The sequence below is a fragment of the Panicum virgatum genome, chromosome 9N (genome assembly GCF_016808335.1).
Source record: "Panicum virgatum strain AP13 chromosome 9N, P.virgatum_v5, whole genome shotgun sequence".
NCBI lineage: Eukaryota > Viridiplantae > Streptophyta > Magnoliopsida > Poales > Poaceae > Panicum > Panicum virgatum.
In genome coordinates this window covers 70,758,915-70,811,931 of record NC_053153.1, presented here as the reverse complement: position 1 = coordinate 70,811,931, position 53,017 = coordinate 70,758,915, and the positions used below count along the sequence as shown (strand labels likewise).

Sequence of the window (53,017 nt, the reverse complement as noted above, 5' to 3'; positions counted from 1 at the left end):
TCCCTGTATTTAAAGTTTTCTAAATCTACTTGGTGGATTGATTCTGGTGCAACTGTGCATGTTGCAAATTCTTTACAGGGATTCCGTTCGACAAGGACTACGCTAAGAAGCGAAAGACAAATTAAAGTCGCGAACGGAGTACAAGCAGATGTTGAAGCTGTTGGCGATGTCTCCATCGAGCTAGTTAATGGTTTCATGCTTGTATTAAAAGATGTTTTATTTGTTCCTTCGCTTCAAAGAAACTTGATCAGTGTATCACGCTTAGACACAGATGGTTTTGGTTGTCATTTTGCGAATGGCAAATGTGAACTATGGTTTGATAATAATTGTATTGGTGATGCTGTCCTTTACAATGATCTTTATTTATTATCTATGCGTGATAAAGTGCATTCTGTATGTAATGTGAATGTGAATGAATCCTTGTCAGAGAAAGAAACAAAGAAAAGAAAGAGAACTCAAGATACTTCATCGAAATTATGGCACTGTCGTTTAGGCCATATTTCGAGGGGGAGAATTGAAAGATTAGTGAAAAGTGAAATTCTTCCACAGCTAGAGTTCTCTGACCTTGAACAATGCGTTGAATGCATTAAAGGAAAATTAGTAAAGCAAATTAAAAAGGGTGCCAAACGAAGTGCAGGAACGTTAGAAATAATTCACACTGATATATGTGGACCGTTTCCTGTGAAAAGTGTGGATGGCTATGATTCGTTCATAACATTCACAGACGATTACTCCCGCTATGGTTACATTTATCCAATTAAAGAAAGATCTGAAGCATTGGATAAATTTAAAATATTCAAAGCTGAGGTAGAAAATCAGCTTGACAAAAGGATTAAAATAGTAAGATCAGACCGTGGAGGGGAGTACTACGGTCGACATACCCCTTATGGACAAGTTCCTGGACCTTTTGCGAGGTTTTTACAGGAAAATGGTATAGTTGCCCAATACTCTACACCGGGGGAGCCTCAGCAAAATGGAGTAGCTGAAAGGCGCAACCGTACACTAATGGATATGGTGCGCAGTATGATAAGTTATTCCTCATTGCCATTGAGTCTGTGGATGGAGGCGTTGAAAACCGCCATCCATATTCTAAACAGAGTGCCAAGCAAATCAGTGCCCAAAACACCGTATGAGCTATGGACAGGAAGAGAACCCTCACTGACTCACCTACGGGTCTGGGGGAGCCCAGCTGAGGCTAAAGTGTTTAATCCAAATATTGGAAAACTGGATTCCAAAACTGTAAGCTGCCACTTTATAGGCTATCCTGAAAAGTCGAAAGGTTTTCGTTTCTACTGCCCAGACAGACATACAAAGTTTGTAGAAACGAGACATGCTGTCTTTCTAGAAAGTGAAATGATCAGGGGGAGCATGGTACCTAGAGAAATTGACCTTGAGGAGAAGCGGGTGTATGTGCCTACTCCTATGATTCAAGAGCCATTTTTCTCACTACCTGTTGATGCTGCACCAAAAGTTCCTGAAATAGTGACGTCAGTACCTTCTTCGGTTGTTGCTGCGCCAACTATTCCAGTTATTACGGTGTCAACACCTGTCGCAACTCCACCCATACCAACAGTGAGCGAAGGTTTGGAACCTGTCATCCAAGAACCGCCTGAACCCGCGATTGGACATGAGGAGGAGGTGCTACAGCCCCCTATGGAAAATATGCCAGAAGTTGAGGCACAAAATGTGCCACAAGCAGTGGCCCTTAGAAGGTCACAAAGAGAAAGAAGGTCGGCTATTTCTAGCGACTATGAAGTTTATAATACAGAAGAGGTTCATATGGAGGGTGATCCCGCTTCATATGAAGAAGCCATGAGAAGTATTCACTCATCCAAATGGCTGGAAGCTATGAAAGATGAGATGAAATCAATGAGTTCCAATGGTGTTTGGGACTTAGAGGAAATTCCTAAAGGAGCCAAAACAGTAGGCTGTAAATGGGTTTACAAGATAAAACATGACTCCAAAGGGAATGTAGAAAGGTTCAAAGCACGACTCGTGTAAGGATTCCTTCAGGATTATAATGGCATTGGTGGCACATTATGACTTAGAGTTACATCAGATGGATGTAAAGACGGCATTTCTTAACGGGGATTTGTATGAAAATGTTTATATGGCACAACCAAAAGGTTTTGTCATGAAAGGAAAAGAACATATGGGGTGTCGCTTAAAGAAATCCATTTATGGATTAAAGCAAGCCTCTAGGCAGTGGTATTTAAAGTTTGATGAAACCATAAGAAAATTTGGGTTTAAAGAAAATGAGGAGGACAATTGCATTTATGCAAAGTTCAGAAGTGGAAAATTTATTTTCCTGATCTTGTATGTGGATGACATTCTACTTGCTAGTAGTGATGTTGGTCTACTACTAGAGACAAAGGAATTCTTGTCCTCAAACTTTGATATGAAAGATCTCGGTGAAGCTTCATTTGTTTTGGGAATTGAAATTCACCGAGATAGAACAAAGGGGGTATTAGGACTGTCACAAAAGGCATACTTAGAAAAAATTCTAAAGAAATACAGTATGCATATGTGCAAGCCTTCACCTGCTCCAATAGTCAAGGGCGATAGATTTGGGAAATTTCAATGTCCCAGGAACCAGTATGAGATCGATCAAATGAAAGCGGTTCCATATGCTTCAGCTGTCGGAAGCCTACAGTATGCTCAAGTTTGTACACGCCCTGACTTAGCTTTTGTTACCGGGATACTTGGCAGATATCAAAGTAATCCAGGACAGGCACACTGGATTATGGTAAAGAAAGCATTACGTTATGTGCAAGGCACAAAAGGCCTCATGCTAACATACAGAAAATCCGACTCCCTAGAGATAGAAGGGTACTCAGATGCAGATTTTGCGGGGGACATCGATGACCGAAAGTCCACGTCCGGTTATGTGTTCACACTCGCAGGAGGAGCTATATCGTGGAAAAGCTCCAAACAAAGCGTCACTGCATCATCGACGATGTACGCTGAATTTGTAGCATGTTATGAGGCTTCGGGGCAGGTTGAATGGTTAAAGAAATTTATACCCGGTTTAAGAGTGGTAGACAGCATTCAAAGACCACTCAGAATGTACTGCGACAATGAACCAGCAGTGTTTTATGCTCACAACAATAAGTCAAGTGGTGCTGCCAAACACATTGACATAAAGTTTTATGTTGTGAAAGAGAAAATCCAGAATCACTCTATTACACTCGAGCATATAAGTACAAAGAAAATGCTTGCGGATCCGCTCACTAAAGGCTTACCACCCAATGTGTTCATGGAACACATAGCCGGCATGGGTTTAAGGGAAAGCCTGTGATTTCTGGAGAATAAAAAGGGCCCAAAAGATAAAGAATTTTGTTTCAAAAACAGTGATGTATGTGGTAGCTGTTGAGTCTATCGGCCTTGGACCGTGATGATAAAGCATGCTCTATTCATTAATCTGTGATGGAACAATTAAAGAAAAAGTTTCAAGTAAAGGTATAAAGTTAAAAGAACAAAGTGAGATCAAGGGGGAGAATGTTGGAGTGATCTCTTTCCTAATAGACCCAACGGCCTATTAGGCCCCCTAATCCGCGCCCTGATCGGGGGCGCCCAACCCTTAATGGTTGGTGGGCCCCCGCTGCACAGCGCTAGAATAAAAGGGGTGAAGGGGCCGGGGCACACACAACGAAGTTCGTCGCGCCGCCAGTACCCTTTTCCCACATCCTAAACCCTAGCCGATCTAGGGGGAGTGCTGGAGCAGCGGGAAGCCCCACCTCCGCCGCTTTCATCGCCGCCATCGTCCACGACGCCGTTCGCTCCGGCATCGACTACACTGCTCCAATCGTCGCCGCCTTTGAGCGGATCTGCATCAGCGAACCCGTGATGGCCGGATCTAACTCTACTGCAGGCTCTGAAGGTCCTCTACTCCGCTCCTCTATCTCTTTTCTCTACGCTATTGTTGTAGTTCTAGGTTTATCTTGAACTCAGATCATAGAAAAGAGAAAGAAATCCCGCTCGATCCGTACACAGTGTTGTTTCTAGACTCTAACACCGCTCGCCTTTCTGATGCGACGCGAACTGAAAGAAAGGCCGGAGCTGAGTCTGAACTCGATGGATCTCAAGGGGGTTTCCGGAGCGGCGGAAAGGAAGCCGAACGCGTGGATGGCGTGGCGCGCGTGTCGGGACGATCGGACGAGGAGTCGCGGCGTCGCCATCGGTTCTGCCGACGCCCGACGGCAACGATCGCCCGCCCCCTGTGTGAACGACTGTTTTTTTTTGTTGATTTCTATTACAAATTTGGGTGATTGATGGATAAGCAAGATTTCAATCAATTGAGGAGGAGTAAATCTATTTTTCCTTTGTTTGTTTGGTGATGATGTGATGAGCGATGACATGGGAGCCGCAGAGGATTGGTGGTAGCTTCATTTGGACTCCGGAGGGACGTCAGCTCCAAGTTAGGCCGGTTCCTACTACTACTCAAGCACAGGAGTGGTTAAAGTGACATGACAGGAAGTATAACAATATGCAGCAGATCGAGAGTTTCACCTCTTACCCACGCCCTCTGTTCAACTTTAGACACGCTACTTCTAAATTCAAAATTGTATATATTTGTATTGACAATTGCCTAATAACAACACAAATGTCTAGTGATATGTTCCACAAAAGAAAAAAGAGTCCAATGATATGACTTAATTATTATACCAATTAATTTGATGTTGTACTTGTCTAGTGTATTTTTCTATATGTTTGATCAAAGTTAGAGAAGTTTGACTTATGACAAAACTAAAGTATTTTACATTTTAGAATAGATGGAGTACAATGTTGTACTATTTATGTTTGTATTTCGAAGGTGCATTCTTATCGGCTTGCCATTATTTTTTATTTATGAGGTATAAAATGCGATGAAAGAAAATCTCATGTCACTGGTTAGCTTTAGTGATCATCAAGCAATCCTTATGTTCGGAGCGAGAAGATGGTGGCCCGAGGAGATGACACGATGTACGTGCTAAATAAAAATCATGATGTAATAATCGTTGCATCCATGATTATAAGGTAATATATTCTGTTAGGAGAAAGAACTGCTACAGGATCGGATCAACTTCATATTGAAAACACCTTAATACCTTATAATGCGCGTCTATCCATATAAGTACGGATGCAAGTTTATATAAATTTTGGATCATTGGATCGATCCAAATAAACTAGACTGGCATTCTGCATGAATAATTTTGTGAAAAAAAATAAACTAAAGTGCCGTGCCATTATAATTATTTAGTGGGTGCCCACTTGCATCAAGTTCAAAATACATCATGGAGGAAGTGGATGGAGAGTACTATAGTACAGTAGTATATATGCCATCAGTCACACATCGCACGTGTCCAAGACGCGTCGTCCATGAGAGCACGTCGTATTCGAACAAACCCACTGCGTTGTTGACCAGCCAGGTTCTAGGCAAGTAGGCATGGACTTTGAATTCCCTTTGCTTGCTCAGTGTACTGCAGCACGACCCCGTGCATCGCGCGTGGGAAAAGTTGATGAACTTATTCCACTTGGTGTGCAACGGAGGCAGCCGATTGGAAGCACAACGTGCAGCCACGAGGCCATGTACAACCCCACCCACCCTCCGCCTGCTCTCATCAGCATACTGTATGACCGAGATCCGGCTGGCTTTTCTGCAGCCACGTACATCCCATAGGTCAATCAGATACTAGAATCAGTGGCAGTGTCAAGACTCCATGCTTTTTTATCTAAAATAATCTGAGGAAGCATTTTGTGTATGCTAGCTAAATCACCATAAAAAAACTCTGACCTGCTGAAATGATCAACTCTCATATGGCTCATTTCTTTTGGGATAACTCGGAGGAAAAACATAAGTACCACCTTGCCAGATGGCCCTTGATTGCACAGAACAAGGAATTTGGGGGCCTCGGTGTCCCTGATTTAAGAACTCTAAATATGTGCCTCTTAGCTTCGTGGATCCATAGATACCATCTTCAAGATAATGTGCTTTGGTCGCAGATTATTAAGTCAAAGTACAGAACAGAAAATCCAAATGTGCTTTGCTGTTTAGAGCGGAACGCTTCTCCTTTTTGGAAAGGTGTTCAGTGGGCGGCGCAAGCTGCTGCCTTAGGCTACCAGTGGTTGGTAGGTGATGGTAGAAGGGTGAGGTTCTAGGAGGACCATTGGTTTGGCAACTCTAGCCTGGCTGTTCAATTTTGGCAACTTTATGTCATCAATAATGAACAGAGTGCCACGATTAGTCAAGTTTGGGATGGCTCTGAGTTAAAGCTGACCTTTCGAAGGACAGTCTCCCAACGACTTATGCTCCAATGGGAGGAACTGACTCAGATTGCTAGCAACATTTCCCTCAATAATGAGAAAGATACTTCTGTCTGGAAGTTCACCTCTAATGGGCAATATTCAGTCCAATCGTTGTATGCAGTCCTGAGCTTTAGAGGAGTGATGCCCATCCACATTCCGGCTGTGTGGCAGTTAAATGTGCCCCCTAGAGTCCATATCTTCCTCTGGCTCCTGTATAACAATAAACTTCTTACTAGAGACAACCTTCAAAAAAAGAGAAATGTAGAAGATAAATCTTGCTTATTTTGCTGCAAGGAAGAGAGCATTAACCATCTCTTCTTCGATTGCTGTGTATCTAAACTAATCTGGGGTTGGATCTCAGAGGTGACAGAGATTCAAGTGGGTGTTGACTTTGAGTCCATTGGTAGATGGTGGATTAGTAATAACAAAAATGCAGTTTTGAACTGCACCTGTGCTGCAACCTTATGGTCCATTTGGAAACTACGTAATCTTCTGTGTTTTCAGGAAGGGAAGTGGCAGGGAGGAGGTCAGGTTCTGTGCAAGATTGCAAGGATGTTGAAACGTTGGAGCGTGCTCTTGAAGCCAGACAAGCAAGCAGCTTTGGAACTTATAGCACAACGTCTTCTGGAGGAGGGAAGCAGCCCACCGACACCGAGGATCTCCTGGGACGCTTATACACAACAGCAAGCATCAAGTTTGGATCGATCTCGTGGGGGTCACTTCCAGTCGGACTTCACCACTGCCCCTCTGACTACGCCGACGCCGAATGATGGGCTCACGCCTCCTAGTTGTTCAGCCTGTGGCTAGTTACGTTTTGTGATGTTTTGTTGGCGGGCGCGCCTTGAATACGCGGAACTTGGATGCTATTACTTTGTGTACGCTTTGTTCTTGCAATAAAGCGGGGTATCCTTTTGTCTAAAAAAAACTTTGACCTGCACATCCATACACATCGGTTTTTTCAACATGCAAATAAACTGTGCCACCTCCAACCAAAAAATTATCTTCCATGGGGGTTCGAACTCTGCCCGGCAAGGTGCCAAGCGCATTGCGCGCTGCTCGACCAACCGGTCCAAAACCGAGCACAGAATGATCAACGTTATCAAGGATCATCTACTATTCTACTGAAATTGAAATCGAAGGACTCTGGATAAACCATCTAGATAATGATGCGTATCAAAAAAAATCTCCGCTAATGTCCAAGATGGACGCTGCGTTAAACTGGATTTTCGCTTTCAGAAATAGCCACCCACAATGCCTGCTGAAACTCTCAGCAACAGCAGGAGCGGATAGATAGACCTAGGGAGGAGCACAGGGTTCCAAGTGTCCACCGGATCCGACCCCGTGCACTTTCCCGTTCGCCGCGCGTGATGAAAGAATGGGCTTCACTTCCCCTCCAGGCTCCAGCCAGCGGGGCGGCCGGCCGGCCCCCCACCCGCACGACGTCGCGAATGGCCCGCCTCCACTTGTCGGCCGAGCCCACTTGGCCCCGAGCTCCAACGCCTCGCCGACACCTGTCGCCCCGCCCCTCCTCCCCGCTATAAAACCCGCGGCGACGGCCGGGCACACCCCGAGCGAGCCACTGTCACAAGGCTGCATAATTGTGCCCGCCCGCCGGCCCCCGGGGGCGTGACACATCGCGCGCACGAAGCTCGCCTGCCTGCCGCTTTTGGCTCCGCCCGCCGTGCCGCCCGTGAGGCCGGCAGCTTTGCATGAGGAGGCGGAGGATGGGGGCACTGCACGTCGTCGGTGAGCCTAGGGTCAGCTTCCAGCACCACCAGCAGCCCGCCGTCGCCGCCGCCGGCAAGAGCGTCGGCCACGGCCCCGTCGTCGAGGAGATCCACGGCCTCATACGCGTCTACAAGGACGGCCACGTCGAACGGCCCCCGGCGATCCCCGACGTGCCCTGCACGTGGGGCGCCACGGCGCCCGGCGCGCCGGGCGGCGTCGCGGCGAGGGACGTGGTGGTCGACCGCGCCACGGGGGTGTGGGCGCGGCTCTACGCGCCGGTGGCTGGAGGCGGGCTCCCCGTCGTGGTGTACTTCCACGGCGGCGGGTTCTGCGTCGGCTCCGCGGCCTGGAGCTGCTACCACGAGTTCCTCGCGCAGCTCGCCGCGCGGGCGGGCTGCGCCGTCATGTCCGTGGACTACCGCCTCGCGCCCGAGCACCGCCTGCCCGCCGCGTTCGACGACGGGCTCGCGGCGGTGCGCTGGCTGCGGCACCAGGCGTCCCTGGCCACCGGCCGCGGCGCGGCCCCCGACGAGGTCTCCTGGTGGCGGGCCCGCTGCGGCTTCGACCGCGTGTTCCTCATGGGGGACAGCGCGGGCGCCAACATCGCCTTCCACGTCGCCGCGCGGCTGGGCCAGGGCCACCTCGGCGCGCTGTCCCCGCTCGCCGTCCGGGGCGCCGTCCTCGTCCAGCCCTTCTTCGGCGGCGAGGCCCGCACCGCGTCGGAGAGGACCATGGCGCAGCCGCCGCGGTCCGCGCTGACGCTCCCGACCTCCGACTGCTACTGGCGGCTGGCGCTGCCGCCCGGCGCCGGCCGCGACCACCCCTGGTGCAACCCGCTGTCCCGCGCCGCGCCGCGCCTGGAGGCCCTCCCGCTGCCGCCCCTCTTGGTGTGCGTCTCGGAGGCGGACGTCCTGCGCGACCGCAACCTGGAGCTGTGCCGGGCCCTGCGCAGGGCCGGCAAGGCCGTGGAGCAGGCCGTGTACGGCGGCGTCGGGCACGCGTTCCAGGTGCTGCACAACTGCCACCTGTCCCAGCCGCGGACGCAGGAGATGCTCGAGAACATCGGGGCCTTCGTCAGCGCCAGGTAGCCGCCGCCACCGCCGTCGCTAACACTGCCTCGCCGTGTTTGTTAATCCATCCGCCCTAGTCGTCCAATCGAAGAGTAGATGCCGTGTAAGCAACCCAGCTTGTGAAGTCACAAACTTTGAACTACGTGTACTCCAGCTAAAAGCGTCCAATGCCCAACTCGGATTGTTGTAGTCGTAGCGGTGTCGGAAAGCAAAAGCCTTGGCAGAAGACAACACCACAAAAGAAGATGTACATGTGCGACGTGTCTGTTCGCTTGTGATTGCTGTGCATTTCTTATTAACACGAACAGAGACCCCGAGTCCTGATACTGTTTTTAACTCGCCTGCCGTCGTCATCGACCCATGGTGTGTCTCGCCGCAAGGAAGGAAACCCAGGGAATGTCCGGGGCCAAATCATTGCCTCCCCCTTGTCCGCTTTCTGCTTTCCGCGGGCATCATGAGGCGAACCAAAACAAGTGTTTCTTTCCCTGTCTGTCGCCGCTGTTCGCAAAGGCGATCGTCACCGATCAGGCGCCCGGGTAGCTAAATGGAGGCCGGCTTTGCTGAATTGCTAGACTATACAATCCTCCTCCCAAGCACGATCGATCGCCACGGGCTACTCCATTTGGCGACGGCATGGAATCTCTCTCTGCCGCGCCAGCGAGCGCCATGATGAGCAGGTGCCTTGCGCCCCCAGGCCATCACAAGATGCCCCGGCTGCTGCAGGCCCTGCTGCTTCAGAGAGCACAAGCAGGGCTAGGCCGCTAGTGCTACCAGGGACCAGGCACACAGGGTGTCAGGGTCGATCGCATTCGCCGCGAGCGGGCGTCGTCGTCCCACGCTGGTTGCGCGCGCGCGCGCCCGCCAGCGAGGGGAGGGTACCTCGAGCACATGGTCTGGCGGCAGAGCTGGTTCGTGAATTGGAGCGCGCGCGCGCGCGCACGCAGCGTTCCGATCATTGGCTTGGCCGGGCTCGCCACCAACCGCATCATGGCCGCGCCTGATTTTGCGTGCGGGCAGGCCAAACATCATGTATGATCATGTCCGGGTAAAGGTTCAGGAACGCGCGTATCTGAAACAGCAGGTAGCGCGCGCGAGAGAGTGTTGCTTCGTCAGATTTTTTTGTAAACCATCGATGGTCATGGACTCATGGTTCCTGTATGGTGTATCAGGCGGGTCAGAACGCTTTACCGAAGGACAGTGGATGTAACAGTGTGGCGCATGCAGGTGCCTGGGGATGCCAACGAGCCTGTCATCCGTTTCCAGGTGAACTAGATAGGCTGCTGGAAGTTCAGACATGGTTATCTGAAAACTGACAGGAGCACTACTGATCAAAGCTAAAACTCTGAACTTTTTTCTTCCCTCTCTCCCGTTTTGTCATTTCCCGACGAGAATTGGATCATTCAGCGGCGGGTCGGAGTCGGAGCACGTCTCTGTTCAACTTTAGTTTCCTGTGGAAGTGGCTCTAAAGCTCTCGGAATCCCGTTAGGAATCCGCCGCGGGACGCCTTTACGGTCAGCGCGGCCGTGAGCGCATGACACCAGTCACCACTGAAAGTTTTTTTTTTTCCTTCCCTTCTTGCAGATCAATATCGGCATGGCACCGGAGGCGATCACGATCAGATATGCCGACGGCGGATATCAGATATCGGCTTGTATCCCTTCCGGGAATCTCAATCTGCCCTGCAGATCTCCCGAGAATCCTGACCTCACCTCGCCCCCGCCCTCCTGCCCGCTCGCCACCTTCAGCACATTCAGAGTACTCTACCGCCCGGCCCCGGTCAGAGACACAGCCCGTTGCATTGCGTCGCCCTCTTGTTCGTGTTCCTCACCAAGACATCGCCGTCGGACAAGGCGGAAAAGGCTTTTGTTCCTGAACAAACAATATTCCCAGATCTCTCGCTGATGGAACCGCACGCCCGTGCGGTGCAGTCTGCCCGCGCGTGCGTGCATTTCCGTTTGCTTTCTTCCAATCTGTCAAACCGACATGGCGGCGATGTCAAACCGAGATGCCGGAACGCAGCGCGATGGTCGTGGTTTACTGATAGGCCGGCTGATCTTACCCCGTTTGGTGCCCACGCTTTGGAGCTTCGTCAAGTTGCGCACATCGTGTTTGAAGATGCATGCATGCATCGTTCAACAGGCCGGGTACAATATCTTTGAGCAGATCATCTGAAGGAATCGGAATAGCTCGAGAAAGGGGGGTGGGGAGGAACGGAGACGAAGTATTCAGGCACATGCCGCCGAAGCAAAGAAGCAAGTGATTTTGGATTGGAAACGCCGACCGAGTTGATGCATATCCTTCTATCTTTCGTTCAAAAGAGAGGTGATTTTGGCCGAGAATGATCACGCATCGGCAGCAAGGCTTCACGTACTACTGTCTCAGGATTTCGAATCTCTCTGAAAATCTGCATTGAGAAAAAAAAGGCAAGAACGTTGCCATGCAGGATGGAATAATCCTTCATGGGAAGAACGGATAGCCTGAAGACTGAAAATAGCACATCAGACAGGATCAGGTGTGAACTGAGGATCATTGGATCAAGAGGAACAAGGGGTGTTGGCGAGGAACAAAGGCGCGCTTAGAAAGCCTGATGACGAAAAGACGGGGGGCGCATCAGGAATTCGTCCCCAGTGGCACAGATGCGTCCATGATGATGAGCACCAAAGCGAGGGCACGCACGGGCAAAAGCGGCCGATCTGGATGGCGTTCAGCCCGGCCAAGAATCTCAAGCTTGCCGGATGCCAACTTGACAGACAGGGTAGCGGCATCGGCCACTGCTGCTTTTGGCTCGGGAGGCCTTTGAGGCTTTGACCGCGGCATATAAGAATGCTATGTCCTCTTCTTCGTCCACGGGGTGGATGCATCGACTGGCTCCATTATGGACACAAGTAGGTGTTGGACAAATAGATTGTCTGTTGCGTGTTATGGGCCCGGGCTGTGTCACGCCTAGGCCCATGTGGGGCTCATTCGAGCCTGCTAGATGATAGGGAGGACAATCTCGTGGGATCCTGTTTCTATAAACCCTAATCGAGATTGCCCTATATATATATATATATATACACCCTTGTATACCCTAATCATCAATCAATATACGCAATTATCATTGCCTTCATGGTATCAAGAGACCGGGCTTTTCCCGATCTCGCTTCCGCTCCCTAGCGCGCGCCGCCGCCCGCCGCCATCTCGCACCGGCTCCTTGCCGTCGTTGCCCGATGGCCGGCAATCTTCCTGCCGGGCGCCCTCCCAGGCGCCCTCCCAGCATGGCGCCAGCGATGAGGCGCGCGCCGTGCGGCCCGCCAGGCCACGCTCGCCCGCGCCCTCGAAGCTAAGCAGGAGGCAGCCGCCGCCGCGCAAGAATAGGAGGCCGCCGCCGCCCGCGCGGCTGTAGAGCGCAAGGCGGCTGCTCCCTCGGACGACGAAGACGGCGATGACTCCTCCGCCGTCGACTCCGAGCCTCCTGCTACTCCCGATCCACTTCTTCTTCACGAAGCTGCGGCGCTCCTGAACCTCCACGCTCAGACTATCGCCGTCCAGAGCATCCGGAGTCTCGTTCCCGTCGTCCTCGACGTCAACTCCGGCAGCTACTCCCGTTGGCGTGAGCAGTTCCTCCTCACCCTCGGTAAGTACTCCCTCCAGACGCACGTCTTCGATGACCGCCCCGCTGCTCCATCCGCTGACTGGATCTGCATGGATTGCGTGGTCCGGTCATGGCTCTACGGGACCCTCTCCGGCGACCTCGTCGACATTGTCATGGCTCGGAGCGACGGTGGCGCCACCGCTCGCTCCGCTTGGCTCGCCATCGAGGCCCAGTTCTTGGGTAACCGCGAGGCTCAGGCCCTCATCCTCGACGCCAAGTTCCAAACTTTTGTGCAGGGTGATCTCTCCATCACCGATTACTGCAAACAGTTCAAGCGCATGGCCGACGACCTCGCCGACCTCGGCAAAACCGTTCAAGACCGCACCCTCGTCCTCAACGTCATCCGCGGCCTCAACGAACAGTTCGCATCTATTGGACGTCACCTTCGACATGGCCGTTCGTTCCCCACCTTCATCGAGGTCTGCGACGAGCTGATCCTTGAGGAGCTCACCATGGCGCCCCCGGCATCCGCTTCTTCCACCGCGCTCCTGGCCGGCTCCACTTCCAGCGCCCCCTCTGGGTGCGCCTCCGGCCAGCGCCCCCAGTGCTCTTCTGGGCGCAACTCCAGCTCTGGGGGCGGCAAGGACACTGGTGGCGGGGACTCCAACGGCGGGAAGTGCAGCCGCGGCAAGCGCCGCTCCAACAACACCAAGGGCGGCTCCAGCAACACCGACTCCGCAGGCGGCGGCAAGAACACGGGCTCCATGGGCACAACCTCGTCTTCTGCTCCTCGCCTGGGCTCCGGCGCGCCCTGGCCCTTGTTCTTCAACCCGTGGACCGGGACGATCGCCATGTACCCCGGTTCGCGGCCGTCCGTCGCCCCTGCTCCGGCCGCCAGCCCTGCTGGCGCTGCTGCACCCCACCAGTAAGCGCTGGTCGCCCAGCAGCTCGCCATGCAGGCTCAGCAGCAGGCCATGCATGCGCCCTTCCCTCTGGTCGCGCAGCACCCCTACTACGGCGTTGTCCCGCAGTAGTTCTACTACGGGTCGGCCCCTCCACCGCAGACCCCAGCACCTGGATCGGCCAACCCCACCACTGGCCTTCCATCGTCCTGGGATCAGCAGTCTCTTGCGTCGACCTTCAGCACCATGACGCTGCAGCCGCAACCTCAGACTGATTGGATCTTCGACTCAGGTGCTACCTCGCATATGACCTCTCACCCCTCCACTCTTTCTCATATTTCATCCATGCGGTACCCTTTTCCTTCATCAATTGTCGTCGGCGATGGTTCCTTACTACCCGTCACTGCTACTGGCTCCACATCTCTTTCTGGACCTTTGACTCTTAATAATGTTCTTTTTTCTCCTAGACTTATTAAGAATCTTATCTCTGTGCGCCAGTTTACCACCGATAACAATTGCTCTGTTGAATTTGACCCCACTGTTTGTTCTGTGAAGGACCTGGAGTCTCAAAGGGTGATCATCGGGTGCAATAGCTCCGGTCCGCTCTACCCCTTGCGCCTCCCTACTGCGCAAGTGTTTGCTGCTTCATCTGCTGCTGCTGCACTTTGGCATCGTCGTCTCGGTCATCCTGGTCATGAGGTCTTAGCCAAAGTAGCGTCAGTCATTCCTTTTTGTAATAAAGAACCCAACACCATATGTCATGCTTATCAGCTTGGGCGCCACACACGTTTACCATTTCAGTCATCGTCTTCCTGTGCTACTAGTATTTTTGATCTAGTTCATTGTGACCTATGGACCTCTCCTGTTCCTAGTGTTTCTGCTCTCATTATTTGTGGACTTTTCCTTTGCGCCAGAAGTCTGACACTTTCGCCACTTTGGAGAACTTCTTCGCTCATGTCCGTACTCTGTTCGGCGTCATCATCAAGGCCGTCCAATGCGACAACGGCCGCGAGTTCGACAACCTCAGCATGCGAACATTTCTCCTCACTCATGGCATCCATCTCCGCATGTCGTGCCCCTTCACTTCGCCCCAGAATGGTAAAGCCGAGCGTATCATTCGCACCATTAATAATGCTGCACGCTCATTGCTGTTCTAGGCTAGCACGCCTCCCTCCTATTGGGTCGAAGCTCTTCACGTCGCCACGCATTTGCTAAATATTCTCCGCACAAAGACTCTCAAGTCCTCCACGCCGCACCTCAGTCTATTCGGCGTGCAGCCCTCTTATGAGCATCTTCGAGTCTTTGGTTGTGCCTGCTACCCTAATCTTTCAGCAACTGCATCCCATAAACTCGCTCCTCGCTCCACTTTGTGCGTTTTCCTTGGCTATTCTCCTAATCACAAAGGGTACCGCTGTCTTGACCTCCAGTCTAATCGTGTCATCATCTCTCGACATGTTGTCTTTGATGAAGACACCTTTCCTATGTCTCGACAGTCCTCCACACCTTGTGCTGAGGAGTTTGAGTTCTTTGATCACACTAACTTTGTACCGGCCCCTATTGGTCCCGTACATCGGTACATGTGCCTACTGCTGCAGGTCATGGCACTTCCGCACAACCACGTGCGGCCCCCAGTGTTCCCGCACAACCACGTGCGGCCGGCGTTCCCGCACAGCTACGTGCGGCCCCCGGCGTTCCCACACAGCCACGTGCAGCTCCGTTTTCAGCAGCTACCCCGGCGCTGCCGACGCCTCTCCGGTGCGCCCAGGGACCACGCCCATGCGTCCCGGGCCTGCGCCTGCTGCAGCTCGGCTGACTCCCAGTCCGGCCGCCGGCCACTCGCCCGCAGGCCGCACTGCTGGTGCGCCCAGCCCTGCTAGAGCTCGGCCTGCACCTCTGCAGGTCTACTCGCGCTGTCCCCGACCTGAGTGAGTTCTTCCTCCTGGAGCTGTCCCGGTGCCGCCCGTGTCTAACTAGCACACCATGGTGACATGCGGGAAGGCTGGTTTTCGACTGCCGGCCATCCACCACGCGGCTCCTCTGTCGCCTGTGCCTCGCACTTATCGTGGGGGTCTTGCTGATCCCAATTGGCACCAGGCGATGTAGGAGGAGTTCGACGCCCTGCTGGCCAATCACACGTGGGACTTGGTTCCACGTCCGTCTCAGGCCAACATTGTCACCAGCAAGTGGGTATTCAAGCACAAATATCAGGCAAATGGTTCTTTGGAGAGATACAAGGCTCGTTGGGTGCTCCGTGGCTTTACTCAGTGTCCAGGGATTGATTATGATGAGACTTTCAGCCCTGTTGTGAAGCCGGCTACCGTGCGCACAGTTCTCTCCTTGGCGCTCTCTCGTTCCTGGCCGGTTCATCAGTTGGATGTGAAGAACGCATTTCTTCACGGCACTCTGTCTGAGACTGTTTACTGCTCCCAGCCCACAAGTTTTGAGGATCCAGCTCACCCTGATTATGTTTGTCGGCTTAATCGCTCTCTTTATGGTCTTAAGCAGGCTCCACATGCTTGGTACAGTTGCTTCGCCTCCTATCTTGTCCAGCTTGGGTTTGTTGAGGCTAAGACGGACACTTCTCTGTTCGTGTACCACCACGGTGCAGACACTGCTTACCTTCTGCTTTATGTCGACGACATTGTCTTGACTGCCTCCTCGACTCCTCTTCTACGCCGCACCATTGCAGCACTACAGCGAGAGTTCTCTATGAAGGACCTGGGCGCCCTTCATCACTTTCTGGGTATGCATGTGCAGTGTTCTGGCTGTGGTTTTCTTCTATCCCAGCGGCAGTATATGATGGATATTCTAGCTCGTGCTGGTATGGCTGATTGCAAGTCTTGTTCTACACCGGTTGACACCAACAGGAAGATGTCTGCTGATGATGGTCCCCCTTGGCTGATCCTACAGATTATCGCAGTCTTGTTGGTGCCCTGCAGTACTTGACCTTCACTCGGCCTGACATTTCATATGCTGTTCAGCAGGTGTGTCTTTATATGCATGATCCTCGGGAGTCTCATCTTGCCGCTCTGAATCGCATCCTACGCTACATACGCGGTACACTGCACTTGGGGCTTCTCATTCGGCCTTCTGCCCAGTCTAGTCTTGTTGTCTATTCCAATGCTGATTGGGTTGGCTGTCCTAATACTCGGCGCTCTACTTCTGGCTATGCAGTCTTCTTGGGAGATAATCTGGTTTCCTGGTCTTCCAAGCGTCAGAACGCTGTGTCTCGATCTAGTGCAGAAGCTGAATATCGGGCTGTAGCCAATGCGGTGGCTGAGGTGTCCTGGTTGCGCCAACTCCTGGCAGAGTTGCATGCGCCTATCAGTCGCACCGCTCTGGTTTATTGTGATAATATCAGCACAGTTTATATGTCTTCAAACCCCGTCCAGCATCAACCCACCAAGCATGTGGAAATTGATCTTCACTTCGTTCGGGAGCATGTTGCCACTGGAGCTGTTCGTGTTACACATGTTCCTACCAGCTCTCAATACGCCGATATCTTCACCAAGGGCTTGCCATCGTCGGTCTTTGCTGATTTTCGGTCCAGTCTCAACGTCCAGGCTGCCGACGTTTCGACTGCGCGCGCAGGGGTGGGGGTGGGGGTGGGGTTAGACAAATAGATTGTCTGTTGCGTGTCATGGGCCCGGGCTGTGTCACGCCTAGGCCCATGTGCGGCTCATCCGAGCCTGCTAGATGATAGGGAGGGCAATCTCGTGGGATCCTGTTTTTATAAACCCTTACCGAGATTGCCCTATAAGTGTACACCGTAATCATCAATCAATATACGCAATTATCATTGCCTTCAGTAGGAGCTTCGCTTTTGGAATTTTGGAGGCCATTGATTGACCGAAGAATCTGTATTCCAAAGAATTTGCTCGCATTTAGCAGTTGGATATTCGCGTTGCATCGTCCTGATGCGCATAATCTACCTTCTTCGAGGACTGTAGTTCAAGCAAGGAAACATCAAGCGCGTGCACTAGCTAGGATGTGAATTTTCACTGGCCTATCACAGAAGAGAGATGTTCTAAGTGGAGTTGCAAGTCTCTAGACCCTTCTTGAGGAATCTGTTTTAGGTGAATGGAAGTAACCAATTTTAGTATCTGACCACACTTCAAAAGCAAAACGAGGCCCCAAAGTCCAAGTTTCCTTCAGTGCTATGCTGAAATGTCAAACTTGAACACGAGAAACATGTTTTCTGAGTTAGGACAACACTACTTTCTTTTCGAAGAGGAAAAAAAACGAATAGAAGAACTACTTTCTTTTGATAGCGTAGCATTTCTAGAAGGAAAAACAATTTACCTACTTTAATACTTTATTGGAAAGCACAAGAGTGGTGATATCATCAGATTTACATGACTAGCAGTACAAGTCTTCAAGAAAACGCAAGATCTGAACATGCTTTATTACAGTGATTAAGACGGAGAAACTGAAATTGTCATACTAATAATATGTAATCTGGACAACTGTGCTTCAAATCCAAGAAGCATTATGGGTTTTGAGCATTGCAAAACACTAAGATGGAGACTTGAGCTATGATGAACTAGATCACTTACAAATGAAGCTGTACTGACTGCACAGCAGTCCGAGACTGGACCAGTAATTTTGTCTGTTCTCCTTGACCCTCGACAATTCTTCTGATCCTTCGCCCCATCAACGAATACAATTGTACTGTTCAATTGGATAAACGAAACACAGTTTTTTCTTGATTCTTCGGGCAGGGGAATCTGCAAAAAGAAGTGTCAATTTCAACTGGAGCACTGAAGATCCGTCCTAGTAGTAAAAGGAGCTTTGCCTGGTCAGAATGAGAAAAGGCTACTGCTTTTCGACGGAAAGATGAGTTGAAGTAACAACTGAGCAAGTCCTCAAAATTATTTTCGGACCTGAGAAAAAAGTTCTTATTCGCAGTACAACATCTTGACTATTCGCTGAGATTGACGCTGAGGTCGTCCTCGCCCAAAATGAAACAGAAATTATTATTAGCCGGTGAAAAATACTACAGTTTTTTTTAAGGCAACTGGAAAGAGATTTAACTCCTGACTGTGCTTTTGCTGTAAAAAGATAACTACGCAACTTAGCTCACAAGTTCCTCTCATATCAGTCAGTTTGTTTGGCTGGTTGGTCAGCCAACCATCCAACAGTGTTTTTTCTCACAATAAATCAGCACCAGCCAGTCAACAGTACTTTTCTCTCGCAACAAATCAGCACTAGCCACTAGCCAGCCGAACAGGATGAGTAATGGATGGTGTACTACTCTGCAGTTAAGCTTTTGTTGTAAATACAAGCACGTCAACCAACCATACGAGTACTTTCTCGCAAACAAGCAATTACTTTCATGGTTACATTATGATGTGATCATTTCAGTATATAGCTTGCTAGGAGCTGAAGCTTAGATGAGCTACATATTCGAACCGCAAAAGAGGCAAACAATATATAATGGTCGATCACAATCTTCATTCAATTTTTTCAGCCAGCCAGGCATGCAAGGAAAGCAAACTTGCAGTTCATGAGACAAACTTTCAAGTAACCGAGAGTGAAGCAACATCAAGTGTAGTGTGCAATTACCCTATGACTGATATTTGCTTGTTTTTTTAATAGTCACAGGGGGAGAGCATCCCCACCTCAATCTATTATTTTATTATTGACCAACAAACAGAGCTTCCACGTTCGCTCTCAAGATCTAAAAATTCCCACATTAATCAGAGAAAAAAAAATAAAAGTATTCATCACTGTCATTACGAAAAAATTAGCATAAAATACCAATATACATGTTTATAAATTACTTGCCAGTGCCACTAAAATTAAAATAAATTTATGTTTATAAATATAAATCTATCCATTGTTTTGCATATCAAGCTACATATCGTGCATCTATGTCCGTGCCGAGGGAGGATCATCGACATTACTCCAAAGATTTGTTGCCGACATTGCTACAAGACTCTACCGCACCTCACAATTAACACCACAAGCTCAAAAAAAAACTAACACCACAAGCAGATCAGGAACCTAGACAATATCGATTAGGCCATGATTGGTATAGTAAGCTCATCAGATTTGAACATGAACATAGATTGCTAAAAGAGTTAAATACACCAGCGGCCCTCGAACTTGTCCTGATGTGCCACTTAGGTCCACGAACTCGCAAAATCGAAATCTAGCACCCTGAACTTGTTAAGTTGTGCCACTTTAGTCCATACCCCTTCAAGGGGCATGAATATATGCAAAAAAGCCCTTGAGTTTTTTCATCTTCTATATCTACGTCCTCCTCGTCACTTTCACCTCTCTCCTCCCCCACAAGCGCCGCCGCTGCCGCCGGAGGCCGCCAGGAGCGCCGCCGCGGCACTGCGCTCCTCCCTGCTCCCTCCTCTGTGTCGGCGCACCCCTCCTCGCGGTGGAGGCCATGGCATGGCGGAGCTCGTGCGGCCATGGCGGAGCTCGTGGTGGCGGCGTGCCGCCCCCTCCTTCCTCCCTCCTCCCTCTGCCGCACCGAGCTCGTCCCACCATCTCCCTCCACGCGCGCGCTACTCCACACCCCGCACGCGGGCGCGGCCGCGAGCCCCGCGGGGGCTTGGCCCGCCTCGCTGCCGCCTCGGCCTCGCTCCCGTTCGCGGCGCCCGCGGCGCGGCTCCGAGCAGATCCAGGCGGCGGGGGAGGACCGGTGGCGAGCAGGGCCGGCGCCGCGGCACGCCGCCCTTGGCACGCCGCTGTTGCGGCCTCTGGATCCTCGCGCCGCTGCGGACCTGCGCCCGCCGCCGCCGACCCGAGCCCGCCACAGCCCCAAGATCCTCACGCCGTCGCGGATAAGAGCCCGTCGTCGTGCGCTGCAGCAGACTCGCCCCGCCGCCGCGACCCCGAGCTCCTCGCGCTGCTGCTGTCCAAAGCCACCGCGGTCCCGAGCTCCTCGCGCCGCCATGGCCTGGAGCTCCTCGCGTCGCCTCGGACTAGCACCCGGCCGCGCGACCCCGAGCTGCTCCCGCCGCCGCGGATCCGCGCTGTCGTGCGCCGCCGTCGACGCACATCCTCCGTCGCGGCCCCGAGCTCCTCGCGCTACTGCGGTCCGGAGCCCCCGCGGCCTCAAGCTCCTCGCACCGCCATGGACCCGAGCCCGGCGTTGTGTGCCACCGTAGATCCACGCCCGCCGCCGTGGCCCCAAGCTCGCGCAGCCACGGACCCGCACCGCCGTCCCCTGCTCCTCCGCCGCCGCCACGAGCCCTGCACTTGCGGCTGCGAGCCCCTGCACCGCCGGATGTGGCCACGGCCACAGGAGCTCGCGAGGAGGGGCCGGCCACCTGCCGCTGCAGTAACTCGCCGCCGCTGGGGCTAAACCGAGGCGGAGGAGATAGGGCGGGAGGCAGGGGCGCTGGCGTGGAGCCGCCGCGTGCTCCGCCCGGTCCTCCCTCCCGCGGCGGAGAGGGTCAGAGATGGGGCACATCGTGGACGGCGCTGTCGCTCCCAGGCGCCGCCGCCGGCGAGGGAGCAGTGAGGGGGGGGGGTGCGGCGGCTCGCTGCCGGGGCAGGGAGGGCGGCGCGTCGAGCAGGGGCCGGGGTCTGGGAGGGAGAAGAAGGGAGGAGGGGAGTGAGGGGGTGAAGGTAGAAGATAGTAACTTTGGAGGGTTTTTTTTGCATATGTGCATGCCACGTGGCGCCATGTGAAGAGGTATGGACCAAAGTGACACAACTTAACAAGTTCAGGGTGCTAGATTTCGATTTTGCGAGTTCGTGGACCTAAGTGGCACATCAGGACAAGTTCGAGGGCCGCTGGTGTATTTAACTCTTGCTAAAATTTTGAATGGAATCTTGTGCTCTGCACTATGGAGATTTGTTGGCTTCCAAAAAGTAAGAAACTTGAATCAATTGTTTCCCAATAAAAACTAGGCCATAGAGGCATGGCGCGATGTAACAGACGATATAATTAAATATAGTAGCAACAGACGACCAAGAAGATCATAAAGTAGAGAAGCTAGCAAAAGAACAACTGAGTCAGTTGAACTGAGCACTTGGCAGCATTACTGCAAGAGCTGGCAGATAAGAAACATGATACTAGTACTAGTACTAGCGAATGTAGTATCTAAGATCGAGGAGATAGGCAGTCATGACGGGATTAGGCATGTGCGCTTGCCATATGCCTACATTGTTAGAAGCGACGGCGAACAAAACGATGAAAAATAGAAAGATCAAACCGCAGAAAGACACGAAGATTTAACGTGGAAAACCCCTCCAATGCGAAGGGTAAAAACCACGGGCGCCAGCCAGCAAGAACTTCACTATATCGGGTGTTTGTGTACAACGCCTAGCGGCGGCTTACAAGAGGAATAATAGGATTGATATTCTCCGGTGAAGCCTATGGGTTAGATATATAGGAGAGTCACGTGGTCTCCTCAACTTCTACTAGCAATGTGGGATTAAAAGTTTGCACCACATGGGCCTTAATGGGCCAAGCCCAAATTCCAACACTCTCCCATCAGAATTTGGATCACAATATAACATACTCCACCTTGAGACAAATTCCTTCTTGTAGCATATCAAAATCATCACCTGAACACAATAAAGAACAGAACTTCTGGCGCCAAATAGCCTCTTGGGCTAAACTGTCAAACCAACTAAGCTTGAGCAAAGCTCAAACTTAGCTACAGGAACTGGTTTAGTCATCATATCAGCTGGATTATCATGAGTACTGATCTTGCATACCTTCAATTTACCTTGTGAAATAACATCACGAACATAATGGTACTTGACATCAATATGCTTTGTCCTTTCATGAAACATCTGATCTTTAGTGAGGCAAATAGCACTTTGACTGTCACAGAATAGATCAATGCAAGAACCAACTCCACACAGCTCAGTAAACAAACCTTTCAGCCAAACTGCCTCCTTGCACGCTTCAGCAATAGCCATATATTCTGCTTCTGTGGTAGACATAGCAACAACAGGCTGCAAAGTAGCCTTCCAACTCACAGCACAACTGCTAACAGTGAACACATAACCTGTGAGTGACCTGCGCCTATCCAAATCAGCAGCATAATCTGAATCCACATAACCAATTAGTCTCTGATCAGTTCTCCCAAACTTCAAACAAGAATCTGATGTTCCTCTGAGGTACCTGAAAATCCACTGAACTGCCTTCCAGTGTTCTTTACCAGGATTAGACATGTATCTGCTAACCAAACTCATAGCATATGATAAATCTGGGCGAGAGCAAACCATGGCATACATCAAAGAACCAACAGCACTAGAATATGGGACTTTTGGCATGTATTCAACATCCTCCTCAGAACTAGGGCACTGAGCAGCTGACAATTTAAAGTGAGGTGCAATAGGAGTACTAACTGGCTTTGAATCATGCATATTGAAACGCTGAAGAACCTTGTTAATGTAATTATGCTGACTAAGAAATAATAAACCAGATTTTCTGTCTCTAGTAATCTCCATACCTAGAATTTTCTTAGCAACACCAAGATCCTTCATATCAAATTCACTACTCAACAATTTCTTTACTGTAGTGATTTCTTTTCTGCTCTTGGCAGCAATAAGCATGTCATCAACATATAACAGCAAGTATATAGGTGATTCCTCAACAATCTTAATGTAAACACAGCTATCATATTCAGATCTTTTAAAACCATGTAACAACATAAATGAATCAAACCTCTTATACCACTGACGAGGAGACTGTTTCAAACCATACAAGGATTTCTTTAATTTGCAAACATAATTCTCTTTGCTTGGCACTATGAATCCTTCTGGCTGATCCATGTAAATTTCCTCCTCAAGCTCTCCATGTAAAAATACAGTCTTCACATCTAACTGCTCAAACTCAAGATCATGCATAGCAACAATACTAAAGAAAGTCCGAATTGAGCTATGCTTCACAACTGGAGAGAACACATCATTATAGTCAACACCAGGAATCTGACTGAAACCTTTTGCAACTAACCTTGCCTTAAATCTTGGAGGCTCACTAGAAGACAAACCCTCCTTTCTCTTGAAGACCCATTTGCAGCGAACAGTCTTCTTTTTCTCAGGCAAGCTTACAATCTCCCATGTGCCATTCTTCTCAAGAGACTGCATCTCCTCATGCATAGCTGAGATCCACTTCTCCTTATCAACTGAATCAATGGCTTCAGAATATGTTGCTGGCTCACTAGCATCCTCCACCTGTTCAGCACAACTCAAAGCATAATAAGTCAGATTACACTCCTCAATTAAACGGTTTGGAGGTTCACAACTCCTCTTTGATCTGCGAAGAGCAATAGGTAAATCTACATCCTCCTCATGCTGCAAATCAGACTGTGAAACTGGAGGTGAGTGCTGAACAGTATCAGGAACACTATCTGAAACATCATTACCAACAACTTCATTTTCCTGGTCATCCATAAGCTCCACCTGCACACTAACTTGTGACTGCAATTTCTCAACTAAAGCATCATCTGTGGACAAACTGTCAGTAAACATCACAGATTCATTGAAAACAACACTTCTGCTCATAAAAGTCTTTCTAGTTTCAGGATTCCACAATTTATATCCTTTGACTCCCGAACCATAACCAAGAAACAGACATTTAATAGCTCTAGGCTCTAATTTTCCATTATCAACATGAGCATAAGCAGTGCAGCCAAAAACTCTCAAGTGTGAATAATCTGCAGGTGTACCAGACCATACCTCAATAGGAGTCTTCTTGTTGAGTGGAATAGAAGGCGATCTGTTGATCAAATAACATGCTGTATTAGCAGCCTCAGCCCAAAAACGCTTGTTCATATGGGCATTGGACAGCATGCAACGAGCCTTCGAGATGATAGTCCTGTTCATACGCTCGGCCACACCATTCTGCTGAGGAGTGTATGGTATGGTGTGATGCCTAACAATGCCTTCTTTTCTGCAATAATCATCAAAAGCATCCGAACAGAACTCTCCACCATTATCAGTTCGAAGCACCTTGACCTTCTTCTCAGTTTCCCTTTCTATCATAACTTTCCATTCTATAAAAGCAGCAAAAGTATCATCTTTGCTTTTCAGAAAATAAGGCCAGACTCTTCTAGAGTAATCATCAATAATGGTAAGCATATAACGAGCACCACCATATGAAGGCTTACGTGAAGGACCCCACAAATCAGCATGAACATAATCAAGTGTACCTTTTGTGGTATGAACAGAGGTATTGAATTTGACCCTCTTATGCTTACCAAATACACAATGCTCACAGAACTTCTTGCCACTCAGAATGCAGCCATCCAGCAGGTTTTTCTTCATCAATTCTGCCATACCGAGTTCACTCATGTGTCCAAGACGCATATGCCAAAGGTCAGTCTTACTAGGTTCAGCATTAGCAACATTAGCAGCAGAAACAGAACCATGCAAAGTACAACCTCTGAGAACATATAAATTTGAAGGATTGAGATCACCCAGCAAACATACAAGAGAACCTTTAGATACCTTCACAACTCCACCTGAACCGGTGTATTTGAGTCCTTCTTTATCAAGTGTGCTCAACGAGATCAGATTTCTTTTCATCCCTGGTATGTGCCTTACATTCTTCAGTATGCGAATCATGCCATCATGGGTCTTGATCTGAACAGAGCCAATGCCAATAATCTCACACGGGTTATCATCTCCCATGCGCACAAAATCACCGTTCTGCAAAGACTCATAGTAACTGAACCAATCTCTATTAGTGCAGATATGAAAAGAACATGCAGAATCAAGAATCCACTCATCATGACCAGCAACACAACCAGCAAAGACAACCAAACAATCTGACTCAGAGTTTTCACCAGCAGAAGCAACACTAGCCTTACCATCAGATTTATTTTTCTTCTTCTCCTTATTCTGCAATTTCCAGCAATCCTCAATCATATGAGATTTCTTCTTGCAATACTTACAGAATTTCTTCTTGGGACCTTTGGACTGGGAGCGGCCTCTACCGTCATTGCTCTTGCCACGATCGTTGTTATCACTTGAGGATCTTTGCTCTGATCTGCCTCTGACATGCAAAGCGTCGCCCCTAGAGGACGAGCATCTGTCTGCACCATGCCTTTCATCTTCTCCTTAGACTGGAGTGCCTCACAAACTTCCGCAAGGGTTAGTTCATCACGGCTTAATAGTATGGTGTCACGGAAACTTGCATAAGAACTTGGCAAAGAGCATAATAAAAGAAGACCTAAGTCCTCATCTTCATACTTAACCTCCATCGACCCTAGGTCAGCAACGATCTCCTTGAAGATAGATAGGTGACCCATCACCGAATCACCCTCCTGCATCTTAAGCGTGTACAGCTTCAACTTCATATGCAATTTACTGGTAAGATCCTTCGACATGCAGATCGATTCCAGTTTTAGCCACAATTCTGCAGCAGTCTTTTCCTGCAGCACTTCTTGTAGAATATCATTAGATAGATGAAGCTGAATAAGAGAAAAAGCCTTACGGTCCTTGCGCTTCTCCTCATCGGTCCACTCATCCTTCTTTTTCTTCACGAATTTTTCCAGCGCCTCATCAAGATCATTGGTTTGCGCCAGAATAGCTCTCATCTTGACTTGCCACAGCGAGAACCTTGTCTTGTAGTCCAACATCGGTAGATCATACTTCATCGACGCCATCACGAAACCCAAACTTGAAACCACGGCTCTGATACCACTTGTTAGAAGCGACGGCGAACAAAACGATGAAAAATAGAAAGATCAAACCGCAGAAAGACACGAAGATTTAACGTGGAAAACCCCTCCAATGTGAAGGGTAAAAACCACGGGCGCCAGCCAGCAAGAACTTCACTATATCGGGTGTTTGTGTACAACGCCTAGCGGCGGCTTACAAGAGGAATAATAGGATTGATATTCTCCGGTGAAGCCTATGGGTTAGATATATAGGAGAGTCACGTGGTCTCCTCAACTTCTACTAGCAATGTGGGATTAAAAGTTTGCACCACATGGGCCTTAATGGGCCAAGCCCAAATTCCAACACTCTCCCATCAGAATTTGGATCACAATATAACATACATCACTGACAAAGAAAGATGTGGGCAAATGGTGACACTACTGCACTAGCAGCAGAGAAGCACTCCTGATTATTAAAGCAAGTAGAATGTGATGAGAAAGATTTAAATTTATGAATAATAATTAGATAAAAATACAAGATACATTTAGAATATCAATACTAGCCGCGCAAATGCGCGGGTCACCTCACTAGTTGTATTGATAACAAGTGGCACAACTTTAAATCAACGACCTTATTTTTTAAGGAAAATGAGGCAAAATCTTATAATGCACAATTAATTTGGAAAACTAGGCTCAAACCATGATCAAAGAGTACCTACCTTGCTAAACAAGATCTCTTACCGTACCTAGCACAAAGGTGATAATATGGCATAACCATGAATAAAAACACCAAAACCCCCGCGCAAGGGCAAACTTGTGGCCTAACCCGTGGAAACAGCACTATACTCCCTCTGTCCTGAAATATAAGGCATTCTAATATATTTGAAGAGTCAAAATTTTTCAACTTTGATCAAATTTATACAATAAAGTAATAACATTTATGATATCAAATATGTACCATTAAATTCTCCATTAAATACAATTTTATAATATATCTATTTGGTACTATAAATTTTAATAATTATCTCTAAAAATTTAGTCAAACTTGTAAAACTTTGACTCTCCAAGAATGTTAAAATGTCTTATATTTCAAGACAGAGGAGTATATCCTTGCACATGAATGAAATTGTGGCACATCCACGTATGATAACACCATGCTGCAACACAACTAGCAATATAGAATCCACAACTAGCAATATAGAATCGTAGTACCTGCCTTTAGTCGCATGCTGTGTGGAGATGGCCGCCTCCCAACGGGCCGAATGCAATGCTCGTCACCTCGTCGATACAGTTAGCACACCTCTCCATTTGAGCCCTCAACGGCTCGCAGCAGCAAGGCATCTTGTTTCTGCCTCGCACGGTGGAGGTGAAGTGCATCTAGGCCGATAGATGTTAATGGTAAGTTTCGGTGATTAATGACAACCGTATGCGACTAACATGTGTTTTGAAGGATAAAATAATGTTTAGTCTAGTCTCATATGAAATGTGAAAGGAGACCCCTCAATTCGGAACAACCATGCGTGCCAAGGACTTATTTTTTTAAGATTAAGAACTTTTCTAGTCTCAAGTGTCATAAGGAGATGAAGGAAACTTGATTTAGCTAAGGTTTATAGTTTTTAGTTCTTGACCGTACTATTAAGAGGGGTTCATGAGTTAGTAGCTTCACCGAATTTGAGTTGGCCTTAGAAATCTTGCACACTCGCTCAAAAAACAGCCCAAAATGGTCAATAGAAGTTAACACAACGCTTGGAAGAAAAAACAATCGAAGTTATGTTCAAATCCAAGCCAATTCAATTGAAAACAAAGAAAAACAGCAGCACCGGTTTAAACGATGTCCTAGCATCGGAGCATCCGATGCTTGGCCAAAGTTCCGACGCCCTGTCGGTCTATCTCTCTGGATTCAAGCAGAAATCAAATCAACAATCTCTATAGCACCGGTTGAACCGATGGTCAAAAAGATAAGCACCGGTGCATTAGATGTACTATATTCCAGAGAGCATGTTTTGGTGGACCTCAACTCGCCTTCAGCACCGGTTGAACCGACGCTTCAGAATCAAGCACCGGTGCATTGGATATACTATGTTCCAGAGAGCTTGTTTGAGTTGATCAGTGAACCTCTTCAGCACCGGTTGAACCGATGCCCTTACGGAGCATGCACCGGTGCAATGACGCAAGTCTGGATACTGTGTCAGAACCCCAACGGCTACTAATTGGACACAGAGAGACCGGTTGAACCGATGCTTTCACTTTCTATCCCGTCGGTTCTTCCGGTGGTCTCGATTTTTCTGCAGTGGACTTCCAACGGCTATGTAACTCTTTTCACTCTATATAAGGGCACCCCCTGGCTCATTTGAAGTGCCTTTGACACCCTGAATACCTGAGGCCACCCTTGAGAATAAGAGCAAGTGCTTTGAGCAAAAGAGAGAAGATCTAGTACATTGTTTGTGCTTTAACCTTGAAGATTTCATCCTTTGCAAGTGTAGCAAGTGTGCTTGAGCTAGGGCCAACTGAGTGTAGGTCAAGTGAAGGCTTAGGAGCTTGTTACTCTTGGTGTTTGACGGCACCTAGCCAGTCTTGGTGATCGGGAGGTTCTTGGTGAGCTCTTGGAGTTTGTGGGAGCCCCAAGACAAGAAGATTGTACACGGTGTGAAGCTCGCCGTTTCGGAGATGGAGAAGGAGCATTCTTAGTGATCACTTGCTCTTTGGTGAAGCAAGGGAGCTATACCCTTGTATGGTTGCTCCAACGTGGATTAGGAGGGATCGTCAACTCCTCGACACCACGGGAAAAAATTTGGTTGTCTCGTGTCCCTTACTTTTATTTCAAGCAATTAAATTCATTTGTTGTTATTCTTTCTTTTGATTGCTTGTAGTTTGACTAGGACAACTTGCATGGTAGTGTTAACTCTTGCTTAGGTTTTGATCTTGCTAGTGTGCAATCATCTAGACAAAATGATCATCATAGTGTGTTTACCTACCTAAGAACCTTTTGCTAGCATGCTCTGGTGACTAGGTTTCAAATTTGTAGATTGGGCAATACTAGTCTAGGTTAAGGATTAGGTAGAAATTTGAAAAAGTCTCAATTCAACCCCCTTCTTGGGCCAGGCCACGATCCTTTCAGGAGGTAAGAGGCAGGTGGTGTGGAAGCCACAATGACAATGCTTCTATGGAGTAAACCGGCACCCACACATGTTTGACGTTGTCTCTGGTTGGAAACCAAAGTTTGGCTTTCGCCAACGACTTCTACCTTTTTTTTTTTTGAAATGAACGACTTCCACCTTATCCTTATGTAGTCCATCCACCGAGATCCATAGCTGTATACTTCTCGCAGACGTGTTTTCCCCCCTCAAGTGTTAGAGGAGAATTGGTGCCTTACTGTTCGTGACCGTGGTTACACATTACTGACAACCAATCAATCAATGGCCTTGTTTGAATACCAGGGTTAGAGTTAGATTTAGTTTTTTAGGACTCATCTAATCCTAAAGTATCCAAACAGGAGGATTAACCCATCCCAGAAAACTATCCCCTCCAAGGAGTGCTTATTGGGGTTAGATTGGGATGGGCCCACCTTCCCTCCCTCTCTCTCTCCCCCCTTCCAAATGATTGGAAAAGTGATTTTATTGTCCATCTAAATCTTTCATCCAAACATCTTTTTGGCTAGAGTTAGTTTACGGTTAATCATGAGTTGGATACTAACTCTAACTTCTAATTTTGTTTGCGTATCCAAACGGTGTCACAGAACCGCTTAAATTAAACCGGTTTAAGTGCGCTAACTATCATTTTAAGTGTTAATCAAGTTACAGCACACTTAAAACGGTGTAATCCGGCAGCCTGTTGAGTTAAGGATCGATAACACCGGAAGTCCCACCCGAAGGCGAGCACAGATGATTACAAGCAAACAGATGTTTCTCAAATTTAAATTACAAAATGGAGCTTAACAAAATGAGTTCATGTAAAATATCAGAGTTCAAAATGCAGCGGAATTTAAATAGAAGTTTGATTTAAAAATCACGATACTACGAAGACGTGAGGATGTCACATCGAGCCCACCGACATAAATCCTGGTCAGCTTCCACCAACAACAGCTACCTGAAAGCATGGTAACAACAAACTCTGAGTATACTAATACTCAGCAAGACTTACCCGACTATTGGTATATACTTAGCCGACTCCTAAACATGCAAGGCTCTTTGGCTCTATAGTTCTTTTGCTGAAAAGCTGCTAGTACTGGATCCTTACTTTCAATATTTTAGCCAAATTGAGTTAACAGCCATAAACTAGATTTGCCTATTTCTCTAGAGCAAACATGGTTGAACATAATATCTTATTAGAGAAACATAACCATAAATCCAACTTCTAGCTTCCTGTCATTTCCATCTTTACTACAATGCGACGCATTGACCAAGGCTCTCATATCCGCGAGTCATGGCGAATCGATCCGATTTAACCTTGCAAGGTGGACCTAACTCACACGCCAAGTGCAACCCCGTCGAGTCATACCGAGCAACAGTTCCCATAATTACCCCGAAATCTGACTCGCGGCCGCAAACACTTGGATGATGAGTCCCACACGTGCGAACACCCGGTGAACCCGTGGACGACAACACCATCCTCCTTCTCCCCCTACGCTAGAGTAGCGGGTCGGGATTCAGATTTCGTTGCAACTAGGTACTTAGCTTACCGGTTTCGACTACCTCCTACTTCCGGCATGTGGTTAGTACTGTTCAATCCTCGGTCAAAGGGCCAACAACGGTACGGTCCTCAATCGACACAGGTGGAGACTCACTTTCCATTCATTCCATATCCATAACCAAATTCGTCTCCGCCTGGTCTCCATTTTCTTTCCTCATTGATTCATTCTCCAGTAACATTTCCATATAAGTAACAAGACCTATATCTCGCGAGTGACAGAAAATCACTCGACTTCTACCGCGTCCCTACTTAGCAAAGCATTTCTAATGGCACCTGTATACTAATAGAGACTCATAGGTACCTAGGGAAAAACATGCATGCTAGGATTTCATACAACTCCTAGAAACATAAATGCACAAATATTTAAATAAACATTGAATACTGAAATTAAGGGTGATGCTCCGGGACTTGCCTGGGTTAACACTAAACTAGTGTTAGTATTAACAAGGTCTTGGGCCCTTCCGACTTTGGGTCGATTCTTCAGTTGCTCCAGCTGGTCCTTCTCTCTTCAGGATACGTCCACCAACACCGTCTTGTGGTTCGGTTCCGTCATCCCTTTCTTCACGTGGTTCATCTATCGTACCTACATGAGGTGCAACAATGCTGATGTACGAATGCAATGCAATTCACTTAGAGACACAAACCAGACCGATAAGTATTTACGGAGCAACCACACAACCAAGGTTACAACAGAATGGTTTGGTGCTGATGGGTGGTTTCAAAACTTTAATACATTTTAGCCTGAAGTGTTTTCTTCAAAGACAAGTTACTAAACTCACTTAGTATGATTAAACATGACTGAAGCAATCATTTACCGAGCAAACACAACAAATAAGTTCATAAAGTACAGAGTTTGGCGGTACAATATGAGAATTCAGATTCAATTCCTTTAAAAGGCATTACTAACTTGTTTAGGTAAAGCTAAGCAAAAACATAAAGCAAGAAGGAGCAATCAGAAAGAATTAACCATATGCTCATCATCCAAACTAATGGTTGAACCAAACCAAACATATCAGCATGTCATATATGACTTCTGATCACCAGAAAACATAGCATCCATTCCCAAATAAATTTATTTAAAGCCTTTCTTCATTTATTTAGATTATAGGACATATAGGCATATAGACATGATCATACATGTAAAGGGCACAATAAATTCTACAAAAATCACAATAGATCACCAATACTTCTAGTAGTCTACTGTACAAAGATTATATGCTCATGTTTTATAAATTAATTAGCACCAACAAAACAAGTTTTATTTGAAATTAAGCATGTGAGAGCAAGAATGCAAAACTCAACATTTTCTGTAAGCACATGGCCATGTTAAATGTTTAGAAGGCATAAGAACATCATCCAAGGGCAGTGGAAACACATTTTCTATTTATGCACATTTCTATTATTTATAAACCATTTACTTAGCATTCAACAAGTTAAATCAATAACTCGATCATACTGTACTCAATGAACTTGAAATTTTTACCACAGCACACACATCACAATAATAGCCTACCATAAAAATTTCACAGCAATAGGAGCATTACAACTATAGATATGAACTTATCTTTGAAAAGTATAAATCTATTTTTACAGCAAAAGTTTTCAACTAGCAACCATCATATTATGATTCCACTACATATATCTACTTACAAGGATTCCAAAGAGTCTTCATTTTCTATTTTACGATTTTTGTACAATTTACTATGAATTTTCAAAGTTTCAGCCAGTTTTTCAAAAAGACCATCCGCAGCACTATTCATATGAGTCTATGACAATGCAGAAAAGCCCCTGAACTTGACTCTATTTATTGTTGCATGAGGCCCCTGGTCGCGATGTGGAACAGAGGAGCACTGGAAACGGTGATTCCGGCGATGGGGTGCTTCCCGGCGGCGAGGAAGGGGTGGAGGAGCACGAGGGACGCGAGTAGAGTTGGCAATGGGTACCCGATATCCGAGTACCCGACGGGTTTTACCCGATACAATCGCGGGTATGGGATGATTTCTCTACTCGTGGGTACGTTAATGGGTAAAATTTTATACCCGATGGGTAGACGGGTACGAGTACGGGTATACCCATAGACCCGTGGGTAATTTTTACCCGCATCGCACCCGCATTATCTATACTAGGTCATATTCAATTAAACCTATATAAATATATATTTACACGAAATAATACTAAGATTTGTTGTTAGTATATTATTTTTATTGTCTTTCTTTTACTTAATTATATTTGAGGTAATTTGTGGTTTTTATTATGTCATATACTCAATAATTAGTGCTTTAAAGAGAGTGTTATATCGGGTGCGGGTTACCCGATGAGTTTTTTTTACCTGCGCGGGTACGGGTATGGGTAGAATTTCATACCCGTGAGCGGGTATGGGTATTTTCGCGGGTACAAATAATTTTCGTGGGTACGAGTATGGAATAGAACTACCCGACGGGTTTTTACCCGTTGCCATCCCTAGACGCGAGAGCTACTTGTGGGTGGGCTTGGTTGGTGCTGGGGTGGCCGGAGGCGGGCTGTCCGCGGCGGCCTTGCTTGCTGGCGGCGGGCGATGGCGGGCGGCAGTGCTCTGGCGGGGTAGGGCGAGCGGGGTTGGGTCGTAGAGGATCAGTGGGAGGTGGGGAAGCGATTTCGGGGGCCGGCTTGGGTAGAGGAAGGCCGGAAGGAGGGCTCGACGTTGAGGCAGAGCTTTGGTCGGAGCAGCAGCTCCGATCGGCCGGGGTTCGATCGATTCCCACCGGAAAGAGGGTAGCGGGGTTCAGGGACGGCAGGATGAGGTTGAGGAGGAGGCGAGGAGGCCCTGGCGCACGGATTCAGAGCGGGAGTGGTGGGGATGGCCGGCGCGGCGCCGGAGCTCGCTCGGTGTTGTCGGTCGAAACCCACCGGCGAGCAGCGACAGGCAACATGAAGAGCCGGGAGGTTGCCGGGGCGCTGGCAGGCACTGCTTCCTCGTCGACGGCCCGCAATTCCAGCACACGCCGCGGCTTGTGAAGACGCAGGGCGTGCCACCTGACCTATACCCGATCAGAAAGGTGCGAACGTGCTTGCAACGATTTGCCTGCATACACAAACACGTGAAAACATAAGTTCGAGCCATGGTCGGCTCCCCGGGATGACTCTTGCATCGGCTTTAAAGAGCCGATCGAGTCCCGGTGTCAAATTGGATCTGCATCTATCCGGATATTGATTAATAAAGCAAATAGCTGTAAAGCTGCTTCAATTAAATCTAATTAATCTAATCCACGATGGTAAAAGCTTCACTGCTAGATCGGAACGTCCTACACGTGACTGGGCCTAATGAACGTAACAGATAACTAAACCATAACCCAAAACAGAGGTCTAAGAATTAGTAAGAGCCGATTCCCGGAACAATCCCTATTAAGGTTAAGATAAAGCATCTAGTACACCACCGGATCATCCAACCCGTTTGCAAGGCCTAATCTATCAGATATTACGCTAACTCTTAGAGATAAGAGCAAACCATAACAGATCAGATCTACTAGACATAAAAGAAGCAGGGTGTTGCCTTTACGCAGCTAACTCTATGCGACAAGAGCTAGTATAAGATGATGACATGATTGCGTAAAGACAATATGATATTCGTAGATGATAAGCAACAAAGCACAATAGATCTAATAAAAGTCATGCTACGAACATCGAGATAACTAGTACTACTCGCCATCAAAAACGCTTCAGTACGAGTAATACCAAGGTAAGAGCAAGAACAACGCAGCCCTGACCACGAGAAGCGATTAGGGCAGTATGTCGCTTACTTGGATGAAACCCTAGGATTAGGGGTGGCGATGCGCCGAGATTGTTGTTTGCGAGACGTGATGACCTTCTTTCATGAATAACATAGGGTACATATTTATAGTCCGGAGACTTGGGAAACAATCTAAACTAATTTTGTCCCGATCGGACTCTATATCTAATCTTAAACTAGATCTAAAGATACATGGCCCATGTGGCCCAAACGCTCACGCAGAAGCCGATTTACAAGCCTTCTTATTCTTCTGCTTTAAGCTCATCTCTGTTAATTTATGGCGATAACACTCGGCTCCGTTCGAGCAAGAGCAGGAACGAAGGAGGGGAAAGGGGAACGCGATGGCGACGGGATTAGCACAAATGGGATTGGACCGCTTAAATGGTGACGAGACTCGCCGGCGCGGTGACGCGTGGCGTCACCGGCGCTGCGCGCCACCGATCGGGACAAACACAGGAACACCGGGTACTGGTCAGACCGGTCAACCCTTTAAATTTGCTGATTCAAAGTTTGAACGGTCCAAACTCAAATTTTTTCATTAGAATTTGAAATTCGGCCAAAATAGAAATTGTAGAGGAAGATTAACTCTACAACTTTGATATTGGAGGAAAGTTGATTTGAGGCTTAGTTTAGGGAGAAGAACATGATCAAAACTAGCTAAGGTGAAATGCACTATGCAAACTTAATTAATGCTAATGACAAGTTTAAGCCTATGATTAGCAAGTTACGCATAAAATTAACACCGGTGTATTACAAACAGGATCAAAGAACGGCCTGAATCTAGAGATGTGGCTCTGCCTCCAACTTGGCGGTGAGCAGAATAAGCCGAACAAGCTGCCCCAGCCTTTGCGCTTGTGATTTGCCAGCGATGTTCTTGTGCGCTCCCCGCCAATCGACTGGGGTCATTTCGATTTTGTGGCTCGAGATCGGGTACTGGATATGGATATGCTTGTGCCTTGCCATGATGCCGTGAAAGAACAGGAGCCAAGGAATTGGGCCACCAGGATGTGATCACTGGGGTTGGGCTCCTGATCGAATAGTGCGCAAGTTGCGAGCGCGTCAAGCCCGTGGGCCGTGGCGCAGCCTCTGCGATTGGTTTCTGGGCTAGTGCTCCTTAGAGTCCACGCCGGCAAGCTTTTTGTTCCTTCTGACGGAGAGCGACTTCTGCCGCGGTAGCCATGCATCGTGCGCCCTGCAAAAACATCATCCATCGCCTCAAGCATCCGCACACGCTTTTTTAGGCTGTTTTATTTTTTATTCGGCCCACACGCGTTTTTTTAGGCTGACTGTTTTCTTTTTGATCCAATAAATGCGGCATGACTATATATATGTTCCGGGAGGATTTGTATCTATCACATGCGGGCTGTATTATCTTAATTTGGCCCAGTAATTAATTCGGCCAAATAGTTTATTGTTTTTCTTATTTTTACTTGCATTAAAGAGAACAAATGACGAGGTCGATGCTTGTTTCCTATGCATCTTCGTTGATAGTATATGGTACGAGAGTGATTTATTTTTCTACTATTTTATTTTTTATTACTTTTTGTATTTTCCTTTTTTCTTCTAAACTTTTCCATATTTTCATTAAACATTAATGCTTTCTCGATGCTACTTGCTCATGTTATCTATCTTTTCTTCAGTCATCATTGCAGACGGGTCTCTCTCCCTCTGCATCTTAAGCTCCTTAGGATCAATGTCCTGTGGCCGCCAACGGGGCATTTTGCGTACCTTGGATGAAATTGGCGGAGCATATACTCAGACCGTGCAGAGTACATTAACCATTGGCCAAAGTGTTAGGTTACCTCAATTAGTTATTCAAAAGGAAATCTGTCACCATCTTATCTTGGTGTATCCATTCATGTTCGCTTCGACATGGTACATTAACGAACAATGAAACTACAGACATCTGATTGTCCACTTCAGATTACACTAACACTAATACATTGTCTCAAGCTCAAACAAGTATAATGTGACAAGAGGTTATCTGTTCAAAACCATTTTAAATACCATAATTGACAAGAGGCTACCATAGTTTGATTACGCAACTATCTATTGTATTGTTCACACTTATGTGTCCATGTATCTTAAGACATTTGTTCAGATGTATCTTGGATTGTTTAATTTTTAGTCTATCACAGGGAGTTTGCTTATGGACATCAATGAGCCTAAAATATCATATATCTCACATATTCGCTCTGTTTGTTTGGCTTGTCAGCCAACCAACCAGCAGTACTGTTCTCTCATACAAAATCAACATCGGCCACCAGCTACCAGCCAGTCAGCAATATTGTTCTCTCATAACAAATCAGCACCGGCCACAGCCAAGCAAATATAGCGATTACATGTATTTCCGTAATACTTGTTTTTCGCCCGTAGCAACGCATGGGTACGGACCTAGTTATCACCTAATATTCTAGCTACTCCTTGATTTTCTTACTAGATTTTTTGCGATTTTAACATCACTCGTAGAAGCTTCATTTCGCAACGTGGAAATCGAGCTGCTTGATCCAGTCGTGGAGGTCTGGAAATGGTCGAGACCTAGCAATGACGGCGTGCGGTGGCACCCGTTCCCGCTTTTAAAACGAACAGGAGCGCGATCCGAATTTCCAGCTCGGCGAGCATGGCTCGCCCGCACGGTTTGGTGAGCACCATAAAACGCCAAGGGTCGGCGCGGCGCTCCATCGCCCGTGCCCCCGCCCCCCGTAGCCAATCGGCCATCCGATCGATCCGCCCCCAACAAATCCACTGCTCGTTCTCGTCCCGTTCCGCCGTCTGTTTGTTGCTTTTTTTCCTTGCAGACACGACGCCGCGAACCCCACGGGCCAAGCCCATGGCGTTGTGCAGGCAATGTTACCCTGAGCTCCGAGCTCCCTAGCGTCCGACGACCCCGCGGCAGCAAGTGTGCGTACGAGCTCCTCTCCGCGCCGCATGTCGCCACATGCCAACATGCGGCGTCGTCGCGACGCGCCCTGGCAAGGCGAGCAGCGCAAGCGACGACACGCGAGCCGCCGCGCGGGTCTCGTCCAATGCAACCCGGGGGCACCTACAAGCTGTGCGCTGGTGGCATGGGACAGTCGCCATGGGAGTCTCTCCGTTTGTCTCATCTCGTTCCGGTCACGTTCCGCAGCTTGCAGTGGGCCTAGTGTCTCATTAGTACGATCCTTTGCGAGCCTGTGCTGGCTTCTCCATGGCCTTTTCGATCATCCCGCGACGCAAAAGGGATCGGCATTGTTCTTGTTCAGGGGTGCACGGTTCTGCTTAGCTCCCGTATCCAGATGGCCACGGGCGGTCCAGCATCCACCGAGTCCGACGTCGCGGTCTCCGAACAGTGTCACGCTGCGCGCGGGCCACCATCGATAGATAAGCTACTGCTAGGCAACTACCACGTCAGGCCGTGTTCTTGGATGGACCATGCGGCGACCACCATCCTGCGTGCTGAACAGGGACCGACGCACGCGGACGGAAACAGCAAAATTACCAGGCCGGCCGTTGGTCAGGTCATGGAAAGATGCTGCGAAAACCAATTAACCAAACATCATTAAAGAACCGGGTTAATGCAGGGCCATCTGCGCCAAATCAAAACCGTATCAAAGAACCCCCAACCTACCTAGCCAAAGCTAATCACTGGTTGGCGAAATTCCATCCTCAGGAACCTGAACGTTAGCTGGAAGGGGTTTAATGCTTAACGTGTGAAAAATCAGGGGGGCAAAATCTCATCAGATTCAGACCCTGTGCACGGCTCCGCGTATATATAGAAACACACACGCGCTTGCTGCTCACGGCCTAAACGCCAGAGCTTAGCCAACAAACAGAATCGTGTCCCTGATTCGGCGCCGCTGCATCGTGCTATCTCTACGTTCGCGAGCCTGTCCCGCCTATCCACCATGGAGCTCAGATCAGTTCGGGGGAACGACCATGCCCGCCACCTCGCTCTCCTCCTGCTCCTCGCCTGCGCCTTCGCCGGCGGCATTGCGCCGGCGACGGCGAGCGGCGCCGGCGGGAGGTGGGAGCTCCTGCAGCGAAGCATCGGGGTGTCGGCCATGCACATGCAGCTCCTGCACAACGACCGCGTCATCATCTTCGACCGCACCGACTTCGGGCGCTCCAACCTCTCCCTCCCCGGCGGGCGCTGCCGCGTCAACCCACGGGAGCGGGTGCTCCCCGCCGGGGACTGCACCGCGCACTCCGCCGAGTACGACGTCGCGGCCAACGTGGCGCGCCCGCTCTTCGTCTTCACCGACACCTGGTGCTCCTCGGGCACCGTCGCGCCCGACGGCTCGCTCGTGCAGACCGGCGGCTGGAACGACGGCTACCGCTGCGCGCGCACCATGCCCGTGTGCGGCGGCGGCGACAGGAGCTGCGACTGGTCGGAGAAGCAGGACGCGCTCACCGCCAACCGGTGGTACGCCACCAACCAGATCCTTCCAGACGGCCGCGCGTTCATCATCGGTGGCCGGAGGCAGTTCAGCTACGAGTTCTACCCCAAGGCTGACCCATCCGATACGTCTGTCGTCCAGATGCCATTTCTGATGCAGACGAGGGATCCCGAGGAGAACAATCTCTATCCGTTCGTACACCTCAGCATAGATGGCAACCTCTTCATCTTCACCAACAACCGCGCCATCCTCCTGGACTACAAGAGGAACAAGGTCGTGCGGACGTACCCCGTGCTGGCCGGCGGCGACCCCAGGAACTACCCCAGCTCGGGCTCGTCGGTGCTGCTCCCCCTGAGTCCCAACCCTACCGAGGCCGAGGTGCTGGTTTGCGGCGGCGCGCCGTCGGGGTCCTACAACTCCACGAAAGGCGGCGCCCGCATCTTCGTCCCGGCGCTGACGACGTGCGGGCGGATCAAGATCACCGACGCCTCGCCGGCGTGGGTCATCGAGACAATGCCGTCGCCGCGGGTGATGGGCGACATGATCCTGCTCCCGAACGGCGCGGAGGTGGCGATCATCAACGGCGCCGCGGACGGCACCGCCGGGTGGGAGGCCGCCAGCACCCCGAACTACGCGCCCGTCATCTACCGGCCCAACCACTCGCCGGGGGACCGGTTCGAGGAGCAGGCCGCGACGGGCGTCCCGCGGCTGTACCACTCCTCGGTGGTGCTCCTCCGCGACGGCCGGCTGCTGGTGGGCGGCAGCAACCCGCACATCTACTACAACTTCAGCGACGTGCGGTACCCCACCGAGCTCAGCCTGGAGGCCTTCTCGCCGGAGTACCTCGACCCGTCCAACGACTTGCTCCGGCCCAGGATCCTCAGCCCGTCCCCGACCGGCGCGGCGGCGAGCGTGACCTACGGGGCGAAGCTGGCGCTCAAGTTCTCGGTCCCCGCATCCGCGAGGAGGAGGAGGAGGCGCGGCGGCGCCGGCGCCGGCTCCGGCTCCGGCGGCCTCGAGGAGGTGTCGGTGACGATGGTGGCGCCGTCGTTCACGACGCACTCGCTCGCTATGAACCAGCGGCTGCTGTTCCTGGAGGTGGCCAAGACGGCGGCGGTGCGCGGCCTGGCCGGCACGTACTACGTGTCCGCGACGATGCCGGCGACGGCGGTCCTGGCGCCGCCGGGGTACTACATGGTGTTCGTGGTGAACGGGCACGTCCCCAGCGAGGGGATCTGGGTCCACATACAGTGAGAGCGAGAGGCGAGGGTTTATAGAAATTGATTGCTACATGCTATAGTAAGTTTGATTTGTTCCGTTCTGCCATTCGCAGTGCGGGTGTAAGACAAGACACAAAAGTCCCTGGTAAAAATGGTTCACAGTCACACTGGCTCATTGTGTTCGTCGTGTCCTTGTTGACAACTTGACATTTTTTAGATAACGGAATTACATTCCGGCCTCTGCGGTAACGCACACAGCCAAAGCCTCTGCATGACCACACACAACCAAACTTACTACAGAATCTAAGAACAAAAAGAAACTTTAGTACATGAAAATATGTGTACTAAAGATCAACTAGCATCCATGGCGTCGAAGAATTGAGATCCAAGGACATCCCACCTCAGCACGCCCAACGAGAAGGCAAAGTGGTATGTCATATTCTAGTCCCCCACTGCAGCTGGCAAACCGGCCCACGCTCGATCCAAAAACCAGAATGTGGATCAGATTCGGCGATGGAGAAGCATCTATCCCCGGCGAAAGAGGTCGTTGCTCACTGTTAGAATGCGTGAGCAACGGCCGTCGTCGTTGTGTCGACGAAGACGTGAAGTCGCCATTGGATCTGCGACCCCATCCTCTCCTCTACGACCTCCTCCTTGGGCACCCCCGTCTGCAGTTTATGCGCGAGCGGCGTGAGGTGCTGCCGCCGGCATCGGATATACTGGCGGCGTGAGGTCCGAATCATGAGACACTTCCTTGCAAGGTCTCTGGCGACGAGTAGGAGTGCCTCAGCAACACCTCCAACGAGGGACACGGCACCAGTGGCGTCGTTGTTGTCGGAGTCGGCACAAATTGTACCAAACAAAGCTTTCGTCTGGCACTCCTAACGCTCGCCGCCGTCGCCGCGGTGTGACTTCCGTGCGCCACCGAGACGGCCGTCGACGCGGTGGAATGCCCAGGCCGTCGATCTCGAAATCGGATCCCGCCGCTTGAGAAGGTGGGGAGCGCAGCCATGCACACGACGACGAACCGGCCTTGGGGGTGGTGGATCCACCCTCAGGACGGCTAGATCCGGTCAAGGAGAACCGAATCCGGCCATGGAGGCGACGGATTTGGGGGAGAACGGGCGCCTAGCTCGGACGCGCGGCGAGGACCAGGTTAGGCGACGGATCCGGCGACCGGAACACCGGATCCGACTGACGGCGGGGGAATCGTTTGGGGACACCAAATCCGGCCATGGGGGATGTGGATACGACCATGGAGACGATGGATCCGGCCATCCTCCTCTTGAATTCCGACGGCGGCGGAAGGGTGGGGGTGAAGAGGCAGAGCTTGCCCGGCCGCCACCTTCCTTGCGGCTGCTCGGCTTGTTGGCCAGCGAGCCGCTCCGGTGGCGGCGGGGCGGGGTGGCCTGCTGGGGCGCGCCCTGGGTTTGCCGCCTGCGGTGCGTCAGATAGAATATCACGTGGACTTGTGAATATGAATGGATTGGAAAGAAACAGAGGAGAATGCTCCTGGCTCCGGCGTAGGACGCGCCATGCTCCATCAGACCATCAGCGTTCTGGCCGGCAAGCAAAATCCGCGACCGTGTCAAGCGCCGGCTTGCCTGCCCGTCATGCGTGCATGCTCGTGCGCCTCACACGGACGGGTGACGCGCTCGTTCAGTAGTAGCTAGGCAGGGAAAGAAGGTGGCGCTGGCGCACATAGGCTACGCGAGCGGGCGACGCGTCCGGTGACATGACAGTTACAAGGATTCATTCATTCCTGCTTGCGCCGTTGGTGTGAGAGCTCGCGCGCCGGCCGGACCAGCCGGTGGGCTCCAGTGCTCGACCGGGGGCGCGCGGAACGCGTGTGCTCGCGGCTGATGGGGACTGCGCGAGGACGGCGGTCGTCACGGAGGCCAGCGGTGGCGGATCTGGGCTGAATTCAGTTGGCAGGACGCAAGTGGCGTACAGCGACGCCGACAGAAGCAACGGAGTATCGCCGGCGTGCCGACGAGACTGGACTACCAACTGTGTCCGTGCATCATCACAAGCTTGGGCATTTTCGCTCGCTGTTCCGTTCCAAAAGAGAACCGAGCCCATCTCCCTTCGCACTGCCGTTTCCTTCTCCCCGCCCAGAAGAGCGTTCCATTTCCCAATTATGGAACCCGCCATAACTGCGGAAAATTGATTTGCGACCCTGGATGTTTGGGCGATGACTGCCTTGGTCCAGCTACCGGTCCAACTGGCCCATGGCCCAGGCCCGGATATTGCGAAACAAACATTTAAAACGGTCATTCTGGTCGTTGGCCATTGGCAGAAAACACTTATTTTTCGTATGGCCATGGCTGATGCTGATTTGTTACAGAGAAAAATATTACTAATTAAGCTGGTGGCTAGTGGCTGATGCTAATTTGGTGTAAGAGAAAAGTGTTGCTAGTTTGTTGGCTGACAAACTAAGCGAACATAGTGACTATCTGTGTTCTATTGGACTGTTGCTACTTGCGTGCAGTTCCTTGCTTACACGCATGGATCGTAGTCCACGGTGCAATGAGGGGTGCTTTGTGTGGTTGGTGGAGTCGGTGCTAGTGCCACGCCTGGCGCTGTTAGAACTGTTCGCAGCGCCGAAGTAGCGACCGAGCTTGCAAGTTTGCAACAGTGTATGCGCCGGTGCTCTTTCCGTGTGTTTCTGCATTTGGGGGGGGGTGGGGGGGGGGGGGGGGCGGGGGCGGACGGGCCAGACTGTGGCCCGGTACGGGTTCATAGGCCCACACCTCCTCTTCTCTCCACGGCCCAATTCTGGGCCTCCTCCATAAAAAATTATGGGCCTAGCTCGACGACTTCCCCTTCTTCGACCCACGCGCGCGAGTGAAGCAGCAGCAGCAGTGATCATCGGTGACGAACGAGGGCACATGATCATCTACGCTTTTGTCACCGCCACCAACCCAAGCGAAAGAAAACGGCATCCGGAGCCACGAGTCGCGACAAACACATCCTGCAATTGTTGCACGAGAGAACAAGCAAAAGATTGAGCCCCAAAAGCGCCTTGCGAGCCTACCAGAACAGGGCACATGTACACCCCGAAATAGCACGGCCACCAACAGCCTAAAAGGTCACGAGGCGGCGCACCTAACCCCTCGGGCAGTCGGGCCTCGGTTCAGCAGCTCCCTCGCCAAAATTCTCTGAACCCGAACAGCGATCACGAGCTCCCCGGAACCTCTGCGTGCTGGCACGGGCACACAACCACGAGGGGCGCGCGCACGCGTCCATTCCGCAGAATCTTCCTCCAGTCCTGCTTCGCGCAGGACAAGGGAACAGCAACGTCAATGGCACCTAGAGCAGCCGCGAGGGCAGCAATGGCAGGACAACGAAGATACGGTGCCTCACGTTCGGCGATCCCAAAGGCGCCCGGCATCGGCATGTGGCGTCGAGGCGGATCACGGGCGCCTCGTCCTGTTCCAACGCAAAATTCCGACGCAACACAATTATGGGCGGGCTCTTGTCGCGCTTCTCGTCCTTAACACTGGCACCAATTCTGATTAGTACTACTCATAGAACATTGCTTGAGGCTCCGTCGTGGCCGTTGAAGCGACAACCTTGGTTAGATCAGTAGATGCTCCATCCCGTGGATCCTACCTGGCTATCTGCATGCTAGTCCCACTTAGAACATGTCAAATTGGGACCTCAACACCCAATCGCTTAAGCTCAGTGTGTTTTTGTCGTCGTCTCAACACTCAATCGCTCGGTCCAAGTCCAACCTAAAGTGACTCAAGCTCAGAAATAAACCAATGGCTTTAGCTAGCGCCTAACCTTTTTATCTCTATTTGTTTCTTATTTTCTGAATGGGCAAGTGGGCAACAGCTTGACAAAGTTCAGATACTACCTGAAAGTTAGCCAATGAGTGAAAGTAGCCCGTGACGAATGTTCCACACTGCACGCGTACGGAGTATATTTTAAACCTTGCATTGTGCTAACTGACCATGGAAGTTACTATTAACCATCTTTTTTCTTGAGGTAACGAGTGCAGGTTGCCAAGAAGGCATGTGCATTTTGACATCGAGATTCACTTGTATTACTGAGCAGCAGCTCGAAAACGATGGCACCTTCCTTGCGAAAAGAAAGTATGACGATTTCGCAGTCAGTGATTGGAAATCGGACTCAGCCAAGAGTGTGACAAAGACCTGTGTTTGGCCCTTGCCTTGCAGTCCCCCCCAAATCGAGCCATCTGTTCAGACAGCAACCTCGCAACGCTCGTCAATGCAGTGCACATGTTCGCCGGTTCCCAATGCAGGTTTTTGGCGAGTGAAGGTGATGGCTTCCCATTTCACCAGTCTATAGGTACAATTGCAGTATGTGGTGGTACTACAAAGATTGCCGGGCACCTTGAGGAGAGCTAGCTAGGCTCAGCTCATTCCTCAGCTTTTGTGAAAGCACATTCCATGCTTGCGTTTGGTACAACCACTATCGAATTTTTGGTATAGGCGTATAGCCGGATCGGAGTAATTTTATTGGACTCTTTGATTGGATCCAGGTTGCCGGTTAGCCCTTTCGTCGCCACTATAAATAGCAGCCGACGTTCTCTCCAGCCTCCACAACAGCTCAAAGCAGCAGAGCACTCTTCACCTTCTACGCAGGCCGGCTGCAAGCGCGAGGAAGAAGCACCAGCGCAGAAGTCGTCGACCGCCATGGCTCAGGGAAGGGGCAGTGCGACGACACGGTGCCTCGCCGTCGGCGGCCTGCTCGCCGCGTGCCTCCTCCTTGGCGCCGCCGACGCGGCCACCCACAGCGTCGTCTGGTCGTTCAACGCGGACACCTGGCCCCGGGGCAAGAGCTTCCGCGCCGGGGACGTCCTCGGTGAGTTGCCAAAAAGCTCTAGCCAAACTGCCATCTCACCTCCCGCTGCTGTTTAGTGGCCTCCAAATGACCTCTTGTGCCTGCCCCCTGCGCGCGTAGAGTTCAACTACGACCCCTCCCTGCACAACGTGGTGGCCGTGGACGCCAGCGGCTACAACAGCTGCGGCTCCTCCGGCAGGACCTACAGCTCCGGGAGGGATCGCATCACGCTCGGCCCCGGGACCAACTACTTCATCTGCAGCCTCAACGGGCACTGCGGGATGGGGATGAAGATGGCCGTCAACGCCAGCTGAAGGCTGAAGCCCCCACGCTGCTTGCAGAGCACCAATAAGTGATGCGCAATAACTCAATCGTTTTGGCAGCGCACGCCCGGCCCTGTGCGGGATACGCGCCGATACAGGTCTCATGTGTCATGTACTGGCAGGGTATGTGTGGTGTGGAGTGGAGTGGTAGTCGAGGCATGGTGTGTGTATGGTTTACTGGCAGGGCAGTGAAGCGTTACCTATAGCTTTGTTGTTTGTTTGGACTTCGAAGCAGTAGCCTGTTTTCTTTGTTCATTCATCATGGTGTCTTTGCATGCAACCATATGGAATAGTGACGTGGGATAAAATCATAAAATGCTGGATTGCGCAGGAATTTGACATGGATTTTCGCAACAAGGATATCCCATTTGTGAAAAGATTACTCCACAACACAAACCACACTATCCCTGTGGTGCCAAATGGGCCAGCCCAAACTAACTCAACAGCAAAGCATACACTCACGGCCCATATGCCTAGACTTCCCTAAGTGTGCGTGACTACTAGGGGGTCGCGTGCACAGGTGCGTGCCGACCCGTCGCTATGAGTGGGCAAAATACCTAAATCGAAAAATCCGAGCTCGAACCCGAAAAATCTGAGCCCGAAATATCCAAATTCTAATTCGGATTCCAACCCACGATACCCGAAATTATTACGGATAATTCGGGTATTAGACCACGGTATCCGAGCTACACGAATTACCCGAAACAACCCAGACCAAGTATATTTATTCATTTCAACCTAGCCCACCAAACCCCTTAACCCTAACCCAAAGCAACAGCCCAGCCCAACATCCCCTTGCGGTTGACCTGACCTGAGCACCCCCCACCCCTGCCGCCAACTCGAGTGCCCAGGCGGCCAGGCCCCAGGCGCCCACCGCCGCCCGCCACAGCGCCTCCTCACCCCCCGCCGATCTCCGCGCCGCGGCGCCCCCTAGCGGCCTCGCCCCCGCCTCGGCAGGAGGCCAGGAGCAGTCGGCGCCTCGGCGCCGCCGCCCGCCCCGCCGGTCTCCGCGCCTCCTCGCCCCCGACCCGACAGGAGCAGTCGGCGCCTCGGCGGCGCCATCCGCCCCGCCGGTGTCCGCACTTCTTCGCCCCCACCCCGTCCGTCTCCGCGCCACGGCCCCTCCTCGCCCCGCCCCCATCATGCCACCGACGCCCCTGACCAAGCCACTGCCGCTCCTGCAGTGCTCCCGCTTGAAATCGGGTAGTTCGGGTAACCCGAACCCGAATTTTCGGGTACCAAAATTTTCGGGTTTTTATTATTTCAGGCAAATTTCGGGTATCAATTCTCAAAACCCGAAATTTCATAAACTCGAAAAATCCGACCCGAAATTTTCGGGTTACCCGAATGCCCAGCCATACCCGTCGCAGAAGGCCTATAGATTTTGGGATTCTGCTAGCCCGCTAGTAAAGTTTAAAGGTCCACTGGTGGTCCAAGTAGCACAATTTGTTTTTTTTTCTTTTTTTCCTTGAAGTTCCAATGAAACATTTTTCCCATTCTATTCCAACAGAATATTTTTGTTGCGATGGAACATTTTTATTTTTCAAAGATAAAATTGGATCCAACTGAATATTTTTTTATTTTAATAGAACTTTTTAATGGAACATTAACATTATGTTTCAGCAGAACATTTTTTTTTCCAGTTAGGAGCGGGGCAATGGCCCAAGAAGAATTTCGGCCCAGCAACAGCCCCGCGACTTCTGCGATCGTCCTACTCGGGGTAACGCGGGAGACCTCGTGCCACTTAAGGCTCAAATGAGTCAGCCAATAACGTCTCTACGGCTCCGAGAAGCTCGCCGCCAAAAAAAAAAGGATTCCAAGAAACTCCTGCTCAAATCTCCAAGTTGTTGATAACACATTATGTAGAAATCACATAGGGAAAGCTAAATGACATTTGAGCATTCCTTCCACCCTCCACACTCGAATTTCGTGAGTCTAGATTTTGGAACGGAAACACGATCTCCGGCGAGCTTCTTCTCCACCTCCGGCGAGACCCTCCCGCCTGCAGATGAATAAGTGAAAGAAGAAGATGAATAATGTCCGTTAGATGTTGATCCAATGGTAGAAACATTTGGGTGTAGAAAGGGGGAAAATGCCCGAGTATGCTATAGCTAGGCCCAATCACATTGTATAAAATAGATGGGGCTCAAATTAATACATAGATGGGAATAAATTCCTTTTCTAAAACAATGAAAGATATAAGAAGCAAACTAATTCTTTATCACGAGCTGAGTTTATATGGGCCGGGACCTTATCTTCCTGATAAATCTACCATTTCCCTCCCTTCCTCTCGGAGAAATTTCATTATTTAACATTAAATTTACATGTATCACATTTTTTAAACTCTCAATTCGCATATCTTTCAAAAAAATAATCATCCATCTACAAATTCTTTCCATTAAAAAAATTTCTTTATTTTTTCTCCATTTCTTTTCGTTTTCATTTTACAGGCCAAGTGAATACCAATTTGCCCATGACCACCTCCTTTCGTACCGATTGGACCTAATTCATTCACGTCCAGACGTCCTGCACTTGTGCTGCCGGCCTCACTCCTCGGCCTTTGCTCCTAGCCTAGCAACCACGATGTTTGCTAGAGTATAAAGTAATCCGTAGATTTAAAATATTTGCTATCTGGTAGCTAGAATATTGTGAGACTAGTCCATACGATAGTCCATAGCAAAAAGTACTCATAAGTTTAGGGCATCAACAATGTATATGTATAAAGTAGTCTTCATAGATCCCACATAGTGATTCTTAGTTATTTGTATACCCACACAATGGTAAGATCTATATGGTCATCATAAGTGGGCCAACTATCAAATAGAAAATCAATTAAAGTCTTTTTTTTGCGATCAAAAAATCAACTAAAGTCCAAGCATCTTCCTTTGCTGTGAGTAGAGTGAAGGAGAGAGAGAAAATATTTGTTTATTGCTTATGGGCAAACCATAACACTAAAGATTATTTTAGGAATCTTTTCTATATGGATTGGTTGCACAATGCTATGGACTACTTTTAGGACTGCCACGTACTCCAATCTATAAGGACTAGTTTTTTGCATATTGCTGGTGCCTTTATAGACTACTCATAAGAATTAAAAATTATTACCTTTTCTTACTCCTCTCTCTCTCATGATTTTGCAGCACAGGCTTGTAAAGAAATCTTTTTCTTATTTCATATGAGACCCACAGTATAGACTAGTTGTTGGCTGAAATATTACGAGGATAACAATAGCTATAGCCCACCGACGGAAAAAAAAAACTGTTCATATGGACTACTTAATACATTGTGGTTGCTCGAGGATTCACTGCCCCCGCCGCTGCAAGGATTCGCGCCGCCCACGCCCGCCCTCCCACCGCGTGCGCCTCCAGCCACCGCCGCGGCGCCGCCACCCGCCCGCCCGCCCAACAGCGGTCTCCTCACGTCGTCTTCTTCGTCCTGCTATGCGGCCGCTATGGGCTTCCGCCCCTGCCGATTCTGCTGCCGCGCAGGCGGTACCCCGGGCCGGCGGCGCTTGCTTAGGCCGGCGGGATGTGCGCCCGGGGAGTGAGTGAACAGAACAGGTGAGGCGGAGGAGCAGCGACGCCGACGAGGAGGAAGGGGAGAGCGGGGTGGCGCTGTAGGAGACGGCCACAGAGAGGGTGGACGGCGGGGTCCGGGGAGCCCGCGGCGGAGGCGTCGAAGAGCTTGGAGGCTGGCGTGGTGCAGGAAAGTCATGGATTTTCCGGAATAGGGCCCAAACGTTCCGTTTTGAAATACACAACACAACACACATCCAATATGTCAAATGGGCCGATTCAAAAAAAAAGGTCAAATGGGCCAGCCTAAACTAAGTCAAAGCAAACGCATAGACTAAGGCCGAGGAGATTTTTTTCTTTTTTATATTTTTAAAAAATAAAAATTTCAAAAATATATGTCCGTTTTGAAATATTTCAAAAATATCCCCCGGTCGCCCCCCATAGGGCGACAGGCCCTAAGTGTAATTTTTTTCTTCAAATTTGCAACGATGTCCCTAGAAAAAAGGGGGCCTGTCGCCCCCCACTCGGGCGACCGCTGGGCCCGGCCCACGGGCGCGGCAGGGGGGCCTGTCGCCCCCCCATGGGCGACCGGGGCAACCCCCCTATATAAGCTCCAACCCCCTTTCCCTCCTCATTTGAGCCCGAAAATTCCACCAAAAATCCAGAAAAAAGAGAGAGGTGAGGAGAAGGGAAGCGGCGAAGCCCTGCCGGATTCAGCACTTGTGATCTGCAGGTTAGTACATTTAGTTTATATAATTTTTTATTTAAGTACTGCGCATTTAAGTAGGAGTAATTTAAGTAGGGGTGAGTAATTTAATTTAATTAGTGCTATAGTAGAACCATTTAAGTAGGAGTTTAATGATACTTTAGTTTGTAGTTACGTAGTAGTAAATTAGTTTAGAAAATTAGTACTACGCATTTATTATTACAATTGCAGTACTATTAGAGACGTGTTTATAAATTAATTATGATTTAGAATAGAATTTGGCATATGCTTTATAGAATTTGAGTGTCATCACGTAGTTATGAATACTTATACGTTGTAGTTGAATTTCATACTTAGTTTTTACGGATTATTGAATAAAGTAGTGAAGTAAAGAGTATAACTCGATAAGTATTATGTGATATACAGATATGTCGAGCAAGATGCAGTTTCAAGTATTTTATGGTGACTACAATATTATGTATGGGCCAAATGGAGTAAATCTTTCTGCCTTTAAGTGCATATCTAGCGCCACAGATAAACCTCTGGAAAGGAGTTTTGGTTCCATATGTAAGTGGCTGCAGCGTGGGTTCCGTGTTGATCCGTTGACACATGTGATCACCGTCCAGTCTCTTGTTAATTGGGAGGTCCAGTCTCTTGTTAATTGGGAGGTAGAAAATGAATTATGGGAATTGATGATAATACACAGCACTGATGACTGGCAGAAGTACATGCAAGCAGCTCTAGAGCGTGAGTGGCCTCTGGCCATTCTTGTTCAAATCCGGGAGAAGACACAAAATGAAATCCAACATTGTGCAGATCAAGGAACTCCGAGTATTCGAAGAGAGACCAATTATGTTGAGCAAGATGAGTCAGAAGAGACAGAGAACCAAAATATGGGACCACAGGGCCTTGCTGATGAGGGAGAGAGGATACATAGCATTGTCGACGAAATGGAGGCAGAAGACCAAACCGCAATAGAGATGGAAGAATATGAGGGCTCATCTGATGACGAGCAGTACTCATTGCCAAAAGAGTGAAAGGAGCATGATTTTGGCAGTCATGTCGCAGAAGATGTATGAAATCAGGAGTGGGAGTATAGAGGGAATGAGGTAGTGTAAGGTGCAACATATCCAAACATTGAAGCCGTAAAAGATGCTGTGAGACTATGGGCAATATCATTGAAACGAGAATTCAGAGTCGTAAAGTCTGGCAGTAAAGAATACGAGGTGAAGTGTGTGAATGATGGATGTCCATGGCGAGTACATGCATTCAAGGGAAAATGGAAGTCAAACTGGAAATGTTCCATTGTGACAGAGCACACTTGTTTGCTGTCAGAAGTTCTTCCCTCGCATCGCAATATATCTTGCGACTTTGTTGCAAAGCAAATGTATGGGTTTATTATGGACAACCTAAATTATGAGCCAAAAATGATTGTTCGACACATTGAGCAGACTTACCAGTACACCATCAGTTATTTGAAGGCATGGCGGGCTAAACAAAGGGTGTTCGAGATGCAGTTCGGCACATATGAGGCATCATATGATAACCTACCTCGTATGTTATCCCAGGTTGCTGCTAGAAATCCTGGAAGCTTTTATGACACATACCTCGTACCAGTCGTGACTAGGGGACAAAGAATTATGCAACGAGCCTTCTTTTGCATAGGTGCTTGTGTTAGAGCATTTCAGTTTTATCTTCCGGTGATCTGCATTGATGGCACATTTTTGACTGGAAGGTATAAAGGTCAGATACTCACCGTAATCGGTGTAGATTGCAACAACCAAATAGTTCCGCTCGCATTTACATTTGTTGAGAATGAGAACATAGACAGTTGGTATTGGTTCCTTGAATGAGTGAAGATTCATGTTGTTGCTGCACGTCCAGATGTGTACCTTATTAGTGATAGGCATGCAGGTCTGCTGCAATCAATACTGAAATTGTAACGTGGAACTGCGACAACGCCTCCATTGTGGCCCGATGTCCAAAACAGGTGGTGCATTAGGCATATGGGTGCAAACTTCTATGACCACTTCAAGAACAAGGATCTTAAGAACCTGTTTAAGAGGTTGTGCACCCACTAAGAAAGGCAAAGGCCGCCGTCAGACACGTCGTATTCGGAATGGTATGGATGAGTCGGAAGCAAGCAAGGCACAAAAGCGTTGCAGCCAATGTGGAGCATTGGGTCACAACTACAAGAAGTGTCCTCAGAATGCACTTCACGATGCTGCTGACGTCGGTCCTTCCGGAAATCCCAGAGATGGAGCACCTCCTACGTTCAGACGAGCATCGGCGAGAATTGCTCGTGGAAGGCATTCGATGTCATGATCCACAATTGTATTTCATTATTTGTAATATGTAGTAATGAAATATTGCAGGTATGTAATGAAATATTATTGTACCTATGTGTCCAGTTTGTATGAAACATATATGTACTTATGTGTTCTCATATATTTTTGAAAATGCAGGTATGGAGATGGACTCCTTACTAGACCCAGTTATCGACTCGAGCCACAAGTCTTACTTTGCAGCTGTTGAGCACCGAGGCCTAGAGGTGCTATGTCCTCGTCCACCCGGGGAGGCGATCTCTATACACCACGATTGGTGTGACAGGTATGTAATGAAATATTATTGTTTATCACTGTTGACGCTTCTTAAAGCGCCAATTTACGTACCGCAAGCGCACGGATCGTGTATAGCTTTTCCCTTAGAGTATTCCCCCAAGGTTTATCAATCCACGGAACAAGTGTATTACTATGCTTAACTAAGCACTAATGATGTTGGTAAAAGATCTATATTGAGTGTTTGAGTGTGAAATAGATCTAATCTAACCAATCTAATCTAATCTAGACTAGTGAGCAATGATAGATGTGTGCACAAGATATGAAGAGCATTTGTCCATAGGGTCTAGGATCACTAGAGATGTAATCGCCAAGCAACAGAGAACAGATCTAATCTACCAAAGGTGTGTTCCAAGATCAAAACCTTTCCCTCCCGCATACTGTCACTACACGAGGATAATCGGTAACGAATCAACAAGAACACGATAGTTGATGTAATCTAAGTAAACCATGCAAGAGCAAAGCAAACTCAAAGCCAAGTCGCGAACTATTAGGCATCAAAGCATCATCAACAAGAATCGTGATAGATCAATCTCATAAAGGATTCGGCAATTACAACTCAAGATCTCCTTACAACCCCATGAACAAACGAGGACTTTACCCCATGAAGCTAAGCGAAGCGTAGTCGATCATGGTGACGAAATCTCCGGCAAGGGATGGATCCCTTGCTGTCCTCCAACTTGCAGCAGCGCCGAGGGACGATGAGGCCTCCGGTGTCGCCTTTCTCTTGTGTCTAACTCGAATGTATCTCTGGATGCTCTTCTCTGCGATCTCTGCGATCTTTTCTGCTGCCCTCCTGCGATCTCCCTTTTTTGACGGCGGCTTCGGGGTATTTATAGGCAGATTTGG

At 49.4% G+C, this 53,017-nt stretch overlaps 3 protein-coding genes and 1 long non-coding RNA gene across 5 annotated transcripts; 3 read left to right on the top strand and 1 right to left on the bottom strand.

Moving 5' to 3' along the window:
• The first annotated feature begins 7,860 nt into the window (after positions 1-7,860).
• Positions 7,861-9,419, top strand: LOC120692731 (probable carboxylesterase 17). The gene has a single exon (XM_039976114.1). The coding sequence runs from the start codon at positions 7,995-7,997 to the stop codon at positions 9,099-9,101; it is 1,107 nt and encodes a 368-aa protein (XP_039832048.1). The 5' UTR covers positions 7,861-7,994; the 3' UTR covers positions 9,102-9,419.
• Positions 9,420-17,847: 8,428 nt separating this feature from the next.
• On the bottom strand, positions 17,848-19,633 carry LOC120692887. Its single transcript, XR_005682774.1, has 2 exons — positions 18,443-19,633; positions 17,848-18,286 (listed from the first exon to the last, which is right to left on the bottom strand). It is a non-coding gene; the product is annotated as an uncharacterized LOC120692887 (long non-coding RNA).
• An 18,762-nt stretch (positions 19,634-38,395) lies between these two features.
• Positions 38,396-40,403, top strand: LOC120687848 (aldehyde oxidase GLOX-like). The gene has a single exon (XM_039969920.1). The coding sequence runs from the start codon at positions 38,483-38,485 to the stop codon at positions 40,226-40,228; it is 1,746 nt and encodes a 581-aa protein (XP_039825854.1). The 5' UTR covers positions 38,396-38,482; the 3' UTR covers positions 40,229-40,403.
• Positions 40,404-44,467: 4,064 nt separating this feature from the next.
• On the top strand, positions 44,468-45,612 carry LOC120693421 (basic blue protein-like). Of its 2 annotated transcripts, XM_039976844.1 has the most exons (3): positions 44,468-44,625; positions 44,705-45,027; positions 45,127-45,612. In XM_039976844.1, exons 2-3 carry the CDS (start codon positions 44,859-44,861, stop codon positions 45,318-45,320), a joined length of 363 nt encoding a protein of 120 aa, XP_039832778.1. In that variant the 5' UTR covers positions 44,468-44,625; positions 44,705-44,858; the 3' UTR covers positions 45,321-45,612. The 2 variants fall into 2 exon arrangements, with proteins under 2 accessions (XP_039832778.1, XP_039832779.1); XM_039976845.1 differs by having other exon boundaries at positions 44,484-45,027.
• Positions 45,613-53,017: the final 7,405 nt, after the last annotated feature.

What these genes read in the sequence shown, in the direction of transcription:
- LOC120692731 (XM_039976114.1), top strand. Translation starts at nt 7,995, where the DNA reads ATGAGGAGGCGGAGGATGGGGGCACTGCACGTCGTCGGTGAGCCTAGG.
- LOC120687848 (XM_039969920.1), top strand. Translation starts at nt 38,483, where the DNA reads ATGGAGCTCAGATCAGTTCGGGGGAACGACCATGCCCGCCACCTCGCT.
- LOC120693421 (XM_039976844.1), top strand. Translation starts at nt 44,859, where the DNA reads ATGGCTCAGGGAAGGGGCAGTGCGACGACACGGTGCCTCGCCGTCGGC. An exon ending in CCGCGCCGGGGACGTCCTCG is followed by an intron (nt 45,028 to 45,126) that starts GTGAGTTGCCAA and finishes CTGCGCGCGTAG; the next exon opens with AGTTCAACTACGACCCCTCC.